Below are 71,508 nucleotides of genomic sequence, written 5' to 3' on the forward strand. Positions count from 1 at the left end.
ATCCTCATGACTACCCCGGGGGTAGGGACTGCGACAGTGCTCATTTTACAGAGACGGAAACTAAGGTGCAGACAGTAAATGAACTTGTCCAGTTCCACAGCCAGTCAGTGAGGGCCCAGGATCAGATCCAGGCAGTCTGGCTCCAGAGCCTATGATCATAACACCCCCTTGCCCACCCTTCTTGGTCACAAAGCGCTGCACTGGCCAGGTGTGGGGCAGCATACTTTCCCAAGACAGCCGCAGCCAAATCTCCCGTCGGATGTGTTCTTCTTGCAATATGACTTGGACGCTCCTCCCACTGGGCAGGCTTTTGTGACTGGTTCGACCAAGAGAATACAGCAGAAGTGACTCCCTGTGACTTCTGACACAGGTCATGAGAGGGGATACGGTTTCCGCCTTGCTCACACATCACCTCAACCTCAGAGAGGCAGTCGGGCTGCTCCAAGGCCACCGTGCTGCGAGGAAGCCCACTCTAGGCCACACGGGGAGTCCGCTGGGAAAGGCCCCAACACCCGTGAAATGGGAGGTCCCTGGCCACACCCCAGCTCCTCCAGCCCCTGCTGTTGCAGTTCCAGTCATCATGAGACAAAAAGCACAGAGGACATCCAGAGCCAGGACCACCCAGACAAGCCTTTCCCAAATTTCTGACCCACCAAAACCACGAGATAATAAACTGATGCAGCACTAGTAGCTGGAACAGCTAGCAAACCAGCACAGACTCTGTAGGAAAAGAAGGACCACAGAGAGTGGTAGAGGTGAAAGAAGGGAGCACCCCTGGGGGCCGAAGCAGTGAGGGAAGACTTCCCGGAAGAGGAGAGCTTGTGCTGGGCCTTGAAGGATGAAGGATTTGACTAAGAATAAAGGCAGCATGAAGCCCCTGAGGGGAGGGGCTTGTGGCAGGTGAGCTCCGGGCTGCCCCCGGGGCTCCTGGAGAGCCCTGGATGTCAGGCACCTGGGAATTTCCGGCTGTCGGGAGCTGTGAAATCATGGCAGGAGTAGCAAGATCAGCTAACGTTCCCTGACCGCTTGCTGGTACCAATGACTGTGCCAAGACTTCACATCATTTAGCATATCTAACGCTCACAAAACCCGGTGAAGCGTTATAAGGCCCGTGTTACTGATGAAGAAATAAGCGCAGAGCATTCAAATAGTTTGCCCTAGTTCACTCAGCTCTAACGAGTGTCAGAACCTAGAGTCAAACCTGGATCTGCCTGGCTCCCAAGCTCATGCCCCAGAACACACTCTCCTGGAAGATAGTCTCCCTAATGTGATGTCATCATCGGAGCCAAGGATCTGATAGACTGCTCTGCTCCACAGGCAGGATGGACGTGGGGCAGTGGGGTGGGAGGTGAGTCTGAAGGCAAGAAGGCCAGTCAGGGGGCTGTAGCAGTTGTCTTGGCAACAAGAGATGAGGGTCTTTCTTCATTAGGGTGGATTGCAGGCTGGAGAAGCCCAGGGACAAGGCTGAGAGAAAATCCCTTGCAGCACATGCTTCTCTAAACGGAGACGGAAAACTGCAGGCGAGAAGTTCTTCAAGTGGAATCGGAATCTAGGTCTCGTCCTGGGGCCTGTCCTTCTTCCTCAGGGTTTCCTTCCAGAAAGGAGGGCCAGGAAGTCTAATTTACTTAATTTTCTGAAATTGCAGCATGAAAAAGGAGGAGCACAAACGTAAATGCCCCAAATCCCCATCTACTGCATTTTCCGCAGGGCAAATTCAATAGAAGAAACAGCATTAAAGCTGTTTTTGACATACGGTATTCGACATTAAAAGTCCTGGGTTCTCACACCAACTGCCACTCACCAGCCGTGTGGCCTTGGACAAGCCACTCTCCCGTCTTGAAAGTCACACCCCGGCACTGTCATTCTGTGCCTATCTCAGTCTATCTTGAACTCACTGAAGGAGAATATAGACCCGAGGATTGTGTAGATGTGATTGCATGAATGACCACAATCCTGCACCCACCTCCTTTGCAATGTGACTTTGCAGCAACTCCCATCAGGAAGTGGATCCAACCCCCAGGCCCACCTTGAATCTGGGCTGGCCTTGTGACTTGCTTTGGCCAACAGGTTGTGGCAGAAGTGACGGTGCGCTGGTTCCAAGTCCAACCCTCAGCACAGGCCTTGTGCGCTTCTGCACTTTCTCCTAGAACCCCACCACTGCCCCGTGAACAAGCCAGAGCTGGCCTGCTGGAAGGTGAGAGAGCCGAGGCTTCCCACCCTACACCAACTCATAACCAGGCAGCCCCACGCATGGGAGGGTGCCCAGCCTAGATCAACACAGCTGCCTACCCAACCATAGCTGACCACAGACGATGAGATGAGTGCCCATCAACCCGGAGAGTCTTGAGCAATAATGATTGGCTGTTTTAAGCCATCAAATTTTGGGTGGTTTGTTAGGTAGCAATGGTTAACTGACAGAGATGTCAAAAGGACTTGGCAGTTCACAACTGCCATTACCATAGAGCCTCACAAAAATCCCATGGATTCAGTTTTGGTCTCCTCGCTTCATGTGGGAGGAAACTGAGGCTTTGAGTGAAGACGTATGTCCCTTATGCACATAACAGATAAGCCATAAATCCGGAATTTGGAGCCAGCCCATCTAACACTCACCCTTAGTTCTTTCTATCACACTTCACTGCCCACTGGGGATTCTCTGGGGATTCTCTAGTGATTCAAAGATTCTTCCTCTTTCCCTTTGTCTGGCTTCACGCATTGTCCTATCCCCTGGGATCCTGTCAGTGAGCGGAATGAGGAAGACAAGCCCATACCCACTGGTCGAGTCTCCGGAATCTCGCTTGCAGCGCCGGGTTCTTCCCTTTGGCACTCTGCCGTGATATGAGTAGGGAGCACACTCAGACTGTGATCTTAGGAAACTGCGGTCTTCAGGATGGTGGAAAAAGCGTCTGGCTCTATGAACAAATCTGAGAAGCCTCAGTGATCCTGTAGACCTGAGACGGTGATTCAATGGTCCGGGGGTGAGGAAAATTCTCCCTCTCAAGACCCAAGCCCTGGGAAGGGCTCTGGTCTGAGAGTCCTGGCCCCTGGCCCTGGGCCTGCTTCGCCATCAGTTGGCCATCTTTTTCTCTGAGCCTCTGTTTCTCCATCTGTAGAGGAGTCCCCACCACCTTTAGGATTCTGCAGAGCCTGATGCTGGAGTGAAGACCCATAAAGTTTCCCAGAAGTCATGCGAGGCCAAGACCACTCCCAGATTTTGAGGCTCCTAGGATATGAAGAAATAAATGTAAGAATGCCAAAAAAGAGTTACAAACATGATGGTAACCTTTCATGTTTACATGGAGCAAACTAACTCTTTAAACCCCTCATCCCCACCCAACACACCATACTTTTGCTGATCACTAGCAGCAACAGCAGAGTCTCAAGTTGAGGTCATCTGTGAGTATATCCTGAGCTCAAAGGTGGGAGTCACCTTCTACTGGTGTCTCAGTGACTCTCAGGAGCAGGAGGAGGGTGGCTCGACCCTCTCGCCTCTGTGACTGAACTCCTCTTTAGTCACCTTTGGAGATGGAGGCCCAGCTGGGCCCAAGGCCAATGTTTCCCTGGTCTTGGATCCCTGATAAGGAGCAGTGTCTAGCTCCTGTAGGCAGAGCGAAATGCCTGGTTTGCATCTGAACTGGAACCAACTAACGTTGCGTAGCAGATCATGGAAATAAAACAGATCATGGAAAATTTAATGGCCCACGGTCGGCAATCACTGAATTATTTATGCCATCTCTGCCTCTTCCGAATTCTCAACTGCTCTGCCCCCAGATCTGCGCCCTGGGCATTTGAAGGCTGCAGAGTAACTGGGCCTGGAAACAGTATGGGACCCAGGAGCCAAGAGGCTAGAGAGTTCTGGGTAACCTAAGGTAAAAATTGCTCCCCATCTCTTGGCTTCATTTTCTCATCTGCCAAATTAGGGGGTTCTCTTCCATGAGCTAAAAAACAACTTAAATTGATGCCCCTCTTTTTGTCCATAGGTGACTCCCCCATCCCTCCATCCTTTCCCAATCCCTGTGAGGTAGGCAGGACTGATATTACTATCATTCCCATTTTCCAGACAGTAAAATGAAGTTCAAAATTGTAAAAAGCCTTGGCCAAAGTCAAAAGGACAAAAAGTGGTGGAGAGAATTTCCAATTTGAGATGTGGACTGGGTACACAGAATTTAACTTCTCTCCATACCAAAATCCTATTGACAAAAAGTCAGAACAGGTATAAGAAACAGAGTAAACCCATCTTAGGAAACAGGAAAGCACGCTATCAGTGGACCAGAAATGTAGAGAACAGTAGCAGGAAAAAGGGATCCGGTTGATTGAGAAAGCAGAGCAAGGAAACCATTACCGAGTGTAGGCCTAGGAGAGGCTTGTCACTGAAGCCTGAGCCTCAGAGAAACACCAACAAAAGCAGGGTGGCCTCGGGCAATCGAAATTGCTTGAAGCACAGCTGGGCCAGTTGTCCCAGCCCCTTCTTGAATATATAGAAGAGCTGGCCTTGGCATTCAGGAAAAGTCATGAGAACAACTCTCAAAATAAAACCGGGGCTCTGCAGGCATTTCTGTAGACTTGCCCTTCATGACCTCTTCAACAGACTCAGAGAAAAAACATGAAGGATGGGGACTCCACAGGGGGACAAAACACGGTCTGTTCTACTACAACGTGTGTCTCTACCGTCTGCATTCACTCGTACATGATTATACACAGGAGCACGACGTCAGTGCAATGTGGAAGTCACACTGGTTTATACACGATTTTTCCCTGCACACTAGCTTTTGTGCCACCAAGGAATGAATGCAAAGCAGGTTGAACCCAGAGCCACAAAAGACCAGACACAGGTCTGATGTGCCCACACCCCTCCTCACGGCCACTTGTCTTGTCTCGGGAGGGCTTATTACACGGCGCTCCCCATTCTCTGTGCGCTTGGCTCTCGTTTTCATAACTTGGAAGCCTATACCCTACCTCACACCTCTTTCTGTTGAGGTACTCACTTTTTCTTTAAAAGGTAAAGCCCTATATTTACTGTAATTTTTTTACTTATTGGAAATTTAACACATATTTTTTAAATGCCAGCAATTTTTAGTGTGGTTATTTTTGTTAATGGTCTAATTATAATGTTTAGCGTGAATTTTGAGTAGCTTATCCCTAACCCTATTTTCTCCATTAGTCCTATTATTTTTAATATGCAATTTTGAAGAATTTAGAGATATTCAGAATCTCATATATCAAAACCCCTGTACACTAAGGCTGTCTAGACTCAGAGGAAAGCATTTCTCACTTGAGCATGGTGGCAGGTCATGAGCTGGCTAATTATAATGTTTAGCATGAATTCTGAGTAGCTTATCCCTAACCCTATTTTCTCCATTAGTCCTATTATTTTTAATATGCAATTTTGAAGAATTTAGAGATATTCGGAATCTCATATATCAAAACCCCTGTACACTAAGGCTGTCTAGACTCAGAGGAAAGCATTTCTCACTTGAGCATGGTGGCAGGTCATGAGCTGGCCTTTCTGCTCCCTGTCAGCAGGCGTCACCCAGATGCTTCCAGGAGCCCAGTCCCATCGAGGAGAGAGGCCTACTTTAGAAGGAGAGCTGGACCACCGGCAGAGAACAATCCCACCCCAGCCTGTACTGATCAACTTAGTTATTTATTCACACGTTCGAATGGCTATCTAAGGATTACCAAGTTTTGAGGAAAACAAACCACATAAAAGAGAAGCGTCAAGGAGAACAAAGCAACTGAAAAGGAAAAACAGACGATGCAGCACACGAAAGTGTCTTGTGCTAATTCACTGGGGGGATGTTGCATCCCTAAAACAAGAACAGCTTGTTCTGAAAAAATAAAGGAAGAAACAGAGAATAAAAACTTCTTAGAGGGGCCAGCCCGATGTTGCAGCGGTTAAGTTCACACGTTCCGCTTCTCTGCGGCCTGAGGTTTGCCGGTTCAGATCCTGGGTGCAGACACAGCACCGCTTGGCAAACACCATGCTGTGGTAGGCATCCCATGTATAAAGTGGAGGAAGATGGGCACGGATGTTAGCTCAGGGCCAGTCTTCCTCAGCAAAAAGAGGGCCAATATTCCTCAAAAAAAAGTTCTTAGAATGGGAAGTAAGTTGGTTGAAATGAAGAGCTTAGTAATAGGTTAAATAATAGAATGGAGAGATGGAGATGATAAAGTCAAGGAAATGTCTCAGAATATAGATTAAAATGTTAAAGAGACTTTTAAAATAAGAAAAGATAAGAGGAGATGGAGACTAGATCCCAGGAAGCCAATGCCCAACTAATAGGAATTTCAGGAGAGAACTGAAGCCATGAAAGGGAAGGAATAATCAAATAAGGAAAGAAAACTCCCCTCAACTGATGAAAGACACAGATTTGGGGGTTAAAAGGGGTCACTATATTATCAAGGTTCTTTTGTTTACATTTGAAGGAAAACCCAGCTCAAATTATGTAGAAAAAGAAAATGAACATGTTGTGTGATCTGACTTCAGTCTTGCCTGAATCCAGTGGTTCACAATTACAAAATCACTCTCATTCTCTCTCGCACTTTCTCCCTTCCACGCTCCGTCCTCCTCTCTTTCCCTCCGTGGGTTCATTCCCAGGCAGGCTCTGTGCATAGTGGACCAACGCGGGCTCCAGGGTTCCAGTCTTACTTCACTCTTGCCCCAAACCCAGAGAGAAGAGCATAAATCTCCTCTCTCCCAGCATCCAAATAGGTCTCTAAAAAGTGCTCTGATTGGCCTGGCTTGGGTCACATGTCCATCTCTGAACCAATCTCTGGGCTGGAGAGATGGAATGCTCTGATTGGCCGCCCTGGGGCAGAGAAGAAAGCTCCCCTTCATTAACAGCACCTCCAAAGTCACCTGAGTGAGTGAGTTAGTGGCAGTTCCCAAGCGAAAGGAAAACAGGCCAGACCAAAAAGCAGTACCCATCTACTGTTCTCACCAAGTGTGTAATGAAAAAAGACACTGCAACAAACTGAGAACGTTTCAGAAGTCCAACAATTAAGAGGAAATCTTAAAACCTCTTAAAGAAAAAAATTGGGATATGTAAAAAGAAATAACAAGCATTAGATTTTTCATATGCAATGGAGCTTGCTAGAAGGCAACAAAACATTGTCCACAGCATTGTGGGGGGAAACCACTTGGAATCTCTTATTCAAGTGCAAGGGCTTGAAGGCAAAGACATTTTTAGATATCTAAGGTCTCAGATTTACTTGCTCCACACTCCTACCCCTGTTATGCCCATTTTCTGAAAAAAACATCCTTGAGGATATATTCTGGCAAGACGAAAAGTGAATCCAAGAAAGAGGGAGACAACAGATTCAAGAAACCATAGAGCTAACCAGGAGAACAATGAAAAGAAAGACCAGCAGGACAGTTGTGCAGCGGCCTAATAAGCAATTAGCCCCAATTAGAACAAGATATCAGAGGACTCCACGAAGAATGAAGAAAACAGCATTACCCAATTCTATGAGTACGAAGCTGGAATGCTAAGAGCTATCATGGAACTAAGACACACGATGCTTCTGTGCAAGAAGGAAAAGAAAGATACTGAGAGACTCTGAGAACAACGATGAACCATACGTGAAAGTCATGGGCCAGACGTACATGGGCTAAATTGTGACATGATTCTGAGCCGCCGATGAAGTGGAGGAAAATGTGCTTTCTGATCCCACAGAGTCAACCTGCCCCTGGTCAGGTAACGTGGGAAGAAGCAGATAACCAACGAATGCCGGGAATTCACACGTAATCTGTTTGGGTTTGTGTTAGGAACAAATGATAACTGTTTCCCGATGGTATGCTCGTTCTTTTTGAAAGTGATTGATACTTTAGTAGTTTCTCTTGACGAATTATCCTAACAGTAGTCTTACCTCTTTTTTACTTTTAATTTTAGAATATACATACATAGATGAGTTTAGTCTGTCTGGTTAGGGGTAAGGTATACCTTTGGATTTTTATAATAGAAATAATTAAGTTCTACCTAAACTAACAACCATTAAGAAGCATTTAATGAAAATGAAACATCACAACTTCAACCTCTCAATTCCTTTAGAGGTAAGAAAAAGAGAAAAATTACATAAGGACTAAGAAAAGTCTTGGTCCTTTGCAAAAGGACTTTAAAGAAAAGTTAACTTGAAGTTACTTAATTCTTTAACTTTAGTTTCTGCTTCTTCTATTACTGTCCAGTAAAAGTAAATTTGTTATGTTTTCCCTCAATGTTCATCATCATCTCTGGATAGTGAGATTTTAGGGTACTGGCGGACTTTGGTTTTCATTTTCTATATTTTTTGGAATTTCCACATTTTCTACCATAAATTTGTATGCTTTTTATAATAAAAAATGAAAAAGAAAGAAAAATGGAAGTAGAGCTATACACATTTTGAGTAGAACTATGTGTAGAGTATTTTTATAAACAAAAAGTCAACTGCTGAGTAGTGTGTGGGTGTATGCGTTATGTGTGTGTGCAGTCTGGAAGGATAGCTGTCATCACTAGGGGGTGGGATACAGGTGATAGTGGCATGAACGGTACAGGGTCTATCATATTTATCATGCTATTTTTCTGGGCTGTATATCTTTTGCACAATACACACATAGTAATTAATAATTAAAGACATTTCTGAAAGCAGTGGTGGAGAGAGGCCCACCTGAGCTTCTGACTCCAGAAGCATGCTAGTCCCCTCCCCATCTGGTGAGCAGCCACACGGGGAAGAACAGTCTCTCCTCCTTCCTCCAGTCAAAAGAGCCCTCCAGAAGAAGAGGCTGTCCTATGAGAGACATAGAGAAACACATCCAGGCTTAACCCACGTAACTGCTGTCCAGTGGACTCTGGAGGGGAAGAGGGGGCCGCGTGAGGAAGATGGAGTACAGACCCCCATGGTTGGCCACAGAGAGTGGAGTTAGCCTGGGAATGTTGTCCATGTGTGGACTGGAATCCGGGGAGGGAGACGCCCACCATCCAGGTAGGTGGTCAGCATTGGGGCATCTATAAGGAGACAGTGGACCAGCCCCTTCTCAGTCTGCACACCCTCTCTGGGCCTTCCCATTTACTCTGAGGAATTGGTGGCCATTCCTAGCCTGGTGAGCCCTACATCTTTATTCCCAGCCCTATCTCTGTCTGGGCCTTCAGACCTGGATATTCAATTATCTTCTTAAACAGCCCCACTTGAACGCCCCACAGGCGTCTCAAACTCAACCTGCCCCAGACTGAGCACACACTCTTCCCTCTCCAGGCTCCATGCCCCATGCCCACCTGCTCTCCCTCCGTGACTTGGTCAGTGCCACCTCCGTCCACCTTCTTGCACAGGCCAGAGGCTGGCAATCATCCTTGACTCCTCCATCCCCTGCCTCCACATCCAATCAATCACCAGTTCCCATCAATTTCTGAATCTCTCTCATCTAGGCACAAAACCCCACTTCACTCTCTCCCCCTGCAACCACAGCAGTCCCTGCTCCATCAGTATCAGGTTGAATGTCCCTTACTCCTTTGAACCTTCCACGCACTCACTCATCTCTGGCCTTTGTATCATTTCGTATCTGCTGCTTTCTCTGCCTGAGACAATCTACCTCATTCCCTGCTTCTCTTTACCATTCATCAGGCAGATCCCAGTTCAGGTGTCTTGGGAAGTTTGACTGGGTCAAGTGTTCCTCCTATGAGCCCATAGTACCGTATAGATTCCCTGCCTCATGCATAGATCACATGGTATGATGACTGACTTCTTAATACATCCATACCCCCCACCAGACTGTTACTGAAGGCAGCCCTCATGAGAGCTTTGTTGGATGGATGAGTGTATGAGTGTGGATGGATGGGTGAATGGGTGAATGGGTGAATGGGTAGCTGGGTGGATGAATGGGTGAATGAGTGGATGAGTGGATGGATAGCTGGATGGTTGGGTGGATGGGTAGATGGAGAATGGATGAGTGGATGGATGGATGTATGCGTGGATGGGTGGGTGGGTGGGGCTAGGTGAATGGGTGAGGTTAGATGGATGGATGACTGCAAGAGTGAATGATAGATTTAATGAATGAATGTATACAATGGTCAGACCCCTGCAGGGCTTGATGAGCCTGAGGTAACAGGCAGGTAACTAGAGAAGCCCAGGAAAAAAGGTACAGATCTAATTATCAGAATTGCCAAGACAATGCCGAGTTCTAGAACATAGGATGTTGAACAGAACACAGGATGGTGGCTGCTGGACCACCAACCTGTCCAGTTTCATACAGATCCTAGAGACTAGGGAGGGCTTGGGGGCAGGGTACTTCCAAATGGCTCCCCTCGATCAGTTCATTAATTCAATTATTTCATATGGATTTCCTGAGACCCTGCTGGGCACTGACCCCTGTGTTGGGCCCTAGGAATTCACAGATGAGCGATTCAGAATCACTGCCCACTAAGAACTCAGTCAAGTGGTGGTGGAGATTGCTGCGGGAAAGGTGACAGACATTTGTACAGATGGAGGAGGGGTCAATTTAAGGGCTGAATGCCTGTGGGGGGCATCTTGGAAAAAATCCTCTGGGAAGCAGAGGCCTGCAAATGGTGGGAAAGAGAAGTTGTAAGCCAGGTCTATCTTGCTGATGCTACTAATAAAAGGTGCCATGGTGCAGTGATGGAGAGAAGGGGCTCTGGGATCAGACAACATGGAGCTTAACCTCAGTCCCCAATTTCTTACTGAGGTCCCCAAGTCAAGTTACTACCCCTTCTGAACTTCGGTTTCCTCTCTGGTAAAAAGGTGGTCAGTAATCCTACCTGCCTGAGGTTGGCTCCCTAGAACGGTACTGGGAGCCAAAGAGTAACAAACAAATGATTCATCAAGAAAGAACTCTGGAGACGACCACAGGGCATGGGGCTCAGGGTGGGTGAGGGAGGAAGGCAGGCAGAGGGTGAGTTCTGGCAAAGTCCCGCAGGAGATTCATGAGCCTGACCCCTCTTGGAACTCAGGAGTGTGAGTTCCTCCCAGTGACCTGGCCCAGGGCGAGGGTCCTGGCTTTCATACTCCCACCTCCATCGCTCGCTGGTCTGGGCCCCTCCCTGGGAGAGGGGGGTCACAGACTCCCCTGTAATAGGGGCTCTCTGCGTGCAGGCAGCGTGACTCCAGTAACTCACAGGTGGTCCTCCAAAGATAGTCGTAGGTGCTGGGGCTCAAAAAACAGAGAAAAGAGGCCAGAAGATCATCAGTAAAATCCATCACATCACCTCACATTGCTCCCAAAGGAAAAAAATGAGACAAAATTTGTAAAGCTTTATCCCCGTACCTTTCACACAGCTAGCAACAGAAGATAGCTATTATTGTTCAAAACCCCCCAAATTTACCAAGTGCTTAGACAGTGGCAGGCCCTTGACTAGTACTAGGCCAGGCTGAGGAGGAGAGACCAGCGTCTAGAAGCCCTCAGAGCCGCACCGCCAGGCTATGACAATCTCTCTTTTTATCTGGTGCAGCTCAAGACTCAGAACTGTCAGAACCCACTGCCAGCCAAAAAAAAAAAAAAAATTGTATATGCAATTAATTAGGCCTCTGCTTCAGTGCTCTGCTTTGTTGTTTGCTTTCACCAGCTTAGCATCCAATTTTTTAGCTGAGAAGGCGGGGCAGCAGGTTTCTGAGATATTTTTTGCTAATGGGCTGAAATATTATACCCATAATTATAGCTTGGCTGCATATTTTTTCTTTTGCTCATTTTGTTCAGCGTAGCAAACATTGTATCTGATTACAGCCATTCATGTCTTCTTTACGAAATAGGGTTTATCGCACTCGGCAGAAGGGCTCAGTGGCGCTGGAGAAATTACTGAGGCCAAAAACCCTCTATGCGCCCCAGTGTGGGGAGGGTGATGCTGCTGGATGTTGCCTCCTTGAACAGGGAAAGGTGGGAGGGAGAGAGGCTGGGAGCGGACAGGAAGGATGGAGATAGACTGTCCCCACTGCCCTCCGCCAGCCTGTTCAGGTTTCTCCACTGCCCCCGCCTGCGCCCCTCGCCCCTCGCCAGCCCCAAGGCTGATATCCCTGCCCTTGCTGGCACACACCATGCCAACTCCTTCTTCTGGGGCTCTGCTCATCCTGCTGCCTTTCCTCACCCTCTTCCATCTTGTCTACCTAAACCAGCAGAACGCCAAGTGTGGGCCACGGACCAGCAGCACGCGGGCTCCCTGGCAGCTTGACTGAAATGCAGATTCTCATCACCACCACCCCCTCTGCTCTACCCTCCCAACTACTGAGCTGGACCTCTGAGGAACCCAAGGGATTCGGGTGCTTTCTCCATAGCCTGAGACCCACTGAGCCAGGAAACCCTAAAACTAGAATGTGGAGTCATTCGGGTCTGGGCTCCTGGCTCCGCCTCTTCCCCTGTGTCACTGCACAGCTTGTTGAATCTCTCTGGGCTTCTCCAAGACGAGGATAATATAACTGATGTACAGGAGAAAGAAAAATAATACTCTTAGATGGAGCCATATGAAGTTTCAGGGTTTGTAGGCCCACAGTGCTGGAAGAGCAGCAGGTTCAGATGGTTCAACCTAATAGCTCCCCCACTTTTTTATCCTGCAGAACTCAGCTCACATCACACCTCCTCCTTGCACCTTCCATGATTACTCCAGCCACAAAGTGTGCTCCTTCCCTGGAGGCAGCCCAGCGCTTCCTTCCTGTGCTTGTCCATTCCTTATGGCATATCTGATCCTTCTCTAGGGTTCCAGATCCATATGCTACTCTCCTCGTCAGATTGTACCCTCCTTGGGAGCAGAGTCTCCTGACCTCATATCCCTCACAGCAGAGGTTAGTATCAACTTTTGGCTTTGAAAAGATTTACTTATTGCCTAAGGCTGGAATTATCAAAAAAAAAAAAAAAAAGGTGGAGGCAGGGGAGATCCCAGGGAAAGAATGAGATGTTTACGATCCCAGGCAGGACGACAGAAACTGTCGGGAGAAGACAAGTTCAAAGTCTACAGGAGGTAAGGGAGGATCAGGAACCGGAGAGCTGCACTGTGTGCCTGGAGAAGTCGTCATAGACTGCAGAACCTTGGGCAGCAGAGGAGCTGCAGGGCGCTTCAGCGTGGAACGACTCACACTGTGGTCCCTGGTCAGCAGGACAGGCATCACCCACGCCTCGACCCCTCTCCAGGCCACCAAGCCAGACTATGGGGCTGGGGCATGGCACTCTGTCCCATGAGCCCTCTGGGGACCCTGGTGCTCACTAAAGCTTGGGATCACTGACCCTGAGTCACCACCACCCGGGCTTGAGCACCCTGTGCAGCATCCTGCGCGGCATCCTGCAGAGCGGTCGTGGAGTCCACAGTGAACACCTCTGATGACGGGGAGCCCCTGCTTCCCCTTCCAAAGCAGCCTTCCCCCCACTGAGCTGGCCTCTCGGAAGTGACCTGGCCACAGCGGGAGGAGGGGAGATGTCAGGGTGGCAAGTGATTCATCAGGACAGAGAGCACTTTCCCTGAGAAAATGCTCTGTGGTCAGATTGGCCCTGATTGGAAGACCAGTACTCCACCAAAAGAAGGAGGTGTTTGAAATAACCTCTGGAGATAAACTAAATAAATTATGGGATTTTTTAATTACCCATGAAATAAGTTAGCACAGGGGACATCTCAGTTTCGACTGCAGATGGAATGGGGAGGTGAAGGGCATCTGGACATCAGGGGCAGGACTCAGTGCCGTCCACTGAGCTCTTGTTTATCTCTGTGCTCCCAGCTCCTAAAAATTACCTACATGTTTACTGAGTAGACTCTGGACCAGCCACTGTTCTAAGTATTGGGTATACAGGTGTTGAATAGGAGAGGAACATTTTCTGCCCTCGTACAGCCCACTTTCTGGAAGAGAAGAAAGACGATAAACAAGACCGTGATATAATTTCACGTCATAATATATGCAATGATTAAACAAAAAATAACAATAAATCTAAAGCACCTTCCCAATGAGGCTTATGGGACCACCCTCTCAAAATTGCAGCACCCTTGATCACCCTGACCTGCTGTATTTTTTCCCATAGCACTTGTTACTTTCTAGAACATACGTAACTTCCTTATTTATTACAGTCATTGTCTGTCTCCTCCCACTAGAATGTACTCCACAAAGGCTGGGGTTGGTGGGGGGAATGTGAATGGTGGTATCTGTTTTATTTGCTGATGTATTCTAAGCTTTTAGAAAAGTGTAGTTCCCAACCAGGGGTGATTTTACCCCGAGGCGACACTTGACAATATCTGGAGACATCTTTAGTTGTCACAATTGGGAAGGGGGTGCTACTGGCATCTAGAGACTAGAGGCCAGGGATGCTGCTAAACATCTTACAATGCACAAGACAGCCCCACCCCATCCCAGTCCAAATGATCCCGTCCAAAATGTCAATAGTGCCGAGGCTGAGAAACCTGGAGCAGATAGTCAATAAATACTTGCTGAGTGGGTGGATGTGATGAGAAGAGAAAGCCTCCTGGAGGGGCTCTACTTCACAGAGGGAGGTCACAGAAAGGCTCTTGAGAAGGGGCTCCTGATCGCAGGACTGGCCGCTGTAATGGAGCAGGCCATGTGGAGCTGAGGGCAAGAGCTCTCCGGGCAGAGGGGCCAGCACGTGTGAAGGCCTTGCCGCAGAAACAAGCTGGGGATTTTCAGGATGCTACAAGATGAATGGCGAGTCTGAGGACAAGGGGGTAATGATGCGTGAGGTGAGGAAGGAGAGGGAGGCAGGGCTGGACTGTGTGCACTGCAGACCACAGAAGCAGCCTGAATGTTACTTTAAGTGAGGAACACAGCCCGTGGTGGATTTTGAGGAGGGGACTAATGGGCAATGATGGATGCTTTGGAAAGAGCACTCTGGTCCCCACATCGGGGAGAGAGTTTAGGGGAGTAGAGTGAGGTAGCTAGACCAACTAAGAGATAACTGCAGGGGTTCCAGCCAGAGATGGAGGCCTGCGCGACACGGGCAGAGGAGAGTGAGAAATGGGTTGTTGGGGTCTTTTTGGAAGGTAGAGCGGCAGAACTTGGTGACAGATTGGGTGTGGAAAAGGAATGACTCTTAAGTTTGGAGATAGAGGAAGGAGAGAGGGAAGGGAAATGAATGATCAAGGTTGCACAGTTACTCAGGGAGAATCCAGACTAAAATCGGATGTCTTTGTTCTCAGTCTGATGTTCTTCACACTTCATCACATGATTGTTATGGACCAGCTGACAGTCCACTCCCTTCAGTTCCCCAAACACACACATTGAGAGCATTCTGTGTAGAACCTCTAAGGGGTATGGGAAAAAACTAGCCCCACCTCAGGAACTTACATCCTAGGGAAGGAGACAGACACACAAACAACCTGGACAAAAGCTGGATGATAGATGCTGTAACGGGGATTAAAACCATGTGCGATAGACCCACAAGGAGGCAGGAGAAGGAATCCCACTGGGGAACTAGTAAGTAATTTGACTTTAAGGATGAGTGGGATTCAAAGGTCTTCAATGGCCTAAAATTTCTGAAACAGGAATCCCCTAACTGGGGAGATGTAGAACTTTCCGATTCCTGATGACCCTGGCAACATCTGAACGGGCTGTGTGACAATGAATCAAATATTTATGCATTCCACATTTCGCACAGGATATCGAATAGCACCAGGGGAGAAAAGACCCAACACAGTACAACTCACCAAGTAGGAACTCAGTAGCTCATGGTTACGACAATGGGAAGTAGATTGATGTCTAGGATATCCCTTTAATTGGAGATGTGTATCATTTACTTTGGTTGTTTTGGGACAAGGATGGTGACCTGATGCTATTGAAGATGTTGATCTTACTGTTGGCAATATTGGTACATTCCATATGGATGGTGAGATTAGTGGTGGCCCTGATGATTCTGCTTTTTATAATACTGATTATGATGTTGGTGTGGACTGGGTTGGTGACTGTGAGCATAATATTGGCAGTGACAATAGCGATGTTAACAGTGATGTCAGTATTAGCAATGACTTTAAAGACAATTTTGATAGGACTGATATGTATCAATGACGACATTGGTATGGACTATATAGATGATGGTGCCAATGACAATATTACTACTGATTAATGATGGTGTTTATATTGAAATATTGGCAATAATAATATTGACAATATTGATTCTGATATTGATGATGCCAACATTAGCAATGCTGTTGATTCTGGTGATGATACTGGGAGTGATGAAAAGGATGCTGTCATGTGATTTGGTGGTGCTGAAGCAGAGGATAACATTTATGCCGACACTGATGATAGTGCTTGTGATGACAATGCTGATGACGCACAGCATAGTGGTTGAAAACTTGTTTTGGAGCCAAACAGACCCAAGTTCAAATCCAAAGTCTGGTATTTCCTATTGTGTTCCACTCTGAGCCTCAGTTGCCTCCTCTGTTAAATGAGGATAATTATAATGGTGCCGTTTTTCTAGAATTGCAGTGAGGATTAAATAACACGCTGCATGGGAAGCCTGGCATACAGAAAACATTCAGTGAAGTGAGTGTGATGATGATGATGGTGCTGGTGAGATGCCCCTGGAGATAATGGCACTGATGATTCTCTTGAGGATGCAATTACAGATCATTTATTGGTGAAATTATTTCAGTGATTGTGATAAAGCTATTGATGGTGAAGAGACGGATCATTCTGATTACAATTATGATCAATGGGAACAGCATGGTGTAGCAGCAAAAGCACTAATCTTGGACTCAAACAGCAAAGGTTCAGTTACCAGCTCTGCCTCTTACATTCTGTGCAACCTTGGCCACATCACAGCACGCTAAGGCGAGAAGGCCACTTGAGCCCATCTAATCCACCTCCTCGTCTGACAAATGAGGCAATTCGGGCCCAGAGAGGTGAGGTGACATCCCCCGCTCCCCCACCTGGTTAGTGTGGCAGACTGGGTGAAAGCCAGGCCTCCTGGCACCCAGTTCAGACATTTCCCCTCCTCAGCATGTTTAGTCTCTTGGGAAGGGAGCTTAGATTCCTTTGCTGTGTGTATGCACATGCACACGTGTGTTGTACATGTGTATACGCACACACATGCCTATATATGTGTGTGTGTGTGTGTGTGTGTGTTCTTCTGGGCATTTTCCCAAAAGCATCTACCAGCAGAGCAGCCAGCCCAATTTTCAAAGAGCCATTTTACAAGAAGTCAGGCCCTGGGTGTCTGTCTGTAATCTTTTGCCTGTCCCTCGACAAGCCAAGGCTGAGGATTGCTGTGGATTGGCTGTGGCTGGACAAGGAGTTGAAATGCGTAATATTTGCCTAGTTTTTAATGTCTGGTGTCCATAGCTTGCACTTCCATCATTCTATTATATTGATGACAGGCAGGCCCAAGCCACAGAGAAGAAACAAATTACCTAATAAATCAAGGCCCCAGGATCTAAAGTGGACAGTGTTATTAGACTAGGGGAGAGAGGGACGCTAAGTGATAGGTATGGCTGACTGTGAAAATGGTCCAAGCAGGGAATCATCTGTCTATTTCTCCATAAATAATTACACACAACTGATATGCATCTGAGACAGAACATGATATGTTATTATTAACTAAACAGTGGGAGGGAGACGATGGCAGGCAGGGAGAGGGGGAGCGTGCTGAGGAAACCAAAGCAGCATTCACGATATTGGGCTCTAGCAAAGGCAGGAGGGGCCGTGATGCCTAAGAAACCGCAGTTCAAAAGGGCCAGGACCCTTATTCTGGACAGATGCAGGAAGCAAAACAATTTGGGGAAAAGTGAACCAACATATATTGAGTTCCTACTGCATTCCAGCCCCGGTGGCTTGGTTCTGTTCATCCACTATTCCTCAATCTTCACAATAGTTAGTTGAGAACACAGACTCTGAAGCCATATTGCCTGTGTTCAAAATCCCAGCACTCTGTGATCCTGGGTAAGTTATTTAACCTCTCTGAGTTTCCATTCCCCCTCTGTAGAATGGGTATGATCATAATAGCACCAACATCATAGAGTTGTGACGATTAAATGAGGCAACGCTTGCAAAGCACTTAGTGCCTGACACAGAATAACCCTTTATTATAAGCATATGGGAAATAGATGACATCTTTATTTTACAGATGGAAGGAATGAGGCTCAGAGCAGAAGCAACGTGTTCAAGGTAATGCAGAACAAAAGTAAAAGAGGCATTTGAATCGGTATCTAGTCAACTCTGAAATTCATACTCTTTCCCCTACTTAGGGGTGGCTAACTTTGTAAAGGGCCAGAAGGGAAATCTTTTAGGTTTTGTGGGCCAGGTAGTCTCTGTTGCACTACTCAACTCTGCTGTTGCCGCTTGAAAGCAGCCACGGGCAATCCGTGAAGGAAGGGGTGTGGGTGTGTCCAATAAAACTTTATTTATAAACACAGGCAACAGGCAGGATCTGGCCGTGATTTGCTGACCCCTACCCGACGCTATTCCAACAACACACCTACACCATCTCCCTCTCCAAGGAGACGTCTGTCAGCCCCTGGACTCTGTTCCGTGGGAGGAGGCATTTCTGTTTCTCTCCTCCTCCCGCACCCTCCCAGGCACCGTCCACAAAGGGCCTGCCCCACTGGCTCCGGTGACCGGCTGCGGGGTGGGGCAGGGGCAAGGGGCTTCAGTGGCCGGGCGAGCCCCCCGCTGGAGAAGGCTGTGCGCTCAGAGCGCGGCGCGGGCCAGGAGCAGCCTGCTTCCAAGCCGCTGCGGCCTCTGCCTCGAAGCCCCGGGAGAATCCTTTGTGGGCTGCTAATAAGCAAGGGGAGCCCCGTAATCACCGCCGCTTAGCTTCCTGCTTTAACTTCCGCAGAGGCTGGAGAAGACAGCGGCTAAGGGTTTTGCTTCCAGACAAAAGGAGCAAACATTTGCCCCGAAGACATCTCGAAGTGGGGCCGCTGCAGCCCCACGTCGTTCAGCCTTTTGGCTCAGGAACGCACACAGGCCCCTGGGCGCCGCTGAGAGAGGCTGCGCGCGCTGCCCGGAAACCCGCAGCAGCTCAGCTCCGGAGACCCGGGAACAAGAGCGGCCCTGCGGGAGCTTCCAGAGTTTTCTCAGGAAGACATCTCGGCAAGAGGCTGGGGGCTGCCCAGCTCCTTCCTGTCCATCGCCCACCCTGATCCTTCTGCAGCACCTTTGTGGGGACCACCGATAGACCCCTGTGCCGTCATCCTTTCTCCAACCCTGTGGCCCTCCTCCAGGAAGATAATGAGGACGTATTAGCTTTCATTATTGGAGCCGATATTTGCCGGGCAGATAATTTAGTAATTCAGCAGAGCAAAACTGCCTTTGGTTCAGCCTCAGTGGCCCGCTGGCCCCCTGTTCTGTTAGGAAATCTCCCTTTGGTGAGCTCTTTGCAGTGGGGAACGCCATTCTGGGGAGAGACTTGCATATTCTTTTCGACCTTTTTATAAAAACACAACAAAATCAGCAGTTGGGTATTGAGTACCTGCTTTGGAATCCTAAGGTGAGGGTGTGAGCTCTGGCCCCACAATTCACTAGTGGTGAGCCGTGGGCGAGTCTCGCTGATCCTGTGTGAACCTCTGTCCCTCATCTGTAGTGTGGTTAGTTTCCAGCCCTGCATCAAGCTGTGTGGCCTTGGGTGAGCCATTCTGCTTTTCTGAGTGTAAGTCCTCCCATCCGTCAAGTGGGCTGGCGACCCCCGCCCTTGTTACCTTTATACCTACCATCCTGTAAGGACGAAGGGGAGACTGGGCTGAGGCAGTGCTTTGAAAATTATAGGCCAATGTGGGCGAGCTCAAGGCTCAATAGAATCAGCGTAGACTGTGGGATCGCCTGGAGTAGGTTCAAATCCTGGCTCTCCCACCCAGCTGGGAACTCGGGGCGCACATGGCCTGCCTGAGCCTCAGGTCTCTGTTTTTAAGCTGAGGGTAAAAATACCTGCCCCATCCAGAGGTTTCCATCAGTTTCTTTAAGGCAAGACCCCCGCTCCGGCAGGTGGGCGACAGTCCTATTGCTAGGTACATCATGGCCAAGTGCAGGTCTGTGAGATGGTGGGGTTGAGGCTGGCAAAAGATGTCCTATCCCCTGCATGATGGCTCAGGGACGGGGTCCAGCTGAGCCTGCCGATGGGCCTTCAGTCATGGCATAGGAGTCAGGGGCAAGAAAGTGGTTTGCTCCCAGAGGAGGGAGCACTGGACAGGGAGTCAGGAAATGGCGTTACCGTGCCATCTCTTTCTGGTCTTCAATTCTCATTTATTCCTTCATCCAGCAACACTTCCTGAGCATCCACGGTGGGGACAGGCCCTTGACTGAGTGCCTGGGAAATGAAGAGAAATAGCCCTGTTCTCTGCCTTCAGGTGGGCAGACAGGCAAGCATAACTACTATTGCTAACACCAGGAAAAAGTGTGCTCCAGGGGCCGCAGAGCCCAGCGGGGAGAGGCTGGGGGGTGGGCATGGGGACAGGGCACTGGACTGAGGGCACTTGATCTCAGTGGCCTTGGACATATCACTCCCACTCTCTGGGCATCTGCTTCCGCAACCATCAGTAAAGCAGGATTGCTCATGGCAGCCCAGCCTCCCCTCCTAGGGAGTTGTAAACATCCACCGAGCTAGAGCAGAGCCTCAGTGGCTGTGATAGACTGATGTCTGGGGTGGCCTTCTAGGTGAGATAGTCACTAGACAAATCTAAGAAGCAGACCTCTGCCTGGTCACTTGGGAACCCACAACCCTTGTGCAGGCCTTGGCAGCTCAATTCTTCAACGTGGCCAGGCAGGGCCCAAGCTCTGGGCACCTCTTCCTCTACTCACTGCAGTGTTCTGATTGCACAGATGTGGAATTTCAATGTTCAAACAAATTCCAGAACTGCATAAAGAACATTTAGGTCCCCTAGATTAAATGGCTGGGGAAAGTGGGGTCCCAAGAGGAGGAAGGACTTGTCTGAGCTCACTCATCCAGTCAGGAGCCGGGAAGAAGTTAGAATCTGGATTTCCTCTCCCTACACATGCTGCTCCCGGGGCCCCCTTCTGTCCCAAGCCGTGGCCTCCTGCCTCCTGCCTGCGATGAATTGAATTGTGTGTAATTGATAAATTATGCAAAAGGGCGCCTGGCAGTTTTCTGAAATGTTGCGTAGCTTCGAGGCAGCCCCCGGGGACACAGCCTAATTTTATGGAAAGCTCACACTCTGTCTGGCCTGTTTTGTGTAAGTTAGATTGATATAACAAGACTCTGGGGAGTTGGCTTGATTTCTAATTTTATTCTCTAGGTGAGCAGAATGAGATATAACTGTAATGAGTGTGTTGTCTGGGGCGGGCAGTGCAACGGCGGTGGAGAAAAATGTCTTTTCATCTGCCTAATGGATCGTTTCTCCAGCTGGACTTCCTGCTTCAGGATCCAACCTTCTCCCCTCGGGGCTGAGGGCTGTGTGTCAAGTGGGGGACCAGGCAGGGGAAGAGGAGAATCTGTATCCCTTCAGCAAATAAACCCAGAGCCTGGCGGGAAGGACCGACGGATGCTGACTGTCCTTTCTGCGGAGGCCGCCCCAGCCTGGCCTCAGGAACAGGCCATGGCAACTTTATGTTTAAGGTTCAAGCTCAAAAGGCACCCACACTCGCTCCCTCGACTCTCCTTGGCTACGCTAGTAATAGAGAAGAACGTCCCGGGGGCATTCCTGGGCAGGGAGGCGCGATGGAGGGGTGCACACTCTGGAGAGCAGCCTGCCTTCCGTGGCGCAGAGTTCAGGTCCGATTCTCCTCCCGGAACCAGTGGGGCCGCTCCAGCCGGGAGGGTTCACCTGAGGCAGGGGCACAGGGAACCGCTTTGATGAGCACCTACTTCATGCCGGATGCTTTAATGCTCACAACCACCTTAGGAAGGAGATATGACTATCCCCGCTCTACAGGTGAGTAAACTGAGGCCCAGAGGGATGAAGTCACTTGCCCAAGGTCACAGAGCTACCCAGTGACAGACTCTAGGATTCACACTCAGGTTTCTCTCACACCAAAGCCCACGCTCTGACTTCTGTCCTGCAGAGGCTTCCTGGGGAAGGGAGGATGGGGGTGCTCACTGAACGGGTCAGTCCACAGCCTCTTCCTCAGGGCCCCCCCAGCTCGCAGGCGAGCACCCGCTGTGAGTGAGGGTATGGCTCCGTTCTTAGTTCAATGCCATAGCTAAGGAGTCACAAAACAGCCTCCCTCCCCCCTCCCCTCTCTCTCTTCCTCCCTGTCTCTCTCTCTCTCTCTCTCTGTATCTCTCATACACACACCCACCCCTACCCCCGACCCTGACGTCCCCCAGCTGGTGAGAACCCAGAGAGACTCAGGGTGTCTTGGCCTGGGAGTCAGGAGAGCCGAGCTGGGCCCTGGGGCCACCGCTGACCCTGCATCCATCCAGTCTCTCTGAGCCTGTTTCTTCTCAGAGAAGCCCCATGCCACCTGCTCGCTGGAGTCATCTGAGGCCACGAGATGATGGGCATGGCGGCCTTTTAAAAGCCATGTGGTCTAATCCCAAAGGGAGAAGGGTAATGATGACTCCAGTGTGGTAGCCACTTGCTGTGTGTGCAGCTGGGCTGCGCTGGATGCCTCTGTCACCATCGCCCAGGTCCACTGTCACTCACTCCCACATGCGGAGGCCTCATGCTTTGTCCCACACCCCTACCACTCAGTGTCTATTTGGGAGGCCGATAAATAACAACCCCTACTCCCAAGTCTGGAACCCATAAGCGAGAGCCCAGGAGGCAGAGGATGGACATCAAAATGTCAGCCTGTGGGCAAAGCGGGCTCAGAGATCGAGGCTTAGAGGGTGGCCGCAGGAGGTTTCCTAATGCTTCCTCCTGAAGGAATGCCTGAAAACTGCCGGCCCTCCCCCCTGAAGACAGCCTCGGGCCAGCTAAGTGGATCAGATCACGGGCCCACGAAAGGCCAGAGCGCCCCTCCCTGCACACTGGAGGTGGGAAGGGGCCGGCTGGGTGTGTATTTCCTTCCCAACTCCCCAGCTCGCTCGCCAGCCCGGTAAGTGCTTCCTCTCTGAGGAATCGGTGGCTGGGCAGCGGTGGTCCGAGGGTGACTAGCCATCCAGTTTGCCCAGTACTGTCTCAGCTTTAACCCTAAAGGTCCCATGTCACAGGCAAACTGGGGTAGCTGGTCACCCTAAGTGGTCCCTGACTTTCGAAGGATCCCCCCATGAACCAGCTCCCGTCAGAGGTTTTGCTGCCCTGACGACCCCAGCACTCCAGGGGTGCTCTAGGTAGGCTGCTGGCACAGGCCACCGTGGGCCTGGAGCATCCACTCCTCCGGGTGCAGCCCACCGTGGCTGCTGACAGATCCCTGGAAACCCGGGCAATGCAGACCCTGCTCAGGTCCCGGCCCTGTCCCTCCCAGGGCAGCACCAGGAAGCCGCTGTCCTGTGCAGCTCCCGGGCATCACCTGCTCTGTCCAGGCTGGTCTGCTCCCTGTGGCTCTTGGGCCACATCATTCACGCCCAGGGGTCCATCCTCCTGCCAGCCAGTGGCAATAATGCTAATCCCTCCACCTGGACAGCGCCTCTGGGGTGACACACAGCATCTTCCCTGAGTGTGCCGACCGCCCGAGCAGGACAAAGCAGGCAAGGGGTCATCATCCCCTCAGACCAGAGAGCAAGGCAGGCTTGGCCATTGCCCTAGGTGTCAGCCAGTTAGGGCAGCCAGGCCTCAGCCCCCAGCCTTCCTCCTCGGCAACTCCTGTCCTCGTGACCCAAGGACACAGAGTGGGAGACTTGGGAGACCAGTGTTTTGGGGGAAAATCAACCTGCCTCCCTATCTAAGCGAAGCCACAATGAGATAGTGCAGCCTCGCTGAGCCCACGTCCCCCGTCCGTGTGTGGAGCCGCGTCCTTCCTGAGGAGGCGGCCGGGAGTGCTGGAGGACTGTGCCGGGACTTGGCTCCTCTTGGCCATGACCGTGGTGCCCGCTGGCTGCCCTACCTCATGCCACCCCGGCCTCTCCCAGCTCCTGCGTCCTGACCTGGACCCCACACATGGGCCACCCCCCAACCCCGGGTCACGGCTGGGCTGAGAGCCAGGTTCCAAGTGTGTGAAATCACTGGTGTGTGAATTTCACAAGTCGAGGCTCCAGAGGAATAAGACCACCCCCCAGGAGGAGTAGGGGTACACCTGGAGGGTGGCATCTCTTGTCAGTCACCTGGAAGACCTGAGGTAGGACTACAAGGAGCAGCCAGCATTCAGGAGCTGCTACCTGTTGGCAGTGGAATCGAGACTGATTTATTCATCATTTTCCCCTCTGCAGCCAGCCCAGGGCCAGGTGCTGTGGCGTGGGAAGAAGGAGAGCCTAGAGTAGGGCGATCAGCCAAAACCATTCAGCCCCCACCCATGACGTGCAGACTGTGTGCTTGTGGGGCCTCTGTGGAGCAGGGTGGAGGATACAAGACACAGGGGACGTGGTCTCTGTCCTCAGAGGCAGCCTGGGGACAGTGGAAGAATTCCTGGGCTGGAGGATTTCCGTGGGAGCCACCATGTCCACGGCCTCTGAAGGGCCATTGAAGAGATGGCAGTTTTAGATGACCTTGGCTGTCAGAGTCGAGGGGGGTTCACAGCAGTGTCAGCCCTATGGCCATCTCCAAGGAGATCAAGTCGGGGTACACAGAGACATTCAACCCCACCTGGAAGGGGGAGGGAGAGAGAGTGCTGGAGCAGATGTGGCCAGTGCGGTAGGGCATGACTGACTGTGATGTGCTCAGTTACATTATTCCCTGTAGCTTTTATAGTTTAAGACAAATCTACTTCAACCCTTTCACGGACAACGGGAAACCAAGATAGGGTGGGATGGGGGCTTAGATCACGCAGGAGCAAGACGGCACTTAACCCCAGACCTTTCAGACCCCAAGCCCACCCTCACACCACACCCTGTTGCCTCCGCTTCCCCGTTCTTACAATGGGACCATCACCGTCCCACAGGTTCCAAGCCATTATACTTGATGGCCATTATGGTGACACTCAGGTTAGGAACTGTGAAGGAATGGTGTTGGGCCCCCAGCTCAGATGCCTGAGCCGTCTCCTACCCCCTGGAGTCAACAAGAAGGCCAACCCCAGCAAATGTAAGGGAAGGGGGCTTCAGCAGACACCACGCATCTGGGAAACCCAGGTGGGCGGAGAGTCTGGTCTCAGTGGAGAATACTGCTCCACCTGTCAGAGAGATGCACTGGAAATCTTTCCTCCTCTGCCCCTCCCATCTCTTGTTTTACATGCATTTGCATAGTTGGCTCTTACCTCCAGAATCATCTGTTATCTCCAAAGCCAGAGAACGTCCATTGTCCTCTCTCAAGGGAAGGCCCCAGAGCCGCCTCCTCCCCTCCCCCTGGCTCTGGGCCCTCACCTCCTCCGACATCCCTGTGATCTCCAGAATCCACACGGTCTTTGCATACTTTGTGTCTTCCACTCCAAATCCGACATCCCTGCACTAACCCTGCTATCTGAGTCTAGCTCCCACTCCTGCAGTGCTGTCGCTGAGCTCTCCGCAATTTCTGCCCTCCGGCCCATCCTCTACCTTAGCAGCTGTGGCCACAGGCTGAGCCCTCCCGGGCAGCCCCTGTAATCTAACCTCCACACCAGAGAAGGGAACAGAGGCCCAAACACTTGCATGAGGTTGCACAGCCGTCATGCTGAACCAGCCCTAACCTCAAGCCCGACTTCACCAGCTCCCAGAGGACTCTGGGCGTAGGGCAGGCTGATGGCTGCACTCTCCCCTGGGACCTCCTATCTAGGCTTCCTGACCTGCAGAGGTCAAGTACAGGCCTGGCCGCCCTCTGACTTCCCACCGGCTCCCGAGTCTGTGTGTGAAGAATGGAGAGCGTCCTGGCACTGGAGTCCCACTGGGACATGCCTGAGCGGAGAGGAAACCCGTGTGAGTGCAGGGAAAGTCCAAAGGTCCACTTGAGGCGAGGCGTCTGCTCTAAGAGTGCCCTAAGTGAGCTTCAAGTGGGGAGCGTGTCCTCTGCACATCCGGCCCATCCTGCCGAGGGTGGGAGGGCTCCTGGCTGGCCCGGGTGGGGACGCTGCAAGTCGGAGGGAAGGGAACGGAAAAGCAGGGCTGTGGTGCTTTCCCAGGACTGCAGAACGTCTGGCTTGGGCAGACCCCAGAAGATGTCAGGAACCAGCCAGCGCACGTGACTTCTGTGGGGACAGGATCCCGTTCCTTCGTTAACCATGTGATAATCCGAGAAAGGAAAAGAAGGCCTTCTCATAAACCAAACTCTGGGCGCTCCGGGAGATCCAAAGGACATTTCACACATGACCAGGAAATCCTTTAGGCTCCAGCCACCTCCTTCCTTTTCCCAGCCACACAGCGTGCATGCCGCAGTGAGTCACCCGCCTGCAGCTGGGGCAGAGTTCCCTGAAAGAGCCCTGGCCTGGAGGTCCGTCCTGCCTCCAGGCCCCCAGCAACCTCCCCAAGTGACCTCGGGCAAGCCCTCTCCCCCTGTCAGCCTTAGTTTCTCCATCAGTAAGATACAAGAATTGCACTAGGTGACTTCTAAAGACTCTTCCAGCTCAGAGAGTGCAGGCTCTGACCCTAAACTTGCACAGCCCTGAAAATGACGCCTTGCTCATCTTCACCCTAATCCCGGCCAATGGATCCTATCTTTATTTGAAATCTTGATACTTTGTTCATCTTGGATTTTTTGCCTTAATTTTGATTTTTTAAAAAAAGTTTAGACTCCCTTTTTTAGAGCAGTTTCAGACTTACTGAAAAATGGAGCAGAAAGTACAGAGTTCCCATACGTTCCCTGCTCCTCTGCACAAATTTCCCCTGTTATTTACCCTGTGATTTACGTCATATGTTCATGTGAAGTGTATGCCATGACTGACGAACCGGTATTGAAACATTAGTGTTAATTAAAGTCCATAGTTGACATTAGGGTCCACTCTTGGTGTTGCACATTCTATGGGCTTTGACAAATGCATGACGACACGTGTCCACAGTGTAGTATCATGCAGAGTAGAGTCACTGCCCTACACATTCTCTTTTTATCCCCCTTCCCTTGGTCCCTGGCAACCACTGATCTTTACTGTCTCCATAGTCTTGCCTTTTCCGGAATGTCGTATAGTTGGAATCACGCAGCATGGAGACTTTTAAGATCGGCTTCTTTGACTTAGTAATATGCAGTTGCGATTCTTCCAGGTCTTTTCATGGCTTTTTAGCTCATTTCTTTTTAGTGCTGAATAATATTCCACTGTCTGGTAGTACCATAGTTTATTTATCCAGGACTCCTTGGCTGCTTCCAATTCCTGTCTTTATTTGCACTTTTAATATTTTGCTCATCACGGATATTTTGCATTAATTTTGATTTCTTAAAATATTTTATTAAAATTTCATTTATCTTGATTCCTGAGTTCTTCGATGCCCTTTCAATGTCGTGCTGAGGTGAGGGCCCCATTCCTCCCACTCGAGTCCCATCCTGCTCTTACCTCTCTAGTTCTAGAATCAGAAGCTGGGGAAAGAGAGATGAGAAGCAAGGACAGAGTAGAGTCCAGAAGGTGCGGTCCTAGCACAGGCTGGCACTGCAGGCTGGAAGTCTGCTTAGGGGAGCCCTTGGACATGTTGATCTGGGCCCTTTCTTCTGCATCACCTCGGCCCCCACATCCTTCACCACTCCTCTCCCTGCCCTCTCTGCTCCAATCCCTCTTGGATATCCAGGCCAAGCCACATCCTCCAACAGCTCCTCTCATCACCTCTCTCTCTCCTTGGTGCCTTTTGCATCTGGTCCAGACTCCTTGACATCCGAGGTCCTTGCACAGTCTGCATTCCCATCCTGTTGGGTTTTCCCCAGGCTTCTCCACAGCAGGCAGCTTTCCTTGCTCTCCTCCTTCCCACCCTCAGGCTTTGTCCATGCCGAGTCCTTACGGGGGGGGGGGGGGGCACCGTCTTCAAGAAATGTAAAGGAGGGGGGCCAGCCCCATGGCTGAGTGGTTAAGTTCACATGCTCCGCTTCGGCGGTCCGGGGTTCGCCGGTTCGGATCCTGGGTGTGGGCCTATACACAGCTCATCCAGCCATGCTGTGGTGGCATCCCATTTAGAAGAACTAGAAGCACCTATAACAAGGATATGCAACTATGTACTGGGGCTTTGGGGAGAAAAAAAGAGAGGAATATTGTCAACAGATGTTAGCTCAGGGCCAATCTTCCTCACCAAAAAGAATACCTTAAAAAAAAAAAGAAAAAGAAATGGCAAGGAGTTGGGGAGGGTTCAATCTTTCTCAAACCAAGAGTCCTTTCTTCAAATAAAACAGTTCCCAGAAACCTTACGTATAAAACGAATCCAAGCAGATCTGCTTGGCCTGGAGCAGGCCGACATCCTCTTCACCCTTGAGGCACCACCCTGAAATGGGAGGGAAGGTAGAAAGCATGGATGTGATAGAAAGAACTGGGCTTTGGTGTCAAAACGGCTGGGCTCGAGCCCTGCCTTCCCACTGCACGGGCCCGTGGCGCTCGCCAACGGAGCACAGACGCTCCTGCATTGAAATTCTGCTTCTGTGCATCTGCTGTCTCCATCAGATTCAAAACTTTGTCTAACTGCCCTTCCTTCATCCATCCATTTACTCAACTAGCATTTATTGAGCACCTACTAATTCCTCTACTATTTATTGAGCACCTGCTGTGTGCCAGGTACTCTTCCAGGCACTGCAGATGCAGCAGTAAATGAAATGGGCACATCCCCACCTTCATGTGAGGGGAGAGCAATAGAAACCAAATAAATAAATGACAAAGAATAGCGAGAAGATAATGAGTGCTGTGGAGAAAAATAAATCAGGGAGGGGGCGTCAGAACTTGAATATGGAGGACAGGGAATGTCCCTGGCAAGATGACATTGGAACCAGGAGTTGAAGGAGCCGGGAGCACAGCTGAGGAACAGAGTTCAAGGCCCAGGGATGAGCAAGGCCAAGGAGCATGTCTGGGGCATTCAGGGACCAGCGAGGAGAAGGCTGTGTGGCTGGGGCTGCGTGACAAGGTGGAAGCAGGAGGAAATGAGGACAGGGCAGGGCAGCCACACGGCATGGGACCTGGTAGGCGTAGGAAGGTCCTTGGCCTTTTCTGAGTAATGATTAGAGGGTTTGAAGCAGAGAAGTAACAAGCCATGACTCAGGATTTTAAAGCAACGTCTGTACTGGAAATTCTCCTTTGGTGCTCAGGTCCCCTCCTTGTCTGCATCCCAGGAGGCTAACTGGTAGGGAACAACAGCCCAGGGGCAGATCCAGATTTTGTGGGGCCTGAAGCTTAAACAATTAGGGAGGCGTTGTTCAAGAGATAGGGCACAAAGTTACAAATATAAGACCTGGGAAGGGCCCCTGTGAGGGAGAGGCCTGACCCCAAGCTTCCTTAGCATCCCGGGCCATTTGCCTTGGCTAGATCAGGGGCTCTCCTTTGCCCTCTGGCTTCCAGTCAAGTTCAGACAATGGCGGCAGCAGCAGGAGATCAGAGGGGAGGAAGAGAGAAAGGCCGGGTGTTCATTCCCTTGGTGGTGGCTCTGTGCCGCTAGTAAGGTCACGGCTCCTGTCAGGGCCCCCACTACAGTCCACCTCTTGTTGGGTCCCATTTGCCCCAGGAGCTTGACCGTCTCTTATTGGCTCCTTCGCAAATGATGCCTTCATCAAACTCTCCTCTGCCACCCTTCTGAGTGCACCAGGACGGACGGCACCCTCGCTCTGGCTGCTCTGCTAAGAGTGGGAAGCGACGAAGGCCTGGGAGGGCAGCAGCAGGGACCCAGGCTGATTGACAACGGTGGCCTGCCTCGAGGTGGTGGCAACAGAGAAGGAGAAGATTAAAGGATGACTCCTTCTGTTGCACCTTGAATCCCCACTCTCCGCACACAGCCTAGGGTGCCACGGAAACTCAATAAACGTGTTGACCGGAACCCCACTATTTCCCAACCATCTGACCTGACCTTTCTAAGTCTCAGATCCCTCATGGGTAAAACAGAGATAAAAAATACCTCCCTTGAAGATATTCTGGAAGCACCCAACCTATGGTTGGTGCTCAGTGGATGTTTCCCTTCAAGGTCCACCCAGTCAGTCTCCTTTTTCTCCGGAAGCTTCCGCTCATCAACCCAGCCATGCGGGATAAGTGATTGCTTTCAAACCTTCTGTTGCATCCACCATCAGGATCAAGCCACTTCTAACTTGAAGCTTTCAACCACTTTCCGTGTTGTTTGGTCTCTTCAGCTCAGTTTTAGACTTTTGCATGCCAGGAACTTTGTCATCTCCTGAACTCCCGGCAAAGCCTAGGTACAATGACATCAAACACAGCAGCAGCATCTCCCCGGCACACCCCACGTGCCAGGAACTGTCTGAAGCACGTTACCTTGTTTAATCCAAACAGTGAGACCACAAAGTGAGCAATAATGTCATCCCCACATTACAGACGAAGAAACCAAGGTCCCCGGTGGTTAAGGAAGCCACCCAAGGCCACAACTCACCAGCAGTGGATCAAAGATTCAGACCCAGATCCATCTGACTCCATAGCCGGCCCTCTTAATCGCTGCCCTATGCTGCCTTTTATCCATACAAGCACTCGAGAAATATTTATATATTGATTAATTGGTAGCCTCTGCACATTAATGCTTCCAAGACTGTCTCTTTGTATGTCAGTCTGTTTTTCCCAAATGCCAACTCTACTAAACAATGTATTGATCCTTCCCTGTAATAATTTGTCATCTGGTGGTGGTGACACTTACAAACTGCCAATTGCCCAGAAGGAGGATGAGAATTGGGACTACTCAAATATCTCTGTTTAAGGAGCAGGAGTTCTTAAAGCCCCTTTGTAGCACACACGTCTTCTCCCGCTGCTGGGACTGCGAGGGAAGGGGCCATGCTGTCTGATTCTGGGGCATTCTCTGGGCCCTGGGCCCCCAAGTCTGGCTGCTGGGCTCTTCCCTGGTCCAGCCAGAGCCGGCTGGCTGGCGGGCGTCGATGGCATCTCAGGATAGATGCCTGGCAAGTGGTTCTCATGTTGTGACAGTAGGCGATTATGATTTATTTCACAAGGAATCAACAATAAACTTAGGCAAAGGGGAAAAAAAGATTAGAGAATTTAGGATGACAAAGGCACTTGAAGGAATCTGGTTGATGGATTTTTAACTAGAAGACAGAGAAGGGAATATTTTGAAGGAAGAAATACAGTCATGTGTCGTTTAACAACAGGGAGACATTCTGAGAAATGCTTCATTAGCTGATTTCATCGTTGTGCAAACATCACAGAGTGACTAACACAAACCTAGGTGGTATAGCCTCCTACACACCTAGGCTATTTGATACTAATCTTACGGGATCACCATCATGCCTGTGGTCCACTGTCGACTGAAACGTTATGCGGTGTGTGACTGTACACATACACGCAGAATGCCTAGCTCTAGCCTATCTACTTCCTCCCATCTCTGAAAGACAAGAAATTCCTGTTCTGCTAAAGCCCTGCTGAAACCTCACCTTCTCCAGGAAGCCCTCCAGATCTCTGAGTCAGACAGGATGACTCAGTCCTCAAAGCCTTCTCTCTCTCTCTTCCTCTCTTTGAAGGCACGTTCCACCTTACCTCAGGGTTCCTGGTGAGCTCATCCCTTCTGTTCTACTGGATTGTAACACCTTTCAGAGATGAGACAACAAAATGGTCTATGTGCAAAAGGCACAGGCCTGTGAGGTATTTTGCACCTAGTGCCTCCTGTTTAGTAAGTAAAATGTGTGTGTGCAGGCACAGGTAGGTGAGTATTGGTGTCCAGTGTCCTCGGGGTAAAGCAGCAGTAAATAGCCCCACCTCAGAGGAGGAATGTATTTGTCAGCGTGATTCCAGGGGGAGAAGAAGAAACAAATAAAGCCCCAGAGGTTTCTCTCTCTTCGGTTTTGCAACAATTGGTTCAGAAACCTCACCCAGCAGGTGAGTCCCTCCTCTCGTCTACACCCCAACCTCCCCCTCATCTTTCATCTCTGGCACCGATTGTAAACAATGCCAAATTTTGCATGAAAAGTGCTTCACGTACCTAGATGTTTGACCCAACTATAAATAGAGTGTAATTTTGCTTTAGACATCAAAATTAGAGAACCAAAAGCATCCCATTATCTTAGTAACCATCAGCACCAGGGTCAGTTGTGGGAGAAGAGCAGCTGAGAGCATGGGTGTGAGTCAACAGGAGTGACTTCAAGGTGCAGCTTCGCTCTCAGGTGTCTGCACGTAGAAAGGCACTGTTTCTCCCGCTGTGAAATGGGGGTAACAGTGCCTGCTGCCGGGGACCATGAGGGATGGAAGAGATGTCATTCGTAATCCCTCATCACAGTGCCTGCCGTGTGGTGAGCACTCAGTAAAGAAAGGGGAGGACGCTTGGAGGCAGGACTTTGGTTCCTGTCCAGTGGCGTCTCACTTTGGGCTGCCCCCCTTCTCTGGTCCTCAGTTTCTCCACTAATCAAACAACTGGGCAAGACGGTCCCTTGTCCTTTCCACTTCTAAATGTCTATGAGTCATGTCTGCGGAATACACAGCTTTGCAAACAAGAGCATCATCTGGAGGCAGGCAGCCCACGTGCAAATCCCACCGATGCTGGCAGTGTGATCTTAACAAACTGTTTAACTTTTCTTAGCTTCAGTTGCATCATCTGTAAAGGAAAATAATACCTATATAACCTTTATAAATCCAGGGGCCCAAGGGGTCCAGTCCTATTTAGCAGGAAAAAATAATTTAGAAGGAATTCCATTTGTACTAGAAACTCTTAAATAATTCACAATAATATTTTTTTTCAAACTCCCTCCCTTTTCCTCCTCAATCCTCTTGCCCCCCCCCAAGGTGCTCTGCAGTATCTCACACAGCACAGCCATGAAACTCTCTCCAGCCTCAGCAACACAGGGTTCTTTTCCTCATCTTCCCTACCCCCACCTCCCTTCCAATAAGAGTCCATCCTTTTTAGGAGAAGGTTGGAGGAAGAAAACTCGGAGAGAAAAGACCGAATTCTCCTCATCAGGAGCAGGTGGGGGCTGTGAATATTCCCAGGTAAATAAGTTTTGGTCTGTGACTGCTAAGTGGCTGTGGGGAGGATGGAATGAGATCACTGTAGTGGAGTCAGCCCAGCGTCTGACATGTGGGAGGTGCTGAGAGTCATTGTTATTGCTGTTTTTGTGAGTCTGCTTTTTCATGCAGACTTATCCCACTATTGCCACCACACAGCAGCCCTTCCAGTCATTACCTCCGCCATCTGACCGTCTCCCTCACTCCCACCGCTGACCGCCACTCAAGGCGCAGTTACATCCCACGCCTGAACCTGGAACACCCTCTGTCACTTTCTCCTCGATGGCATCCTGGCTCCTCCACCAACCCTTCCTATCTCCTAGGAAGACAAGTGTTTATGGCTCAGGGACACACACCCTTGCGTATCTGAACATGGCCTTCTAGTAACTTCCAGTTGCACACAAGGCCTTCCCACCATTGTTGCCACATGTCATCCCTCCTCAGAGTGCAGCGTCTAATAGAACAAAGGCTTGGTCTGTTTAACAAGCTCCGTGGAGCATCCGGTCCCAGATAAGGAACACTGGAGAGAGAAGCACCTGTGTGCCCAGGCCTGCGAGAGGCTCAGAAAGGAATGCCAGAGAAGCTGAGGAGCTTAGAGTACTGGAAACAATCGAGGTGTGCAGTCAGCACTGTCAGGCATTTGCTTCACTGAGCATGGAGGGAGCCATGCTGGGGCTCATTCAAGGCGAAAGAGCGAAGTCTAGCTTTGTGCCCTCCACTTTGTCCGTTTTCCCACCCCAACTCACGACTGAGCCTTCCCAGTTGCTCCCTGTTACCTCCTCTTGAACCTTGATCTTAAAAACCTTAATTTCCCCATATGTGGCATAAATGAGCAAGACTAGAGCATGCGTGACATCCTCCATCTCCCCTCCCCCATTCCCATTTCCCAGAGACAAAAAGATTCTAACTAGGACCAGAGCCTCACAGAACAAATAACACGCCAATGGCAAACGTCAGGCCTCATCCTGAGACGAGAGAGGTGTCGGAGTGGAAGGAGGCCTTCTGAAATGCAGGAATGCCTCAAGGAGGCAGGCCAGCCACTTCGCCCTGAGGAGAACTGGATCTGGTTCTGTAGAGGATTTTACCGCTGATGGTGACTGACGAGAAATAATGTTCCGCAGAAGGAGACACTTCAGTCCTTCCCAGCAGGAAAAGAAAACCTCAAAAAGCACTTTTTCACCTGGATCCATGGTCACTGTTGATGTTCACATGGGAAATTAGTGGTATGTGTAAAAATAACTTGCAGGTTTGGGGACCCGGTGACCCACTGTATCTCCAGTGAGATGAGGCCATCAGATCCCAAATGAGGCCACAGCACCAGCATCCACAGTGAGGAAGCAGAGAGCCCCACTCGACTCTGAGCTGCTCAGGGCCCGCAATGAGGCACCGCACTGAGGAAGAACAGGAAGCCTGACCAAAAAGTTCAGCAATACCTATTCTAGGGGTCTCAGGGGAGGAATTGGCGAATCTGTCCAGGAGAAGAAAAGACTGGTGGTCTTTGGTGAGGGATGAAGTATGAGGAGGGCGGATAGGGTTTTGTTAAGGAGTTGACAGGAGAGTGGAGTTCAAATATTTGTAGGGCCCTCATATACACTGATGGATGGCAGTCACAGGGACACGTATTTTAATGAAGACACAGATTTTTACAGGAAGAACTCTCTGACAGCTGTACCTGATCAACAAACAAGAGGTCTTGCTGGACATCCAATTGGAGAGTACAGACCAGCAGAAATGGGGAGCTCTGTGGATTGCATAGTTGGATGGATAGATGGATAAATGGATGGATGGATGGATGGATGGATGGATGGATGGATGGATGGATGGATAGATGGATGGATGGATGGATGGATAGATGGATGGATGGATGGATGGATGGATAAATGGATGGATGGATGGATGGATGGATGGATGGATGGATGGATGGATAGATGGATGGATGGATGGATGGATAAATGGATGGATGGATGGACGGATGGATGGATAAATGGATGGATGGATGGATGGATGGACAAGCAGATGTATGTATGTATATATGGACAGTTGAACAAATACACAGAAGGATGGACAAACATATGAATAGATGGACAGAGGGAAGGACACATGAACAGATATATGTAAGGATGCATGGATGATGAATGCCTTTAGAGCTGCCCTCCAATTCTGAGAATCTACAATTACATGATAATTTGGGCAAGAAATACCTAGTCTTTAGGATTTCACAGACCGGTAAAATATAGAGGATTGACATAAAGTTATCAGCTTTTAATTTTGTCAAGTTAAGAACATTAGTATAATAACCACCAGCTATTGAAACAGATGAAACAAACCAGAATGGAATAAAGAGCAGTCCTTCCCAAGTGAGGGTCATTGGTAACCTCTGCGTGTGTGCGTGTGACACTCATTTTACATTAATATTTTTATATATTACATTATCCTAATTTTTCTTATTTAATAGATGCAGACCTGATAATTAGTGATTTATGCTACATTATTCACGTTCTTTTCAACTGTGTTTCCTGAGCCACAGTCTCTTGTGATCCTACAAAGGGATGAATTTATACCAGGGGTCAAAAGTTCCATTGCCTTTGAGACAGGGCAGGTAACATAAGTGAAGTGGGTGGAGTACGAGGACTGTGGGGGCAGGAGAGTGAAAACGGGGAGAAACCACCCTCACCTGTGACGGCCGTGCATCTCTGGCTCCAGCCGTGTCACCACGCAGGAAGGCAAACCCAATGTTGCTAGCTAGATTTTCTACCCTACTGAGAGAAGCTGGACATGTGAATTTTATGATGAATCTCTTGATTTAAAAATATTTGCAACCAACTTTTAAAACTTGACCTGTGTTCAGGCCAACATCCTCCAGCCAATTAAGACACACACACCTGCAGATCCAACTTGGCCCATAGGCGGTGGGTCTGCAAACTCTGGTTTAGATACTGGAGTTGGGGTGGGAGGTGATGAATAAAGGCCTCAAAGAGAAGAACTAAAGAGCCTCTCTGATTACCACTGGGGTGGGGGGCATCAAAAAGAAGCTGCTGGGTTCCTCCTCCTGGTGAATAATTTCTCCACGGTCTATTTCCGGAAGAGCTGTAATTCATGCTCTGAACAACCTATGATTTACATCCCGGCCGGTGTAAAAGATGTTGTGCTGAGCCTTCCGAGAGTGCTCTGTGTATTTGTATAAATCTCCCTACTCAAAATATCTCCCACAGTTGACTGACAGCCCGTGTAATTTAGCAGAAGGCTAAAAATTAAAATCTTCGAGCCTGCTGAGGGAGTGAAAGAATACAGGAGCGCTGCGGGCCGCCCCCCGCCCAGGCCCGGCACGGCAGATGCCAGGGCTGTTCATTTTGGAGACGGAACAAAATATTTGTATTTAGGTTTATTAAGTCATTATTCCACCATTTGTTCCAATGCGCTTTATTAAAACGAGATCTCATCTCTGTTTTGAAAGTATTACCTGATTTACATAAGCCGGTCCCAGCCCTAATTACGGCTTCCTTTGGTGTCTTTTCATTCCGAGGGAGGTTTGCTCTCCCCTCCTGTTTTTGTCGCCTGCCTTTATGGCCCATATGTCTGCCTTGAGATAGCAAGAATCTTCAACCTATAAATAGACGGTTCAGAACAGCCCGCTGCCAGTTATCTGTCCACACATCCACATCACCATAATTGCAACAGTGAATGTGCAATCTCTCTAATCACACGTTCCCGTCGGAAAACGGGATTGGGTTTCATAAATTGTATAATTTGAGGCTTTCCTGCGCTAACCACTGGGCGGGGAGGCTGCTGTGGGTCATCCAGGGCCCGGCCTGGCCCGGCTTGCCCAGGGCAGCAGAGTGACACACACCTGAGGCAGGCACTTGGCTGCCGGTAATGACAGTGCCACCCTCACTCTGAGAGGATGCCTGGGGAATAGGAGAAGCACAACTTTTTGAGGCCCATTATGAGGCACTTCGCACATGCTGTCTTCTTTTAATTTTCATGATAGGGGAAATACCATAAATACTCCCTTTATGTAGGCTGACATCAAGAACCAGAGAGGCTAAGTGAGTTTCCGGGGGTTACACAGCAAGAAGCTGAGACTCAAATGCAGGTCTGAGATTGCATATGCTGCTGTTGGCTGAGCAGCTTTCATCTGCAACATGGTGCAACTGAAGGCTTCAGTGGATTCCACGTTTTGTTCCTTCAAGTGCTTTCATTACTGTAATTTTAGCTAATCCCCTGGACCAACAGAAGAGGTCTTCCTAGATAACAAAATAGAGACTCTGAGAGGTTAGGTACTCTGTCCAGGATCACACAGCCTGTGAAGGGCGAACTGGGATTTGAATCCAGGCTGACTCCCAGACCTGTGTGTGCTCTTCCCAAAGCCTACATGGCCCAGTTGTGTTTGGGGTCCTTCCCTCCTCTTTCGGAACCTTTGTTTTCTTTGCCAGCCTCTCAGAAGGATGCTATAATCGGGCTGGTGTCAGCGGGCAGAGTCCTGGGGGAAGGTGGGGAGAGAAGAGGGCCAGCCCGAGTCAGCTTCCCCAGAACCTGGGACAATTCTCTCCCGGGCCTGGTGGGGGCTCAAGGAAATTGCTGCTGAGGACCCCAGGGAGCTGCTGGGAAAAGGGCTTCTTTTGTTTTGCATTACAAGCTTCCTCGGGCGAGGTTATTCACGCGCAAGGTCTCCGGAGTGTTGAGGAGGCTGATGACACCCTGATAGATGGCCTGGTCCCTGCAGACCCAGCGCCAGCTCCGGCTGTGCCCGGTAATTGCGCAGCCTTGCAAGGTTTCAGATGTCTATTAGCTGCTTTAAATTGAGCGCTAATCAGATGATGGCCTTGTTACCAGGATGCTGCCTCAGGTCTCCCTCCCTCCCTCCTTGTCTCCCCGCACCCCCTCCCTCCTCACCCCGTCCCTCCCTCTCCCTCTCTCTTGCTTTCTCTCAGAAGAAATCACCTAATCCAATTCCTTTAGTTTTTCCAGGTGAGGAAACCGACACTCAGAAAGGGGAAGAGACTCTCCCAAACTCCTGAGTACATCCTGAGTGCTTTTTTGTGATGGCACACACACGTGTGCAAATGCACACACATGCACACATCCTCCCACACTCCCATCTCTACGTTTATTAACTGGGTCTCCAAGCTCCTTTACCCCATTCAGAAGCATTCCCTGCCAGAGTTTGAGGCAAAAAACTGGGGACCAGCGTTCCTCTCCTTAGTCTTCTCCCTATAGTGTCCCCACGCCCCAAGGAGTCAGAAAACTTACTTCTCGGGTGGCTCCATCACGGCCCCCGACCCGTGGGCTGATGCACTGTGAGCCTCACCTCCGTCTCTGGCATCAGAGCCCGGCCTGGCTGGTGGAGATGAGCACACTGCAGCCCGTCACGTCCCCCGCACAAGGGCTCAGAGCGCCAAAGACAGTCCCAGAAACAACTGCACTGCCTGGGACGACCTCTCAGCAGGCCACTGCCCAGGACGTGGCATGGAGTGACCTCCATCGGTGCTGCTAGGTGTGCTCCACAGACCATTGGCAGTACCAGCATGGCCTGGAAACCAGCTTGAAATGCAGATCCACGGGCCCCACCCCGGCCCTACTCGGTCACGGCCTCGGTGGGTGTGGCGGTCTGTGCTTCAACAGGCCCTTTGCGTAAGCTTGAGAACAGCGGGTCCAGAACCAGCCCATCCCTGGAGATCCTTCCCAGATGGAGAGTCCTCGGGGTTCACCCTCACACCGGGGTTCAGATGCAGCGCGAACATGTACACCCAGCCATCACCTTCCCTCCCTTCCTCATGCAGAACGGCTCTCTCGCTCTTCAGGTCTTCTGTAGCACTTTAAAACTAATGCTCTTAGAGAACAAAACCCGTTGCCTTGGGTTCTTTCAGCAGGGTCACCCCTGCCAGACTCTGAGCTCCCAGCTCATGTCTGCAGACTCCAGAGCTCTGGTAATGCCTGGCACACAGTAGGTGTGCGACACGTGTGTGTGGTGCACTAAAATCGCACTGGCTCCCCAAGGGCAATGACTGTTCTAGACCCACAGGAAACTCCCTGATTTTACAACCAGCAAGGATCCTTTCACGTTTTATCCCTGGGGCCCCTGAGAGCTGACCTCAAGGTCATCTCTCAGGTCACGCCAGGGGGTCCTGGCTCACCCCCTCCCCTGTACCCTCAGCGCCTGCCTACGCCTGCCTCAGGCCGAGACCACCCTGTGGAGGCACACCAGGCTCAGGCCTAACATGCTAGTCATGCCTGGTGGCAGCTTAGCTCTGCCCCGAGGAAGCCTGCCGTGTGACTGTCTACCTCACTCCTGACCCAGATTGAGAGCTTGTCCAGGGCTCACAAGCCAGCTCTCCGGGTGAGGAGAAGGGCTCCTCCCCTCCGTGAGAAATGGACGAGCAGTTTGAGAAAGTTGGGCCTCTGGTACCCTGGGAAGCCTGCCCACAACAGGCTGGTCTTCTCCAGGCCCCACACAAGCTTCACCTCCTCCAGGAAGTCTTCCTTGGTGCCCTGATGTAGGAGGCAGGAGAGATGGGTTCTCTCATATGTCTCCTTCCTACACCACAGCAAGCTCACATTCTTGGTGATTCAGGACTTTGGAGTCTTCTTCAGTCACATGAGGATTAAGACTCACCTTCCTGAGGACAGCAAGTTGCCCCAGAGAGTCTGGCCAGTTCCACATCCAGAAGCAAACACCATGAAGCTGGCATCCCGCTCCAACCCCCGTGCCACTCCTACATCCCCACCCCTGCCTGCAAGAGCACTTCCCTCTCTGAATTCCCTTTACTCAGGTGGCCTCACCTCATAGCTCCCTCCTGCCTCAGGGCCTTTGCACATGCTCTTCCCCTTGCCAATGACCTTCCTTCCCCCTGAAGCATTTCAAAAACAACACCAGGAACTAGTGGCTGGTAGAGCAAGTGCAGGGCCTTGGCTGGGAGTGGGGTAGGGAAGGAGGACAACTATCCAATGAAATGGCTTGGGAAAATAAAAGACAATAAAAATCAAAGTCCTATCACTAACCTGCTGTGTGATTTTGAGTGATTCCTTTTCCCAATCTGGGCCTGTCAAATAAAAGCCTTGGGTTCTACATTGCTACAGCACTCTCCTCCAATCATGGGGAATAATTTAGTGGTGTGCATGTGTGTGTGTGCACACACACGTGTGTGATTCCTCTAAGCACAGACTGGACCTATTTAACCAGATTCTGCTTCACATTCTTTTCTTCAATCCCCAGAGAGGTGACCTGCTCAGGGAACTGCCTCAAGTCTTCCCTGGGCACCCACTGGGTGTTGGGTCCTCGGCTGAGGTCCGGCTTCCCACAAAAAGTTTGCTTCCCCGATTGGCCAGTGCCTACCCACATTAGCCCAGTGTCCCCACGTCTTGAGGAGGGCTCGCTCCCTGTGTGCCAGGTGCCCCGAAGAACCACTCTTGCTGGAAGGCTTGTGCATTACTGGCAAGCAAATCCAGAGGCTTGGATGGCAGGTAAAAGATCTGTCGGTGTCTCTGGCAGCCCGACTGCAGCAGTGTCTTGTTACCACATCTCTGAGCGGGACTCAGCAGCCCTGGAATGTGACCCAGATGAGCTGTGAGTTTTCGTGTTGACACCTGTCCCAGCCAGAGGGTCCTCGTAGGCTCTCAGGTTGCACAACACCTGGGGCAGGTTGGCTGTTAGCACGAGCTCCTGGTGCCCAGTGGGAGGGAGCTCTCTGTGTCTGCACAGCCGGCTGGGCCTTCCCCTGCCCTCTGCCCACTGCTGAGGTGGAAGGCGGGGTTCTTGGCAGGCCTGTGGGTGGTTGGGACGTGACTCCGTCCCACCCCAGGCCCCTCCCCCTGGCCCGCCCTGGCTGCCAGAGGGTCTGTGGCAGGGATGACACTGACCCAGGTCAGATGCTGTCCCTGCCTCAGCTAAGCCAGGTGAGGCCCTACTGCGTGCCGGGCAGGGTGTTCAGAGCTTTCCCATATCCCCTTTTGTCTCCACCACCTAACGGAGGGAAAGGTGAGGTGGAGTGACTTGCCCTGCGTTGGAATGCCGCTTGTGTCCAAAGTCCAGGGCTCTGCCCTCTGGTTCAGCGTCCAGTCCACAGGGCCATGTGCCTGGACCGAACTCTCCAAGAGCTGAAGGCAGGCGAACATGCCCCCGCTCGGTAACGAAGGGGCAGCCAAGTCTGGAGCAGCCAGTTTCCCGAGCCCCGCTAACTTCGGGGCATCCTGAGGCTGCCAGCCCTGGCTGGGAATACTGTCCCGCCTTCCAGCCCTCGCTGGTCGCTGGTCCAGCTGGGCGGTGACTCAGCAGCCCTCGTCCTCCCTATGTGGGAGGGTGAGCCGCTCTCTCCCGGCTGTCGGTTTGGCTCCGTCGGCCCCTCCGGGTGCCCCGGCAGCCAGCCTCCCGGCAGCGAGGCCTGGGGCTCGGCCAGCCTCCCCACAGCTCTGTCACAGGGTTTGCCCTCATTCTCAGCCCTCTGGCCTCTCCCCTGAGATTGAAGAGCCACTTCTACATTCCTCTGGCCACCTCAACCCTCCCCTGAGCCAGGCTGTGGTGATTTCCTTGGCGTCAGTCCCGGAGCCCCTGTCCTGCCCCTATAAGGAGCTCGTCTCCCAGAGCAAACAGCCTGCTCGCCAGGCCCAAGGCCCCCCCGGCCGTCTAGAGGGAGTCCTGCGGTGTGCAAAGAGAAGGGCTAGGGCCCAACCAGGACCTGAAAGCCAGGGAGGGAAGTGGATCTTGGCTGGACTTTCAAACGGGATGTGTGGCAGGCAAGCTGGATGAGATGGTGCAGGTAGGGCAAAGACCATCTGCTCAAGTCCACGGGGAGCCCCACCCCACGGGCTGTGGCTCGAGCCCCAGGAGGCAGCACGCCGGAGCCCAGGCGCACTGTGAGCTCCAGCAAGGCCTATCGGCTCTCAGATCCTGTCTCCACATCCGTAAAATGGGCACGGCTGCACCAGCCCGCCGGGGCCGTCCCACACAGCATGGACAACCCTTTCGTAAAGGGCCTGACCGGCAGAGGCCCGCTCCAAAGTGCTCAGACGCGGGTATTTCTTTCCATTCCCTGCCTGAGTCCGACAAGATCTGAGCCGTCTTTGGTTACTCTAAGTTCACCTTCATCATCCTGGGACCCTGGGGAGGATCTGTGGGGCATTTTGCAAATGGCCCACCCGCAGCAGTTGTTGGCTGCTGCTGGCCCTCCCAGCAACTCCCAAGGGAGCAGGGCACACGTCACCCACACCCCCTCATACATGCACACTTGACCCAGTGAGGAGCCAACCGGAGGCCAGAAACAGGAAATACCTTGCTGACAATCACTCCACAAGTTAGGACGACCAAAGAAACTAACTGTGTTGAGCACTAAGGATGTGCCAGCAACTGGGGGTGGCACTTAGGGACACTGAGGTGCATAGGACATGGTCCTTGCCAAAAAAGGCTTGTGGGACAGAGGAGGCAGAGAGAGAGAGGGGAGAGGACAAATGACCTCCATCTCAGACAGGTGGAAAACAGGCTGTCCGTGGGGTGTGGACACCTCACCTATGGGATCCTGTTTCGGTGAGATCAGTACAGCTCAGGGGCATCCCAGAGGCTTCATGGAGGATGCGCTCTGGGTTCTGGAGGATGAGCAAGAGTTCGCAAGGTGGAGAATGGAGAGAAAGGGCATGGAGGCCCCAGGCCTGGGCTGACCAGGGGGACAATCTTCCAGAGTGTCCAGGTGCAGCAAGGAGCCTCCAGGCCGTCCACACGTGACATCACAAGTGTTGGAGGTGCCCGTGGGGCATCAAGACACATCCACCGAGAGACAAGTGTGCAACGTCTGACCCAGGCCTCTGCCTTCCAGGAACTGGTTGGGCAAGACAGGACTCACCCCTGGCATATTTAGAGAGCAGTACTCACCAGCAGGGCTCAAACTGGGGGTGTGACCCACGAGATCTGATGTCACTTCACTCTTTAGGTGACTCTGCTCACCCCTCGACAAGCAGACATATGTACACAGTTTTGCACACCATTTCCAGGGGCTCCAGGACACTCCCCCATCAGCCCATCTCCGTCGAGGAACGTCTGACACCGTCCAACTCCTGCATTTTGCAGTTGGGGAAACTGAGACAGAGAAAGAATGTGACTTGTCGGAGATCCACCTGAGTCAGGGAAGAACTGGGCCTAGACTCTGGCTTCTGCCCTAGTGTTCCCGCATAGTCACCGTGCTGCAGCCACCTCCTAAATATGCACGCCAGCCCAGCTGCAGCGCTCAGGGCCCTGCCTCAGGAGGGAGGGGACTGGCACACATTTTCTCTCACTCCAGCGATAGCCTGTTCCCATCCCAGGACTCCTCTCTTAGCAAATCTTCACCTTCTCACTCTCGTCTCCTATGCACAGTCCTGCTGGTTCTCTGCATCCTGGTGCCCCATCTCTGCGGCAGGCCCCACCTTCCTCCCACTTGCCCAAGCCATACATGGGCATTCCCCTCACCCCTGCCCTGCTCCCCTTCCCCGGCCAACCCACCGGCTAGATTCGACTCTTACTCAAATCCAGTCCTTTCTCTTAATTGTCAAGAGTCCAGGCCCCCCTGACTCGTGCTGGGGCAATACCACAGCCAGAAAAATATTTCTAAAGCACAAGAACATGTCACTTTTCTGCTTGAAATCTTGCAGAGGTACTCTATGGCCTTCAGAATTAAATTCCAGTTCTTGGTGTGGTCTACAAAGCCCCCCGTGGCTGGCACCATCTGCCTGCAGCGTCTCCCCCTGCCTCCTGCCCGCTCCTATCTTGGCTCCAGCTGGACAAATGCTCCACACTTGCAACCACCTTTAGACCATTTGTTCCCACTGGTCTCTCGATTCAGAGGAGTCAGATGTGCTTGGACCAACTGAATACCCTTTGACCTCAAGCTTTGCTTGCATACTTGTTTTTTAAATTGAGAAATTTTCTCAAAAGGCCCAATCCACTTTCCCACTTCTGGACTTTTGAAAACCCTTACATACCAGAGAGTCATTGGTAAACCTTATTCCACAGTGGTTTCCTTACGTGGGCTAACTTAACTTTTTTATGTACGGGTATTTCTAGGACCTGAAATTAAAGTCATGAGAAAGGGTCAATAAGAGCATCAACGTCTAGCAGTGTGCACTGGCCCATCTGCTGATGAATAAATAACCTAATCAAGAAGTTCAACCTACAAATTCAACAGGAACAACGGCTGACACTCTAAGTCCCAGACGGTTCCGAGTTGGAAGAATAATATAGCGTAGCTGAGATGTTCTGTCAAATGGGCAGGTGGGAGCCTGGGACCCGTCCCCTGCAGCCGCCCGGCTGTGCTTGACCGCAGACCTCACCGAAACGCAGCGCAAACGAGCCACATTCCAGGCTCTCGTAACTGGATTTTCAGCTTTCTAGAACAGCGCTTCCTGTGTTATGTCTGCAATTTGTAGAATCTGATAAGAGACTCACTTCAAAGTTCAAAAGGAACTTTGTAAATAGTTTCAAAGAGAAGCCCTATTTATGCTGGGGAGGCAATATACGGTGGGCGATGAGAGAGCCTTTAAGTCGATAAGCTGAGGGGCAATCCCAGAGCCATCTCCGTGGACCTTGGCAAATTGCTTAACTTCTCTATGCCCGGTGCCCTTATCTGCACTGTGGGGATTACAGTGTACTTACCTCCTTGGCGGGTAGTAAGTGATATAATGCAAATGAGCATTAGTATGTGTTCAGTAAGAGTACTTGTGGTGGTGGCAGTGGCCCATGAAACCAGCAAGGTGAGCAGAACAGCCATATCAGTATACATTGACAATAATTTTTGGCAGAATGAGACCATCTGAGCTGTGGAAGCGAATGGTACTAGCCAGCAGCTTAGAACTACAGCTCAGGAAAGGAGAACTCGACCGAGCTGACATCTACAGGGGGACAAATGGCAGGTGCACTAACTGAATTACGGCCTGCAGAGCAACCAGGTCCCAATCCATGGAGCCTGTAACTGGGACCATATTTGGCAAAAGGATCTTTGCAGATGTTATTAAATTAAGGACCTGGAGTTGGGGCGATTACCCTAGATTATCAGGGTGGGTCCTAAATGCCATCACGAGCGTCCTTTCAGGAGACGGGCAGAGGGAGATTTGATCCACAGACACAGAGGGGAAGGCGGGGTGGAGACAGGACAGAGAGGTTGGAAGAGGCTGGCCCTGAAGGTTGGAGAGAGGCAGCCACTAACCAAGGACCGCTGGCAGCCACCAGATGCTGGAAGAAGTGAGGAACCGATTCTCCCAGACTCTTGGGTGGGAGTGCAGCCGGCTGATACCTTGATTTTGACCCAGTGAGACTGATTTTGGACTTCTGGCCTCCGGAACCGTGAGAGAATAGATTTCTGTTCTTCTAAGCCACTGTGTTTGTGGTAACTGATTACAGCAGCCCTAGGCGTCTAATACCTGCAGGATCACAGATTGTAGCCCATTTTACTCAGGAGGTGACACAGACTCAGAGAGCAGTGGTGACTTACCCAAAGCCACCCAGTGCATTAGCCTCTCGGCCAGGGCCAGACCCAGGTCTCTAGATCTGCCCCGCTTCCCCCTGGCCGTGTGGGGACCCCTGGGAGGCCTTGCCCCTCGCCCTGGGAGACCCCTGGTTTGCCATAGTGACTTCGTCTTTACTTACCACTGTCCGCAGGCGAGACAAGCTAGTACCAAACGCTGTTCCTGTGGTCACCACTGTCCCCCGCCTGGATGTCCACCTGTCGCCTGTGTCACAGGTTGGGCTCTTTGGGAGCAGACTCTGAGAGGGAGTTTGGGGTGCCAGATGTTTATGAAGGATCGACACCAGTGAAGAACGGGGAGGAAGCTGGAGCGGGTAGAGGGAGATTGAAGCTGAGTCGTGACGCAGGCCTAGCAAAGCCTCAGCCAGTCCGGCAGGGAGTTGTCCTGTGTCCTTCTGGGTTAGGCAGGCCCTTCCACCCCCGTCTCGCTCAGTCACCAGGTGCTGGCTGCCCTGGGGAGGGCATGACCTTGGGCGAGGCGAGTCTCTGCAGTGAGGCAGGCCCGGAGCAGCCGCCAGCTGGAGGCCACCTGCTGACTGTGCTCCCTGCAGCAGGGCAGTAAGGCCTTCCTGGAAAGGGGGCCCGGGCATTGTGGCCCACAGCCCAGAGCCCCCACGTATTCTGCAAACAACGGCTGCCTCTCCAAGGTGCCTGGGTGGCTTGCCAAACACCGGCCCACCCTACAGAGTGGCCAAGACCCTCCACACTCAAAGTGGGATCTGGGGACCGGTAGCCTGGACACAACTTAGGAACTGTTAGCAATGCAGACTCTGTTTGGGGCCCACATTCCACTTGAGAAGCAAGCTGTACCCTAGGGGTTGGATGACTCCAGGGGCCAAATCCAGCCACGGTCTGTTTTGTGTGGCCTTTGAGTGAAGGATGATTTTTGCATCTTTTACAAAGAAGAGTATGTGACAGAAACTGTACGGCCTAAAAAGCCTAAAATCTTTACAATGTGACGTTAGCAGAAAACATTCTCCAATCTCTGCTCTAGAAAGTCCAAGGGGCAGGGGAGGCGCCGTGGTGGCTCTTTCCTGGGAGCCCACCAGTGTCTGCCACCAGCCCTTGACCCCTTCAGCCACCACTTCCTGGCTGGCTTCCTTTTTTGTCTCCCAATTCCTTTCTCTTTCCCCCACTTTCTTCTTCTATTTCCTCTCCTCTCCTGCCTTTTCCCTTCTCTCTCCCTGTGTGTGAGTCTCTCTGTGGCACCTTGTGCATCTCAAGTGCTCTCTTCTCCCATCTCGGAGACCTTCCTCGTGTCTGCATGTCTCTGTCTGTCTCGTCCTGTGTCCCCCCACAACTCTAACTGCAGATCAAGGGCATACTCAGGCCAGTGGGGGGCTCAGCTCAGGCTGCTGTGTGAAGCCATCTTGGACACTGCAGGCAGCCTCCGATCTTTCTGTCCTCAGTCCTGCCACTTCCACACCCACTCCATTAATGCCTACGGCTTCTGGCATTCTCTTCTCAGCCCTGTCTGCTCCACGGCCTCTCCTTGTCCCCAGCTCTTCCTTCTCCACGAGGCCTTCAAACTGCAGCATTTTTTTCCCCAACATCCCTGCCTTTCTTGTGAAATGCAAATTAATTAGCATCTAATTACTCACCAGCCCTTGGCCCTCTCTTGTTAGCTTCCTGTCGAACATCTCTCTCATCAGCTGAGTGCTCAGCCCACCAGGAGCAGTTCCAGTTCAGGGAGGCAGGCAGCAGCAAGGAGAAGTCCCTAGCCCCTCCCTCCACACTTTGTCAGCAACCACCTCATCAGTGGATTCCAGAAACACAGCCTGGGTGGGACTGCTCCACCCACCACTCCCTCTAATTGCCAGCATCATTTTGGGAAGTGATGGTGCCAAGGACTGTGCTGGGCCAGGAACGAGTCCAAGCCTCTGCCCTCCAGGAGGTGTCTTGGGGATGAGCAGCCAAAGCCCTGTGTGTGTAACCTGTGTAACTGTGCATGACCTGCCAGGCAGTAAGTGATGAAATGAGAAACATGCCCAAGGACTCGGTCTTGTCCGTAAACTGTGACAGGCTGAGTTGAATGCAGGAGGGAGATGGCAGAGGGCTTGAGCCCAGCCTAAGCCACAGTATCCAATCTTTAGTCATGGAAAGGCAGCATGACCCAGGAGGAAGAGAACGGGGCTCTGGCCCACCAACTCCCTGGGAGCCTTTGGGCCTTGACCCTCAGAGCCTCAGATTCCTCGTCTGAGAACTGTGGACAACGGGGCCAGCACGGGAAATGAGTCTCTGTCAGCAAAGTGTCAGCACAGGCTGGCACGATGTATGCATCCCAGTGAACGTTAATCTTGTTTTTCTTTGCCTTCATGATCCCGAGGGGTGGGTCCACAAGGGATGGAGATGGAGCTGGATTTCTGTCCAACATGCAGCCCCCACCGTGAGTCCCTCCCAGTGCCTCCGAGCCCACAGTCACTCCCAGCAGCTCCATCCTGTCCCAGGCAATCCTGACAGAAGTTGAAAGGCCAGTCTTCCAGCCACTAACTGGAAGAAGGAGATCATCCTCCACTGGCCCAAGTTCGAGAGACTCAGCCGTGAGCACTGGACTCCTGCAACCCGCCACACTAGGGCTCACGCAGGGGCACGCCCTGACATCCCACACAGCCACCTCACTGTGTCCTGGAGGTCCTCTGGCCCTGGCAGTCTGCCCTGTGACCTGTCTATCCCATCCAAGACCCCTCCAGCTCTGCTACCCCCAACTCCAGCTGGTTATGAATAGCCTAGCCTCTTCCCGGCTCTGAACGTCTCCATCTGGACTGAGTCCTGTTGCCTGAAACTCCCATCACCCGAATGCTTACGGTTCGTATAATGCCCCAAGGTCTGAATTATCCACTGGTCATTATTTGTATTCCTTAACGGTCAGAGTGGGTGAGTGTGGTCTTGTCTTCCCAGCAGACTGTAAGAACCTTGAAGGAGAGGATCACACCAGACTCCCCAAGAGTACCAAGCTCAGCACAGTGCTGGGACCATGGCACGCCCAGCAAACTCCTTGGTAGGTGGACTGGATGACTGACAGAGAGCTTCATCTGCCTCACTGGTGCCAGAGCAGCAAGTGTGTTTGGCAGAGACTAGAAAGGGTGTGGGGAAGAAGGAATGAGGGCTCACTGAGCAGCTACTATGTACTGGGCACAGATGCTAGCAAGCCATTCCAGGAATGTTCCGTCATTTAATGCTGACAACAGCCTTGGAAGGCAGATATAATTCTCCCCCATTTTACGGTGGGGAGCTGAGCATCAGGGATTTTAAACGACCAACTCAAGGTTATACAGCTGCAGAGTGGTGGGGCTCAGCCTGCACCAGGCCAGCCTGCCACCACTTTTCACGGCCCCTCTGGTCGGCCCGGTTGCCCAGAGATCTCTGCCCTCTCACTCAGGCCTGGGTTGGCAAACGTAGGTCAGGTGGCTCAACCACTGCTCTGTTCTTGGCCTCTGGAACTCTGGTGGCCTTGGCTCCCTCTATCCTGGCCAGCCATTGGAGGCTGGAGCTAGAAATCTGCAGCCCTGGCCAGGCCCAGGACATCCTGTATCTGGGACGCTGGCCAGGTGTGTGGGCATGGCCACCTGCCAGGCCAGGGGCCCACCGAGCTTGGGACCCTGCCTGGTATAACCAGTGACAGTCCCGTGGGCTCTCATCAGCTGGGTGCAAGTGGCTGCTGCTGTGGTGGGCTTCTCCATTCAGTGATGTCCTATCTAGAAAGCCCACTGAGACCACCTGGCCCAGCCCCTTCATTCCACTGTTGGGGAAACTGAGACCCAGGGAGAAAGGTGGCTTTCTCAGGACTTCAACAAAGCCAGGTCCAGGAACCAGGTGTCCTGCTTTCCGATTCAGCACTTGTCCTGCCCCTCCCTGCTCAGTTTCACAAAGTGCAGAGGGCAAAACTGGGTGCTCTGGGGCCCCACGGAGAGAAACCCTGCTCTGCTTCCCCGGGAGCTGTGCTCTGCAGTCCCCCTGAGAGAGCACTGCCGGCCAGAGCAGGTGGCCCCCAGGCACTGACCAGAGAGCTGCACGGGGAGGTTGGAGAGTCCCGGAAGTTTTCCTGGATGAAAGGCTGTGAGGTGGGTGAGGCCTGCCTCAGACACGGGCCTCCAGAGGCACTGACAGACCCAGGAAGGAAGGGGACCTTTCAGGCTGAGGCAAGAGATGGGCCGAGGGGTAGAAGCAGAGGCCTCGAAGGACAGAGAGGGCCCTGTGGGTGGTCTGAGAGTTCTGCCACAGTGTGGGGACCACCAAGGCGTGGCTGCTCCTCGTCTCTGTGTTCCGGGGAATGTCCCTGGTGCTTCTGTGGCAATCCAAGCCTGTTTCCCAAGATGGCTGTTAAGACACTGCCCACACTGCCAGGACAGCCCTAGGGGATGGTACCTTTCCCACACCCAGCTCAGCTCCTGCCCAGAGGGAGCTGCTGCCCACACGTGTCTCCTCCCCCCTCGGAGTGGGACCCTGCTGGGAGGTGTGGTCCCTTTGCAGTGGTCACCTGGCCACCTGGCTCTCCTCTGGGCAGCCTGGCCCTCCCCGTCTGTCGGTGCCTGGCAGAGTGTCTGTGTGCTGGAAGTGCTAACCGGTGTGGGCCTGGCTCCACCCTGAAAGGCTGCACCTGGATGCCCCCCAGCTCCACCCTGTCCCTCCGTCGGGAGCCTGGGCAGCCCCGACAACGAACATGGCCCTGCTCTCGAGCGGCTTGCAGGTGCAGAGCAGAGAAAGCATGGATGTAACTCACGGCAACGTATGCCAGACAGCGGTTGTTTCTGCAAAGTGCTACGTGACAAGGAGAGAGAGCATTCAGCTGTGAGACCCAGATGGACTTCCTCAAAGAGGTGGCCACCACTCACCCCTGAAGAGTCGTCAAGAGACACGACGAGGCTCTGAGCCACAGAAAAGACGAGGTGCTCAGAAGGGCCTGGCTTTGCGAGGACTTCGACTGAGGGGCTGATGCTGAGAGGAGCAGGCACCGAGAATGAAGGAGCTCAGGTGGCCTGGCGGGGAGCCAGGGAAGGGTGAGAAGCAGGCAGGTGTGGGATGGAATTTGGGGAAATAATCCCCTAGAGCTACCGCGTCAAGAATGAGGGGCAGGGATGAGAGCAGCTGCTGGGCAGTGAGCAGGAGACAGCAACAGCAGAGGACCCAGGGCGACAGGCAAAAGGTGCAGCTGAGGAAGGAGATGCCAGGGATATCTAGAAGGTGGAACTGACAGAATTAGTGACCATCTGGATGGTGGGAATGGGGACAGGAGGGGACAAAATTGCTAAAGAAGGAGTGCCGTGACTCCAGAGGGGGATGACGGGAGAGGACAAGCTTGGGGAGCTCAGGAAAGAGATCGGACCTCGAGATGGCAATTGGGAGTCATGAGGTAGAAGTGGAAGCCGAGGTGTGAGGAGTGACAGCAGAAGGGGCAGGCCCCTGGGTATGAGGAGCCCACCCTCCCCACCCCCACACCAGGCTGCTCCCCACTTTTCCCTGCTGCCCAGGCCTCTACCTCTCACTATCTGCCTGCTTTATGAACACCCTCCCAATTTCCATGGCAACACCCTCTCCACTCTGCCCCACAGGCATGGTGTCTGCTCCCCTAGGGGAGCTCACAGCCTAGTGCCTGGTGACACCATTGTGGCCATGGAGGCCAGGAGACTCACCCCCGACCTCACCCCACCGTGCTGACCTCATCTGCCAGCATGCCCTCCCTGGATGCCAAGCAGATTGCTCCCTAATCCGTCCCTTCTCCTCCACGGCCACCCTCAGCCAGTCCTCTGTGTCCAACCCATGGCAGACTTTTCACAAACAAGAAATTGACCATTATTGTGTTAGGTCACTGAGGTGTTGGGCCCATTTGTCACTGTACCATCGCCCAGCCTATCCTGACTAATACAAGCCCTGTGCGGAGGTGGCCCCATACCAAGCTCCCGCTTGTCCTCTGCTTCTCCCAACTGTGCACATCACCAGCACCCCCCTCACCCCCGTCCCTCTGAAGCTGCCCTCTCCTCTACTGCTCCGAACCCAAAAGCCCCACCTCCCCTCACTGGTATTGTCATTTCTCCCAGCCTTTCTATCTCCCCAGCTGAACTGTGAGCCCCTGAGAGCTAGACTGGGCCTGAGGCCCCTTTGTGTCGCTCAGAGAACCAAACACCCTGCTGGTCATGTGGGAACGGAGCTAAGAGGCACTGCAAGTGACTAAGTCACATAAAATCCCCATTGGCCGGCCTGCGCTGCTTTCTCCGCTCCGTCCTGCCTCCGGATGCACCGTGGGGGAGCAGGAGAAAGCCATGACAGAGAGACGGAAAATATTCCTGGTATTGTTCTAAGGCCACAGCCTGTGGTTGTGGAAGGAAGCGAAGGGGGGTTGGGTGATGGGGAGGAGAGGTTAACAAGATTAAAAAAGCCATAATGAGACCACAGCACAAACCCTGCAATTATGCTCCCAAATTTAATCAAAACGGCTTCCCGCACTGGGCCTGTAACATATCTAACAGGGCCGTCAGGTTCTGCCTCCCAGGCCCGGCACTTGAGATACCGCAGAGCCCAGAGCCTCTGCAGAGCTCGGGGCGGGGGCGAGCCCTGCCTGCCAGCACCCCCGCCCCTCAACCCTCATCCACCAGGACAGGCTCCTGGGGCTTGACGCGGCTTAGACAGCCAGGTCTCCAGGGAAGCTCCTCCTCCCTGTCACCTCCCCTCTGCTTCATAGCAGCAGCCCACCCCCTTCACAGCACCCAGCTCCACGGCTACCTCCCCAGAGCAGACTTTCTCTATATCGCCAGCCGACGGCTGTGGCCTCAGACTCCTTCAGACAGGGCTTCCTCAGGGCTCCCCTAGGGCGGCCCCTTTCTTAGTCACTCCCTACAAGCAGATCTGGCCTCACCATGAGATCTGGCCTTGGCTGGACCATTGACCTTCTTGAGACCAGAAGGTTTTTCCTCCCAATGGTTTTGGCCTCCCCTGGCCCGTGTAGGTCAACACCTGGGGCAGGGGCAGTTAATGCTCACTGAGGGGCTCCATGTTCCCCTGTTTCCCAGCCTTCCTGTGAAAGGGTTGGGGCCATGCAGCTAGTTCCGGCCGATGGACTATGGCTTCCAGATCAAAGTAAGAACAGCATCCTTTCTCCATCTCTCTCTTCCCCGGTCCTGGTGATCCTGGACTGCGTGTATTTTGATTGGTGTACCTACAAGATGAAGAAGGCTCCCCAACCCACATTGGGCCCTCCATGAGTGAGAAATCATTCGTTATTGTGTTAAGCCGCTAAGAAGCCATGGCTCATTTGTTAGTGCACCATAGCCCAGCCTATCCTGACTAATACAAACCTGTCATGGAGAGCCTAATGAAAATATTTTCAGGTCACGTCCAATCAAACAGAAGAAAATGAGATGGCATAGGTGCCCCAAGTCAGGAAACTTGAGCTCTGGTTGTGCCTCTGTCAACCAACTGCTGTGTAAGTTGGGCAAGTCTCTTAAGCTCTGTGGGCCTCGTCCTCTGTCCTCTGGTGAGGACGGGATAAAATGGTGTCATTCATTAAGACAAGAGATACAGGAGGAGGATCAGGCTGCTGGGGAAAGACGTTAGTGCCGTTTGGGACCTTTCAAATATGAGATGTCAGTGGGGCGTTTTATAGACACAGAGTAGGCTCTGAGGCCAGAAAGAAGGATGGCGCTGGAAGTCATGGGTAAAGCAGTAGTTGAAGTCCAACTGGTGAATGAGGTGGCTGAGGAAGGGGACATACAGAAAAATAAGAGAAGAATGCTCTTTGTAAAGTGAAGATGAAAGCACTCAAGTCCAGAGACATGAAGTAACTTGCCCAAGGTGACACAGCAAATTAGTGCCAGAGGTGGAGCTTGAACTCCGAACTCTTGCCTCTAACTCCGGGTCTCCACCCTTTTTCAGCACAGAGAAGCTGGGAGCCTGGGGTGGTGAGATAAGGTGACTAGTGAATGCTGGGATATTAATCGCCGGTGTATCTCTGGTCAATTCTGTGGAACACAGTTTCCCCATCTGTAGAATAAAAGTAGTGTCAACTGTTGTTGTGTGGGGCTTTCCGATTTATCAGCCACCTTCGTAATGGTCATCTCATCTGGCTCAAAACCACCCTTTGGGGAAGGCAGGAACACAGGTAGACTACGGCTCAGAGAGATGAAGTGATTTTCCAGAGGCGAGACTGAGCCCTGATCCCCTGGCTCTGTGTCGGGTCCCCATCTCACTGAGCTCCCTCTTGGAGGACCATGAGCAGGTGCCCCTCTGTCCAGACATTGCAGGCCATGTGTTTCCTGGAATTTGGTAGATGATTCCAGGACAATGGGAAGATGATTGGAGGCCACCTTGAGGGATAACGTGACAATGGGCTTCTTAGCCTCCCTGGCAGGGGAAAGGGCCGACTCAGGGATGTGGTGATGTTGTGATTTATAAGAACAAATACATATTTGGTCTTTATCTGTTTCTGGCACAGACCTTCTAAAACCACCAGAATTTCCTAAATGAGGAGAGTGAGAAAGGTGTCTTTTGTTATGTTAATGAGTGACTTTTGGAAAGCATCTAGGTAAACTAAGAATGGACCCAGCTTTGGGATTAGAGGATTGGAACTCTCAGCCCCACCCCCTGACCTCCTAGAAGGGGAGAGGGGCTGGAGGTCAAATCCATCGCCAATGATTTAGTCAACCAGGCCTAGGTAACAAAGCCTCCATTAAAAACCCCACAGGAGGGGTTTCAGAGAGCTTCCAGGTTGGTGAGCCATGGAGATTTGGGGAGAGCGGCAGGCTCAGAGAAGGCATGGAAGCCCCACACTCTCTTCCATCCTTCGCCCTATGCATCTCTTCCACCTGGCTCTTCCTGAGTTATATAACTTAGTAAGTAAAATGTTTGAGTTCTATGAGCCGCTCTAGCAAATTAATCAAGCCCAGAGAGGGATCATGGGATCCCTTGATTTATAGCCAGTTGGTCAGAAGTACAGGTGACAACCTGGATTTCCAATTGGTGTCTGAAGTGGGGACGAGTGGCGGGGAGTTTTGTAGGACTGAGCCCTTAACCTGTATCTCTGACCCTATGTCCAGGCAGATAGTGTCAGAACTGAGCTGAACTGTAGGACACCCAGCTGGGGTGGAAGAATTGCTTGGTATGGGGAAAAAACCCACACATGGGACCCAGTGTCAGAGTCGGAGATGCTGGCCCAAGATCAAGCGTCGGCTGGGTGAGCGTGGCCCTGGCCCAAACAGGAGTGCAGTGATTTCTGGGCTCTAGAGGGGTCGGGGGTGAAAACTCTCTGAGACAACACCAAGGACTTATGGCATTTTGTCAGTCAGGTGCCAAGCTTTTCCACAAAAGCCTGTTCTAAGAACAACTCGAAGAAAAGGCTTCCAATCCGTCCCATCCCATCCGAGAAATACAAATACAGGTTGAAGACACTCCCCATCCGTGCCCTCAAGGGGAGGGAAGAGACAGCAGGAAGGGCAAAACGCAGAATTTCCGCCTAGAAGACCCAAATCAGGGACTGATCCAACACTTTCCAGCTGTGTGGCCTTGGGCTGGTTACTTGGCTTTTCTGAACATCATTTTCAAAACAGAGCTAATAATACGACTCAATCTCCCTATCTCCGAGGGTGGTTTTGAAAATCAAAAAAGACCTTCTTTGACAAAGTGCTTTGTAGGTTGTTACCGAGAAGATAAAATAAGCACTTAATTCTTTGGGATACAAGGCAGATGGTCCTAAGTGCTGTTAGAGAGGCACAGATAGGGGCTACGAGAGAAAGGAGAAGGGGCAGTTGGGACCAAGGAGGAGGCTAAAGGGAAGAGGTAAGATGTGGAAATGCAAGGATGGGAACAATCCCAACAGACAGAAATGGCAGAGAAAGGGTATTCCAGCGGAGAACAGAGTGAGCAAAGGTCTAGAGGCCAGAAGCGATGGAGCCGTTTCCAGAGACAGTACAACAGGCTGTCAGCATTTGTAGGGCCCGCGAGAGATAGCACTGCAAGTGTGTCTGGGGAGGTGACAGAGTACCTTGAACGCCAGGCAGAGGCATTTGGACTTTATTTGGTGGAGGGGTGTGTGTGGAGGGGGGTGTACGGTAGTTCTCAGCGTGGTCCTTGTACCAGCGGCAATAGCCACACTTGTTAGAAATACAAATTCTCCGGCCTCACCCAAGACCCACCAAAGCAGAAACAGAGGGTGGGCCCATGAATCTGTGTTTTCTCAAGCCCTCCAGCGGATGCGGACACCTCCCAAGTGTGAGGCCCCGTGGTATAGCGGGTGCTGTCAGCGCCATACTTTGTCCCCGGCCCCGCCAGCTTCCATCCACCACCATTGGAATCCCTTCAACCATGGGCTTTCTGTGGTCACGGCAGCCCGCCTCGTCCAGGCACAAAAAGACTGGGAGGGCCAGGAATCAGCGTCCTCAGGAAGCAGCTGTCACCCGACCGTTGACAGAAGTTGTGCAGTAACACTCCAGCCCCCCGGCCCCTCAGATGGTGGGGCTGGGAGGGGGTTCCACTCTCCATCCTTGGCAGGACGGAGCCTCAGTGCCCACGGTGGTCACTGCAGTACCAGCCCCGTCAGCACTGGGCGCCTTCCTTCCCTGCCTCCCCTCCCCACTCCCGATGGTGTTTTCTGGGACGCTTCCCCAGTGAAGCCCGGCCACTGCAGTCCTCGGCTCTGCTTCTGGGGAACCCAAACCGAGTCCGTTTGTGTGTGTGCACACACGCTTGTGTGGTGCCAGGGCAGGGTGGGGTGGGCGATGGCTGACCTGGCCCAGGGGGTGGCCGTGGCAGAGTGGCCTAGAGATCAGACACGGGAGGAAGGCGCACTGGGGAGACGTTGGCAAGAACGAGGCGGGTGAGTGAGGGCTTGGAGAGGGACGGGGCGTCCCGGAGGAGGGAAGGAGAGGCACGTTCCTCCTAACGCACAGTCGCCAAGACTGGGTCCCTGACTGGGCGTGGGGCACGAAGTGCAGAGGGAGCCCAGCCTCACTCCAGCATCTTGTCATCATCCCCATTTCCTTGACACAGAAGCAGGCCTGAGAGCTAAGTGGCCCTCCCCAGGCCAGGCCTCAGAGCTGGTCCAAGATCTGCCGTCAGAACCCAGGCCTGCCAGACTAGAGCCAAATGCAGCCCGCAAGCCAGCCAGCGACCTGGGGCCGCAACTGCTGTTGGTGCTGCTCTGCCTTTCGTAGCTCTGGAGACTCTGCCGTGAGCTCTGGACCCAGGAGGGGCTCGCTCCTCCAGCGAGCGCTGCGGCCTTCCTCAGCCCTGCAGCCCAGGCCTCAGAACAAGCAGCGGAGTGTCCGCAGCCGGGCAGCCTGCAGTCACCAGGCCTGTAAATCTGGGCAGTTGGCTTGTCGTCTTCCTGCCTCGGTTTCCTCACCTGTAAACAGGAATAAAAATTCTTCACATTAAGATCTTAGGTTAGTGCTCTTGTTGGTGTCGCGGTGGTTCTTGTTCTTGCTCGTTACAGCACTAAGTTTGGAGACAATGGACCAAACACAACTCCTTACCCGGTCACTGATGATGTTTGTCATCCGGTTAATAAGTGGCAGAGCCGGGACTCAAAGCCAGGACTGGCTAATGCCAGAGCCTGGGTCCTGAAGCCCCCGTGCTGTGTAAGGGAATGTAGTCATACCGTGCAAGTCACACCCAAAACCGTGCCAGAGTTTTGTTCAGCCTGTTCTTTTTTAACCTCAGAGCCTTCTTTCAAAATCTGCCTATTGACGTGGTTCCAGAGAGTGCAAGTTGAAGAATGTTGTTCTAGCGGAGTGTCCGCTGTGGTGGCAGAGAAACAGTGTCCTTGGATTGAAATCACGTCACGGAATTTGGGTTCTGGGGCTGGCTCTGTTGCTACACGCCTCTGTGACCTTGAGCAGGTCCTTTTCTCCTCACCGCCTCAGTTTCTCCATCTGTAAAATGGGTACACAAGTCCCTGCCTCTCTTACAAGGCTATGGGGAGACACCATCAAGAAGCATTTCTGGTCCAGCTTGTGCTGTGTGCTAGCGGGGAGAGAGGCGCGTGGGAGAAATAGCCGCTGCCCTGGAAGCCTGTAGTCCTCCCATAGGGAAGGGGGTGTCAGAGGAGAGGCCAAGCGGGGAAGGAATTCCTATTGGGCCTTTACTGAGTGTCGGGCACTGGGTCAAAGGCTTCCCCCTCATGCAATTGTCACAACTGCCCTGTGAGGTTGGGGATAGTCTTCCCATTCACAGAAGAGGAAAACAAGGCTCAGGGAAGAAGGACAAATTGTCAGGACTGGTAGAGCAAAGATTTAGGCTCCAGTTGGTCTCCAAAGTATGGGCTCTTTCTGCCATGCCACCCTGCTTCTCCCTTGGGGTCTCCCAGAAGATTGGGTGAACCACGCTTGGGAGGCAGCAGGTGCTGGGCACTGGGACCCCCGAGGAAGATGACACTCCTGCAGAATGGAGTGACAGGTACAATGACATGAGTACTAGATGCCACGGTAACCGAGAGGAGGGGGCCCCTGAATCACTGGGACGAGGTGGAGATATTGGACTGGGGTCTTGAAGAATTCGAAGTTTTCCAGATAAAGAAAAGATGGTCCTTCAGAACAAAGGGAGTTGCAGATACATGGCAGGCAGACGTCAAACAGCCGGCCCCTTGAGGAACCGCAAGTGGGTCTCAGTTACTGAGAGACGGCACGAGTGGATATAGCTCTTCAGCAATTGACCAGCCACGTGGCTTTCAGCAAGTTACTTCACCTTCTGAGCCTCAGTTTCTTATTTTGTTCAATGAAGACGGTAATGCCTAATTCACAGGGTTGTTGGGCTTACGTGGGAAAAATGTGGAAGAACTTTACATACATTGTTCTCACTTAACCCTTACAATCTTGTGAGCTGAGCTGGTGCTCTCCCAGCTCTCCCACTTGTGCAAAGGATCAGAGGGGGAAGGAACTTGCCCAAGGGCACACAGCCAGAAGTGGCAGATCCAGGATTCAAAGCCAGGCAGCCTTATTCCAGATCCTGCCTTCCTAACAACTTGTTATATTGACACAAAAATCTGAAATAAAATATGAGCAAAGAAAACCAGCTGTGAATGAAAACATTAATGGACTCTGATCAAGTAATTTTTATTCCAGGAATGTGGACGTGATTCCATATCAGGAAATCTGTTAATGCAAGACATGGCATCAACAGGTTCAAGGATAAAAGCCATAGGCCTATTTCAAAAGAAAGGGTAAGGAGATTTAATAAAGTGCTACATAAAGATCTCCTTTAAGAAAATGTTTAAGTAAATTGTAAATGACCTACTTGATTTAAAAAAAAAAAAGCTTTCTCAAATCAAACAGCCGACGTGATACCTATTGGTGAAAAACTAGAAGTATTCTGTCAAACTTAGGAAAAAGACAATGATCCTTAAAATACAGCCATTATTTAACTCCCTTCTGTCAGCCTAGGCAGATACAATAAGACATGAAAAGACATAAGCGGCGCAGCTCTTGGAAGGGAAGCGATACAATTACAGATGGTAAAATGGCCTATCTAAAAAATGTCTCAAAAAGAACCCCTGAAAACCTATTAGAACTAATAATACTCAAAAGACTAAGTGCAAAATAAAACATTTTTAATTACTTTTTCTATGGACCAAAAAACCCAGTAAGAATATAATAATATTTGGAAAACAAGATCCAATTCACAATAGCCACAAATATTGTAAACGTGAATTACTTTAAAAATAAATGTGTAGGACAACATGAAGAAATGAGAAAACATTTCAGAGATGTAAAGACTTGAATAAATGAGAGCTGCAGCATATTCCCAGAGCAGAAGACTTACATATTATGACAATGTTCATTCTTCCCCAAATTGATAGATGTTAAACGTAATTTTTTTAAAAACCACGAAATCTAGGCCTTGATCAAGTTATTCTAAATTTCTAAATTATTTTACATTTCATCTGGGAAAAATAAAGAGGCAAGGCTAGCCAAGAAGGTTTGTGGAATTAAGTATAATGAAGGGAGACTTTTCCTACAAGAAATGCAGTATGGTACGAAGTTATAGTCATTATGAAACACTCTGATCGTAGCACGAGAATTGCTGGGTAGGTCAATGGAAGAAAAAAATACCTTGAAAGCAGAGCATAGGACATAAATGTGCCAAGTTCATAAGTAAAGTCAGGAGATGATAAGGTGGGGATGCCCATCGGCAGGGAAAGGAAAAGTTACAGATTAACTGATGTGAGGCAATTGGTTAACTAGTTAGAAAATTAAATAAATTCAGATCTTCACATCATACTTGATGCCAAAATAAATTACTGAGGATTAAAGAGCCAAATATAAAAAGCAAAGCCGTAAAAATCTAGTCAAAAAAGATAAATATCAGCTTTTATAATAGGAACAATGAAAGCTCTAGAAGCATAAAACTATGAAAGTAAAAAGATAAAGAAAAATGAATACATTTGACCTAAGGAAAACTGAAATCTTCCAAAGTCTCAGAAACATGATAAACAAAACCAAAAACTTCATCACAAACTTGAAAACATTTGTAATAAATAAGACAGGAGGATTGATCTTAATATATAAAGAGCCAGTCAAATTGATAAGAAAACAACTCAACGCCCATGGAAAAATTAACAAAATATACACAGAAAATTCACAGGAGAAATGCAAATTATGATCACAAAAATGCAAATAATTAAAAATAGACCGTAAATAATTTTTAAATCGTGCTTAAACTTTTAAATTAGCGAAGACTTTTTAAAATGATACACTCTGTGTGGACACAGATATGCGTCAACAGCGCCTCGGCAGACTAGAAAGCAATCGGATGCTGTATTGAAGAATCCCTAAGAGCTCCTTTGACCCAGCAAATTCTCTTTCAGGAATCTAATTGTCAGAATTTGCGGCAAAGATTTATGTATGTAAAACAATACTTTTTACGGAATTATTTATAATAGCAAAATTTTGGAAACCACATAAATGTCCAACAACATATTACGGGAGATGGTGAATGAATTATATAGTATAGTCACACAATAGAACACTATATAGTCTTTTTAAATAATGCCTTTGAAGAACATTTAAAGACGTAAAGAGGAAATGTGACAATAAAATATTTGGTGACAGAATACATTCATAGTTACAGTAGGATTCAAATTTTCTATTCTTTAGCACAAAACGAATGCTTTAAGGATTATGGATTGTTTTGTATTTTTGTTGTTGTTCCTGTCTGTATTTTTTAGATTTTTAACAATAAGCACATAGTCTCTTCATGATTTTTTTAAAAGCGTATAAGATTACACCCTGACCTGAAATCAAGTGATAAGAGATAAGAAAGCCCTTTGACGAGTCCAAAGTCCTTGATGTGTTGTTATTTTTATGACAAATATCCTGGTGACATAACAAGTGTCTAGGAGAGACCCTTCTGAGCTGTCACTCACACACAATCAATTCTGGCCTCAAGATTGTGCTGCAACACATGGATCGCAAACTGCGTTCGCTGCTGAGAGGACAGCTGGCTTTTCTTGGCCGCTCCTCCCTGTCTTCCTTCTGCCCTGCTCCGTGCTTGTTAGCTCTTCTCTGTAGTGGCAACATCACTGCTGTTATCACCGTCTTTTCAGGAAGAAATACAGAAGTTGCTCTCTCACGTGCACACACAGACACGCACACACACACAGACACAGACACACACGTACACAGTCAGCCCTTCCTTGCCTTCAACCAACAGGCAGCATCAGCCAGATTCCCATTTCCTTAATAAGAGAGATGAACCTGGCCGGTAAATGACCTTCGTCTGTCCTCCTTCCTGCCATCCAGCTGGGCTCGTGCCCTGCCCTGGAATCTGTGCATCCCAGCCTTGTTTCACTTGGCCACCACCTCTATAGTTTTCCAAACTCGGAAGGGGAAGCCCATAGACCAAGATTGTAGTTCTGGGTCTGCTACCAGTTTGACGGATGACTGGAGGCAAATCGCTTCCCCTCTCGGATCCTTAGAATTCTCATCTGGAAAATGGACCAGTTGGAAGAAACCATCTCTGAAGCTTCTCCAACACTGCCATGCTGATGGGTAAATTTCTCTGGAGAGGGCAGAGAGTCTGGTTCTCCTTGGTAGTTGCACACAGGATCCATGCAGGGATGGGCATCTCAGTGATGTCCATGGTACCTACGGATGTGGAGGTGACCTACGTATCCCTCACCTGGAGAAAAGATAAGGAAAACGTGGTGGGTGCATATTTTAGAAGACTCTGCAGCAACTGGAAGAAAACGGTAGAAATACATAAAAAAGAAAAAGCTAGAACACAGTGAAATCAGTGGCGCCATATGTAACGCGTCTCAGCGGGGTCTCTGTGGAGGAAGGAGAGGATCTCGTGATGTGCACGGCATGGAACTGGGGGCCCCCAGACTGCTCACCTCGCCTTAAAATCCTGCCTCACGGAATCACTCCTGTGGGTCTTCAGAGCTTGTTTGTTTGCAAGACACAAATCTGATCAGAAGCGGTCCTGGTTCCACAAGAGAATCTGAGGCAACCGTACGATACTGGATAGAAACTTTCGCACTATTATGTGCCTCTCACCTTGGGCTCTTACCCGACTGGGCCCCTCTGCTTCCCAGTGTACTTTATTCCGGTTCCTTCCAGAACCACTTGGAAATGGACTTCTTGTCCTGCCTCCTGCACCCGTCCTGATTCTTAGACAGCATGTCATCCCTTCTCCATCCCCAGAGAGCCCTCGCACGGGACCAGTTCCCTAAGGAGGGAAATAATCTTGGTCCCCCCTCAGCTGAGACCTTCAAGGTTCTCACCTGCTAGGAGATGGACGAGATTTCAGAAGGGGGCAGGGAAAGAGGGCAGAGGGGGTGGCAGAGGGCAACAAAGGCAAACATGGCTGACTCCTCTGAGAGCACAAGGGCAGCCTCAGGAGCGGAGGGTGAAGCCAGCCCTGCTGGCACGGCATGGCTGCCAGGACGGCCAGGACTGCAGTCCCAAGCGTTTCTAATGTTAATGGGCTTGAAAGTGCCAGCCTTGCTCATGAGTTAATGTTCCTTTAAAATTACCTTGGACAAGAACTGCAACAGGGCTTCAAGAAGTCTCTCCCCTTATTAGGGGAAGGAGAAAAAAGAAAAACCTTGTTCAAATAATAGGTGGAGCCACAGGGAAGAAAGACAGATCATTTGCATATTCCCAGAATAGAATTACTGGATCAAAAGGCATGAGCCTCTGTAAAGTGTATCTTATATATTATGCAATCGCTTCCTAAAAAGACAAAACGATAATGCCACCAGCTGTGGTTGACTGTGCCAGTCTCACCACTACCTCGCCAGCATTTGGTGGTATCGTTTTAACACTGTTTTTGCTAGTTTGGTGGACAGGAGGTCAGTTCCTCTTCCTCTCATTTTTTTCCATTCAGCAAGCTTTCGATGAGCACCCTCTCGGTCTCGGGTACTTGATTGTCCTGGGCAGTACTGAGATGATGAAGCAAGTCCTTACTCTGAACTGGCATGCACCCTTGCTGAGGAGACAGAGGGAATGAAGGCGCCTGGGAGGGGTAACAGTGTGAAGTGTCGGGATGAGAACAGGCAAGGCTGGGATCCCAGGGGCCAGAGGTGTCTAGACTCTGCTCGTGAGCACCCCTGCCCAGCCCAGGGCTGCCAGGCTGGAGCAAGCTTGCAGGAGAGTGTACCAGTTCCACAGGCTCGAACTACTCCTAAGGGATTAACCTCCCAGGCTCCAGCTCCAAGATGCAGCCTCACGGCACCTCTGGGAGATAACCAGGACCCTCCCTGAACCCCAATTCTGGAGAACCTTCCGCAGTGAGAACACTGGGCTGGGGACAGTGAAACTCAGTTCTAGTCTTCACTCTGCCAAGGACGTGCTCCATGCCCTTGGCAAGCCCCTCCCTTTCCAAATGGCGGGGTAGGGGTACTTGCATGCGTGTGTCTAAGACTTTTTGTCTTCCCCTTTGGGGAAGAAAGCCTTGTCTTCAAACACATCAGGCCAGTAAGCTACGATCCAGTCAGTCCCAGAGTCAAAGCAACAGACAGTCCACGACTTCATCCTGAACCAAGGGAGATGGTTTCTAAAAGGGAAGATGTCAAAGGGGGAGTTTCTAAGAAACATCGCCTAAGAAGAACAAACTGCAGATAAAAGGGCCTGATAATTATTGATCACTTACTATGTACTAGTTGCTAGTTCCCTGTAGGAAGGTTCTGGCAAGTGTTATCTCTAATCCCACCACAGCCCTATGAGATAGTCGTCCTTATCCACATCCTGCAGATAAGGAAACAGAGGCTCAGAGACTGAATCACTTGTCCAGGACCCCACAGGCCGAAGGTGGCTGACCCAAAGTGCCGCTCTTTTCTGAGCAAACCGACTAGCTCAGACTCTGACCAGGCTGAAGCTGGCTCATGGACGTGTGTCACTGAGCCTGTGTGAGGCTTTGAAAATAGGAAATTTTTACAGAAATCCAGCTTCTGTATGGGAAAATTGAGAAATCTGGCGCTCCACAGCTCTTGTTCCACACGGCACCGAGGAGCTGGGCAGCGAGCAGGCCCAGACCTTTGGACAAGCCTCTAGTTAGCCAGATGCCTCTCCAACTTGGCACCTGGCCCACCTTGCTCCGTGTACCTGCTGGGCTCCTCCAGGCACGCTGTGCCCGTGACCCCTGCCTACCTGGGGGAATCTTCTTGACCCTGCATCTACCCAGGAGAAAAACCCAGAGAATGAAGGCGGGGATGACCTCTGCCTCCAGCTCCCTGCCTTTTCTGCCTCCTGGGCAACTGCTTGGATGTATGAGGTATGCAGAGGGCCCATAGCGCCAGCTAAACACCCCAGCTAGTAAGCTCTGCCCGTTTACACAAAGAAGGCCTGGGAGTTATCAACCAGGAAACCTCAGGGGACACTGTGAGCTGGGCCTGAAGTCAAAGTGCTTGGGCCCCTCAGCTGTGTAAGTGCAGCCCCTGCAGAGGCCTAGCCCCAGCCTGGAGCCTTTCATCCTTGGCAGACGATTATCTGAGACCCCTGGTCTAACTTCAGGGAAGCCTGGATTAGCACAGCCACTCTCCTCCCACATGCACATTGGAGAGAACGGAGCCTCAGAATGGACCGGCCTGAGATTCAGCCCGGAACACTGCCATTTACTGCTTCAGTGGCCTTGAGACGGTCTCCAGCTCAGTTTCCCCATCTGTAAATGGGGCCCAGGAAGCTAATGCATGTGATCCTACAGTGCCATTTCAGTGTGAACTCTGATGGAGCACATTCCCAGACCTGGAGGAGGAGGGACAGTCTGGGGCTCGTCAACGGTCAAAGTAAGCAGAGGGACTAGATGGGAGCTCCCAGGCCTGGGTGGGCATTAGGATCACCCGCAGAGCTCCACGGAGGCATAAACTCCCTGACCGTGGCCTTGGAGAGGCTACAAGGGGCAGCCGTAAAACAGTGCAGCGGGATGGAAGGCGTCATAATTTTTCCCATTAAAATTTATGGAAGGAGTTTTCAGTTAACGACTTTTCATTTAGCAGCAGAGTTTTCAGGAACCAATTTCAGTCATTAAGTGAAGGACTGGGCGTCTGACTCTGATATCCGGGCAGAGCAGCAAATGAACCGGCCTCGGTAATAATAATCACCATCCCTGAGTGGCTTCTGTGGCAGGAGCCTTACATATACGCTGTCATTTCAACTTTCCAATAGCCACAAGCGCCCAGGATAGCGAAGAGGTCAGCCTCGATGCAGTCATTGTGCAAGCGAGGGAGCTGACGGACAAGGGCACGCCGTCACCCCAAGGTTACCTGTTTAGCCAGCGGCAGATTTGGAACAGGTTCTCACTTGGTTCCCAAACCGAGCATCTTTCCTGGTCCCCTCTGATGCGTTCCTGAGGAGGGCCCTCCTGCCCCCTGGCCTGTCCCCTAAAAAGAGGCCATTCGGCATACGGACCACAGACTGGGCTTTCAAGACTCATTCTTCGGATCTGTCAGAAGGAGCCCTCAGAACTAATGGCAAGCGGAGACAAAGGGAAAAGTACAACTGAGTTACTTTCAGCAAAGAGGAGGCACGTTCCAAGAGCACAGGGAGAGGAGGAGATGAGCTGGTTGAAGACAGCTCTGCCGAGTGGAGTCATCTGACGCTCTGGGCCTCAGTTTCTTCAGCTGTGAAGTGGGGAGGGCGATGTCCACCACACTTACTTAGTGCGTGGATTACGAGATAACATATGAGTAAATGTTGGGTAAACCAAGGATAAACTATTGTGCAGAAAGCCAGATTTTTCCAGAAGATTCTAGAATGCCCAAAGATTACTTATCAAGTTACAGGTTTGTTTTTATATTTCCAATCTATGCCTTGACTGGTATTCAACTTGCTATTTGACAGTAATTAAAACTACTGTCAATCACATAAACCTGTTGGGTTCAGCGAGTAAACTCAGGAGATCGTTCTAGACAGCGCTGTGTTCTCCCTGCCCGTCTGCTGATTTATGGGCCTGCCTTTAGTCGTCAGAATCAGAAGGAGCAGCTTACTGGAAAGGGGGCAGCGTCTACGCAGTGCTCCACGCTGATTTTAAAAGTTAGCTTGGTATAGTGGTATTGTCCACTCTTCAGACCATTTTCTTTCTTCAAACGTGTTTCCATATCGTTCAAAACGAAGGAGGCCTAGCATTCACAGGGGGTAAGAAAATATATGTACATAAAACAGCCTTATAACCATCCATTACCACGACCTATTTTACATGAACAATAAAAGTATTCTGAAAAAAACTGATTCACGGTAAATGGCTATGTAGAGTTATGTCAAAAGTTTATTTTACATAAAATTTTTAAAATCCTTAAGTATGTACAAATTTTAAGTGAGTTTGCCTAGGTGGTATTCCTGCAGGACCCACTTCAAGGAATGGGCTTGCGTTTTTAAGGAAATAAAACCAGTTCATCAATCAACAGGAAACGAACACTGTCCTCTAAGGACCTACCCCGAGGGCCGACTGTGCAAATAAGGTTTGGATGTGCTTCTAGCCCAGTGACTCTCCTAAGTCACTCAAATATTCCTCCTGTAATAGCACCCTCCGGGCAGTCGCTTGAGGAGCCTGCTCTCCTTGGCTATGGCAACAGCCAACAGCAGCGCTGCCATGTGCACGTTCTCCATTCCAAACTCACGGAGCAGAAAGGGTCAGTCTCAGGGCCCCACTTTGAAGGTTTAGAAAAGAGATTAAATAAACACAGGCTCTCCTATCCAGGCTCTCTTCTGACGGTCAGTCAAAGTTATCCAGTCCATTATATTCTAGGCAGAGGAGTGGCTTTGGAAGAAAATAGCCAATGCTGAGGCCATAAGATGTCCATTTTCTGGCCTGGACTCTGGGCGTTGGTTTGTGTTTGGAAATCCCACTACCATGGAAGAAGAGTGACCTTCCTCAGGAAGGGAGCACCGTCTCCAGAGTCAGATTCTCTGGGTTCAGATGTTGGCTCTGTCTTTCATTAGCTGTGTGACCTTGGACATGTTGCTTAACTTCTCTGTGCCTCACTTCCCTCATTTGGAAAATAAGGAAAACAGGCTGATAATTTTCACGACTCCAGTTTCATGAGCACTGGTGGGTCTAGGTCAGGTGTTGGCAAACTTTTCTGTAAAAGTCTGGAGAGAAAATTTTTTCAGCCTTGAGGGCCATACATACGGTCTCTGTTGCAACTACTCGATTCTGTTGTTGTAGCACAAAGGCAGCCATAGACAATACGTACACAAAGGAGTGTGGCTGTGTTCCAATAAACCTTTACAGAAACAGGCAGCCCGCTGGATTTGGCCCGCGGGCTGTAGATGGCTGCCCCTGTGCTGGAGAATGTCAAAGCCGGCTTGAAGGAAGGGGCAGTGAGACCAGACAGAGCAGACGACAGTGACTGAAAAAGCTCTGAACACACGGGAAGGAGACTGAGGAGGCAGAAGGAGGGGGAGCTCCTGGACGCCATGCTGGCTGCCTGAGCCCTTGTCCTCTCCTGGCCCGGAATGCCTCCCTTCCCCAAGTGGCCTTCCCAAGTTCCAGTGCCTGGGGGCCCTCCCACCCCATCCACATCCTGGACGAGGGGAGGGACCCACATTCTGTGCTCAGGAGGGGACCAGGGTCAACTGCCTGGATGCAAAGCGTCCGGTGGGAGCCCCACTGTCCGAGAGCCCGTGGGGGCTGGCGTTCTAGTCCCACCTCTGCTGTGAACTTGCAGAGTGACCCCACGTCCGGGGAGTGAGGCAACTGTAGCCCCAGGGCCTCCCCTGCGAGCCAGAGTTGGGGGCCCCACAAGATGAGTCTGGGGACCGGAGGGCTGTGCCCAATCTGTGCTGTGCCCCCATCCCTCCCCGCAGTGGCCTCCCAGCCTTCTCCCCAGAGCGAAAGCACACGACCCAGCCCGCCTCTCCAGCACCCCCGGCTGAGCCCACAGCTTCTTTCCCTTCTGCGTGTGTATTCCCCTAGAGCCAGAGGGCCTTGGGGGTCATCCAGTTAGCCATCTTGAAATTGTGGCCCAGAGAGGGGAAGAGACTTCCCCCAGGTCTCACAGGTAGCTGTCCTGACTGACAGCCTGGGCCCTCCCTGTGTCCCTGCTTCGGAGGAAGCCCCACCCTCAGTCTCTGCGGAATGCAAACCACAGGAACTCTGCGGGCCTGGGCAGGGCCATTGCTGGCCCAAATGATGCTGTAGTGAGAATTATAAAAAGGTACCCCTCCCTCTACCCAAACAGAGCCCTTGCATGGCAGGTAGACTGCAGGAATTCAGGCCCCATTTGGCCACACAGCTGGATGCTTTGTGCAGTGAGCAACCTGCACAGCCTTACACGGAGGCCCTTGGCAAACTTGAGATCACAGACCCACGTGCAGATGTCAGGGACTACTCAGCTCCAGGCCATCATTGCCATAGGAGTACATGCCCAGTGTCATACTGAAAATCTGGATTTTCTTGTGAAATCTGCAGTTTGCAAATGCTGCCAAGGGATTCCTTTTTTTTTTTTAAATATGATGCAGGCTGATCCTGTGCACAGCACACCGGACAAGTCTGTGGGCCGACAGATTTTACCATCCGACTACTCCAAACAGTACAGCTGTGAGATGACAAGAAGTGACTTGTCCAAGGTGACACCTCGAGCCAGTGACAGGCTGTCTTCCAGCCTCCCTGGTGCCTCTGACCCACACTGCGCCTCCGTTTCACAAGTCAGCATGAATCGCACACACACCTCCCAGCCTAGCCCGGTCGCCAGCTGATATTTTTACCAAATGTCACAGCAGTTTGCAGGAAGGCCCAGGGTCTGGCTTGAGCCAGTGAATTACGATCGCTTGCCAGAGAGCTGTAAACAGGATTCTGATTAATGAATTCCTTAATGGTCGGGCCCCGTGTGCAGACGTCTGAGTGTCACTCCAGCAGATACACAAGGAGGAGTTGGCTGGGCAGTGGGAAGATTTGTGTCATGTCTTTCCTCGGAAAGGGAGCTCCGAACCTGCTGGCCCCGGGCGCCGAAATAACCACCCCTCCCTCACCCCAGTTGCGCGCCTGCCCGCTGAGTCCCCGCCAGCTGACGTGTGCAGGAGACCAGGCAAAGCGGTGACGGAGCCTCGGGTGGAAATAGAATTGGCTGGCCTCCGCCGTGATCTCAAGAAACTTGAAAATGCCCTTATCTGAATCCAAACAAAGAGCCAAGGAGCTTCTCCCCCACACGCCTGCCTTGCGTCTGGTGGGCCCCTGAGGCCGGAGCAGGAAGCCTCGCTTCTCCTCCTTCTCGGTTGGAGATTGGGGACTCGGGCAGCAGGAGCTGGACACAAACCGGTCCAGACTCCCCTGGGATTTGGGAAGAATGGAAACACGGGAAGTCACTGACAAGGGAATGGTCCTGCTCTGTGACCTTGGGCCAGTCTCCTAACCACTCTGGACCTTGTGTCCTCCTCTGTGAAAAGAAAGGCCTGGAGCACACGATTCACTCAGCGCTCTGTGCTACAGCAGGTGAGGGCAGAGCTAAGGCCAGAACAGGAGCATCAAATAAACAATGTGGCCCGCTCCCGTCCTGTGCCCGGGGAACATCACCGATCAGTCTTGGCTTTCCTTGCCACTGAGCTGGGCCCAGCCCTCACGGCCTCTCCTGGGGCAGGACTCACGGCAGCCACCACCAATCGGTCACAGCCAGCAAGTGTGAGAAAAGGGGTTTGCTGTCCCCAGACCGGGATATTTGTCTTCTGCTTTAGTCAAGAGTGGCAACGTATGTGGCGGAAAGAGCACTGGACTGAGAGTCAGGAGCCTGGAAACCTGTCACGGCTCTGCCATCTGGTCTCTTGGGCAGGACACCAGGCCTCTTCGCGTCTCCTCCAAGCCCTTCCTGATCCGAGTCCATGGACCAGTGGGAGCAGAGTCTGTTATTATCCCGACAGCGGGCGGGCGAGGATCGGGCACTGTGTGAAGCTCTTCATGGCATTTCCTCACCTAGTCCTCCTGCTGCCTGACGAGAGGGGTTAGTGCCATCCCGTTTATGGAGGAGCACATCGAGGTTCAGATAGATGAAGTGAAAAAGCCCAGTGGGCAAGGAGGAAGCGTCCTAACAGTGAACCCAGACGTTGTGTGACAGATTACACATGTCCACAAAGTCTTGGAGGCTCCTCCCAGCAAGAGGTGGAATCTGGTTGCCCAGCCTTTGCATCCGGACTCGCCACGACCAGTGGAACGTGGCAGAGAGGGCACGTGTGCATCCCACAGCCTGGGCTTCCAAAGGCCTTACAGCTTCCACTCTGCCCCTCTGAATGCTGCCCAGGCTGCTGCTCTCCTGTACGGGAGGGTGAGAGGACAGTCGGAGAATACCGAGGCACCCCAGGAAACAGCCAGTGTCACACCCGCAAGCAACACCATGGTGGACCTGCCTGTCCTGCAGATCCTCCAGCCGACCCTCCAGCTGAAGCCCGCCAAGTGAGCAGCCCAGGAGAAACCAGCAGAGGCGCTGCCCAGCCAGCCCACAGAACTGTGAAAAAGACGTCACTTGGTTTTTAGAGTTGCTTGTTACACAGCGATAGCTGACTGACATACGATCTTACCCAACATCTGAATACTGTTGGTGACCTTTGATGAGAGGTGATCCAGAGCAGTGGGTAAAAGTGTGCAGCCAGACAGCCTGGCTTCAAATCCCAGCTCCACCCTTCGCAGCTGTGTGACCACAGGCAAGTCACTTTGCTTCTTTGTGCCTCAGTTTCTCCCTTGGTAAAATGGGGGTGATGATAATAGTACAGCTACCTTATTGGGTTGATGATTAAATGAGTCACTAGAAATAGTTGCCATGTGCCTAGAATAGTGCCTGGCACAGCGTGTTCTCTTATGTGCTCCCCAGGGAAGGGAAAATCCTAGGCTCACAGCCAGTCAGGGTCACTTACCCAGTGAGGGCTTCTGGGGACTGCGGCAGGAATCCTGTCAATCTGCTTCCTCCTATGTCCTCAGTCCATCAGAGAGACTGAGCCAGGAGCCCCAGAAGCGCCGTCTGGGTGAAGGCCCCTCCAGAGTGGGCGACGTGTTGTACAACAAGCAGACTTGCATGGCGGCACTGGAGGCAGATGCTGTGGGTCCTATCTTCCCCAGATGAGCAAACCAAAACCCAGGGAAAGAACTAGCCCTTAGCCAGCCTCCTAATTCCTGGGTCAAGGCTTGTCCCTCAAGCCCACTAAGCCTTTTGGTCCTGGTGCTGAGGCAGCCATGGGGGTGCTACATGGAGCTCATTCCCCAACCTCAAGAGTGGGGCAGAGGCAGACTTCCCGGGATTCGGTTATCCAGCCTTCCTTGGGGTGGGGTGAGGGCAGAGCCAGCCCCTCTCTGAGGCCTCCTGCAGCCAGAAACCCACAAGAAGCAGGATGGGCCAGATCCCAGGAAGAGAGCAGAGCCCTTGGGCCATCTTGGAAAGCGGGGCTCTGCTGCCTCCTCTCAGGCACTCTCCCTCTCCATCTTTCTCTTTCGTCTTTTGTCCATGCTTGTCTAGCATCTCCTCTCCTTCAATCTCCATGAGGATAACCCTCCCTCTGTCCTTTTCCAGGGAGCTGAGCACCAGGCAGAGGGAAAACAAAATCTGAGATGTGCTGAACATGTATCTGGGACAACACAAACGTTCCCCCTTTAATTGACACAACAACCCCCAAGGGAGGCATGTTATCCCACTGCCACAAGTGAGGCAGCAGGGCCCCCAGAGGCTAAGTGCCTTGCCCAAGAAGACACCCGTAGGAAGTGTCAGAGCTGGGATTTG

General features: G+C 51.3%; 1 long non-coding RNA gene across 1 annotated transcript; it reads right to left on the bottom strand.

Annotated features, from left to right (window-relative positions):
* Window positions 1-37,823: 37,823 nt before the first annotated feature.
* On the bottom strand, window positions 37,824-45,797 carry LOC139046255 (uncharacterized). The gene is made up of 3 exons (XR_011506093.1): window positions 45,515-45,797; window positions 42,770-42,973; window positions 37,824-40,451 (listed from the first exon to the last, which is right to left on the bottom strand). It is a non-coding gene; the product is annotated as an uncharacterized lncRNA (long non-coding RNA).
* Window positions 45,798-71,508: the final 25,711 nt, after the last annotated feature.

This window comes from Equus asinus, chromosome 2, assembly GCF_041296235.1.
Source record: "Equus asinus isolate D_3611 breed Donkey chromosome 2, EquAss-T2T_v2, whole genome shotgun sequence".
NCBI classification, from domain to species: Eukaryota; Metazoa; Chordata; class Mammalia; order Perissodactyla; family Equidae; genus Equus; species Equus asinus.